This window comes from Thamnophis sirtalis, unplaced genomic scaffold (assembly GCF_051295495.1).
Source record: "Thamnophis sirtalis isolate CommonGarterSnake01/CBP01778 unplaced genomic scaffold, rThaSir2_p1.2 scaffold_4, whole genome shotgun sequence".
NCBI classification, from domain to species: domain Eukaryota; kingdom Metazoa; phylum Chordata; class Lepidosauria; order Squamata; family Natricidae; genus Thamnophis; species Thamnophis sirtalis.
Window position 1 is genome coordinate 90,153,278 of NW_028261384.1, and position 72,089 is coordinate 90,225,366.

General features: G+C 39.8%; 1 protein-coding gene across 1 annotated transcript; it reads left to right on the forward strand.

Annotated features, from left to right (window-relative positions):
• The first annotated feature begins 331 nt into the window (after positions 1–331).
• On the forward strand, positions 332–32,149 carry DCAKD (dephospho-CoA kinase domain containing). Its single transcript, XM_087713361.1, has 6 exons — positions 332–432; positions 1,801–1,918; positions 3,182–3,385; positions 7,816–7,903; positions 10,447–10,654; positions 31,093–32,149. Exons 2-6 carry the CDS (start codon positions 1,807–1,809, stop codon positions 31,252–31,254), a joined length of 774 nt encoding a protein of 257 aa, XP_087569487.1. The 5' UTR covers positions 332–432; positions 1,801–1,806; the 3' UTR covers positions 31,255–32,149.
• The last annotated feature ends 39,940 nt before the right edge of the window (positions 32,150–72,089 follow it).

Sequence of the window (72,089 nt, forward strand, 5' to 3'; positions counted from 1 at the left end):
CAAGGATTGGCCAATCTAATTGGGAAGACTAGGAATATGTCAACGATTACTATTTAACGAGGAATTGACTCAGTAGGAAATTCGTTTCTTAACATAACACAACACAATTTTGACTTTTGAAAGAATATATCAATCTCAGTATACCCCACCGTTCTTCGTTTCTTTTCTTTTCTTGGCTTCACGCTGGAATAGTCAAGCTCAGTTTGGGTAGTAAGGATTGGATGGAATCCCCAGCGTGATTTTTTTCAGCCAATGAGGAATGAGAAAAGTGAAATGTACCCGAAGCCCAAGAAGTAATCCGTAGCAACCTTTCGAAATAGGGGAAGTGCTTGTAAGAATTCAGATCATCGAACGAGAACTGGAAGCCGTGACACAATATTCTTTCTTCTCTTGCATGGGAGAATAAGTTTCCCCCCCCTATTGCAGATACTGGTGAGGCATGGGCAGGTTTGTTGTGAGCATAGGCAGAGCCGCTTCTCTCCTTGAACAATCGTAGTATCAGTCCCTTAATTCTCCGTTTATATGAAAGGGATGACAGATTGGTGTAGTGATTTTAAACCCCAGCCCGCTCCTTCTTTTTGCAGAAATTAGGGTGCAAATGTACGAACTGTCATAGAATTACGTGTACCTTTGTACCTTTATTACATTTAAGGAAAGTTGCGCTGTTATGTAACTGAACAACGGCAGTAAATGGATCGGAATAAAAATACTGAAACCTGCACACATTTGTCTTGTAGGAGACAATATGAGAATAATTTGCATTACCTTCTTCCGGGTCATCTTTTCTATTTAATTCCCAGGAGAAAAATCAGATAGGTTCGATTAAGAGGTACCACCCTCTGGGTGGATGGGTTAGAAGTGATTTATTTAATAAATCCAAACCTTGAAACGAAAGATAATATTCATAGTAATACTTAAATTTGAAATATTAAGTTCCTGAAGTGGGGATCTTATTGACATATTTAGAGTAGTGCTTTCAGAAACTGTTTGGGGTACTCTAATTGAAAATTGTTTCATAACCTAGCTTGAAGGACTTCAAATTTACTTTTCATGCTTAATAGATGCAATAATGATTTGGAAACAATAATATTTGCAATTCTTATTGGTATTGAAGAAGACAAATGGGCATTTGTCCCTGATCTGATTTAGAAATTCCAAAACAAATTGTTTGCTTTTCTGTGGGAGGGGGAAAGGAGGGGGAAAGCAACTAGCAATGTTATTTTTTGTGGGGGCGGGGTTAAATGAATGTAATTTCTATTACAAGGCAGTTAACAGCTTGGAGAATAGACTATCTTTCTAAATTGTGAATGCCTCATTTGATTATAGATGGGTGGCATCCCATTGCTTCTGTGGTGTGTGAAACTTGACAAAAGAAAAAATATTTTCTTTTTAATGCAAATTAATAAAGTTTACAAGCAGTGGACTATGTAGTTCAAAAAAGAAAAAAAAGAAGAGAGATAGGAATTTTGAGATACTTATCATGAGACATTTCTTTGGATGCCAAAGTAATTTTAAGGGACAAGGAGGCCCCTAAAGAAGATAAGTGAATGAAACTATATTTCATGCATGGATTTAAAAGTTCCAAAGCAGTTTGGGGGCAACGGTTTATAGTTATTTTTAATAGCTGAAATTAAGGCCTATAAAAGTGCTTTTTGTGCTGGGTGTGCATTTAAATATAAGACAGAAGAGTAATTGCCAAGTTAGGTAAGAATGACAATGAATATACAGTATCTCTAAACTCATATTTGATTTCATTTTTAAAAAATGTATGTCAGGTTTAGTATTTTATTTCTTTTTCAGGACAAAATGTTTTTGGTGGGATTGACAGGTGGCATTGCATCAGGAAAAAGTACAGTAGTAGCTCTGTTGCAGGAACTGGGTTGTGCTGTTATTGATGCTGATGTTATAGCTCGGCAAGGTGAGTTTCCTATAAAGTTATTTGTTTGCAGATGAGTGTGATTTGCCAGAGAACCACTATGTAGAAATTCTATAGAATTCCAAATGGAGACATTATTGGGAATGATTTCATACTTTTTGCTTTTAAATATGACATTTCATATGTCTTGAAACTAATGTACACATCACATTTCTCTCTTCTAACAGCGTCTGGTATTCATAAATTCTGTGGAGCTAGTGGTTATACTTTTGCCTTTGTACTAAATTCCATCTGAAGATTTTCTAACCATGTATGTGGCTATATGTCCCTCCCTCTCTTTCTCTATACCTATATTCCTCTTTCTCTCCCACCCACCCACCCACCCACATGGTACTGATGAGAAGGGAAATTTATGATGGAAAACTGTTTGTAGAGGTGAAGGGCTATTAAAATCCTTTCTCCCTTATAAGATTCTTACCAGTTAAATCCCATCGCTAGACATACCATTGTCTGAGAAAGAAAATCATGCTGGGTCACCTTTTTAACTCCTTACTTAGTATAAAGATTACCCTTCAAAATCCTTTCTTTGAGGTGTGGGAGTAGATAAGGGAATTTATTTTATGTGACTTCATTGGACCACAGTTGAGGTCTGCAAAAAAAACAACTATCTGGCTTTATTCTCCATGTTTATTTTGCCATTTCCATGTGCTTATCGCAAAGTAGAATATATGACTGATTTATGACAGTATTTTTAATCATTTGAGACACCTAATATAAGAAAGAGAAATGCTACATACCATTAGTCTTAACTGTAGAATTCATTGCCACAAGATATTATGATATGTTTTGGCATTAGAGCCTTTTTGAAAGGTACATTTCAGATGCTGCCTTGAAAGCAAGAAATGCATTTCTGACCACTCAATTCCAAACCGTTGATGATAAGATGAATGCAGCCCTATTGCCTTGCATAAATACAGTGTTTCTGCAAAGAAAAAAAAGTCATCTAGATGTATGCTTGTCCTGTCCCATCAGACTAATTTCTGTACTTTTAATTTGGGTCTGTGATCTGTGAATAGTTGCTGGAGGTGCAGAAGGACTTATGCAACATTTGCAAGAGAAGTTTGAGCACAAAGTCTCATTCAGGAGATAAGCGACTAAAAATTGGATTAATAAGTAAAGGGTTTTTTTTCCCTTGCCTCTCTTCTTGCCAGCTGAAAGTCTTTGCAAAATATGTGGACCAACTAAATACTGACTCTTTAAGGAATATTTAGTGGCTCTTCCTGCTATAATGTTTTCTTTCCCTAGTGGTCCAGCCATACTTCCAGGCATATCGGCGTATTGTGCATTCCTTCGGTCCAGAAATTCTTTTGGAGAGTGGTGAGATCAACCGTGAAGCTTTAGGAAATATAATTTTTTCCCAACCAGAAAAACGTCAACTGCTAAACTCCATCACTCATCCTGAGATCCAGAAGAAGATGTTAAAAGAGATCTTGAAATACTTTGTCTTGGGTAAGCAGCTGGAGAGTTGATATTATTTTGTAGAATCCTTGGGGCACCCCTCCTGCTGACAAAAATGATAATATCTCTGTTGACTATGTGTCCATTTTATTATTCTATGACAAGGGAAGAAAGGGCTGAAAAGGCAACTTTGCTGGCTCCCTTTGGGACATATTGTTTGCAATCACCCTTTTACTGCTTACATCTTGAGGATTCTCTGTTCTTTATATTTTCCCTTTGCATTTTTAGTCCCTTAATGTGATTTTAAAGAGCATACACAAAAGAATCTTTAGGCAGCATTGTGCATATAATGTCATGCTTCCTGAAATGCTCAGACATTTATCTAGTACCCCAATTCTCCTGATGCTCTTCTAAAAGCACTCTTTGAATTTGATAAAATAATGGCTTGACAGTTGGGATTTCTGCGATGTCTTTATATTTTTCCATTTACTTTGCGATAACAGTGACAACTATAGCCATCAAACTAGTCTAATCCAGTTGGGTCCAAATCGCTCTACAGAGAATGCTATTTCTTCTGTTCTCCATTTGAGCTTGGCGCACTTAGAGGAAAAAATAGAAATATGTATATGTGAATGCTATTGGTCAATTTCAGTTAGGCATTTAATACAATCATTCCTCAGTATCTAGTAGACAAACTGGGCTTCTAAGGCTTTAATACTCCTTTGTGCAACTAGATTCTTGATAGGCCCAGTATGTGCGAGTTGGGACTAATATTTCTAACACCACTTTCCTGAGCACAGGTTTTCCTCAGGGCTGTGTCCTAAGTCTGTTTTTGTTCACCCTGTTGACCCATGACTGTTGTGCAACATTTGCCACCAACCATATTGTGAAGTATGCAGATGGGCCTTATTCAGGATGACTATGAGGGTGCTTACTGCAAGGAGGTAGAGGGTTTGGTGAATTGGTGTAATAAAAACAGCCTTGTCTTAAACATAAAGGCAGGCACAGCCACAAACTGTGTATTAATGATTCACCTGTGGAGGTGGTTAGCAGCATGAAGTTTCTGAGTGTGCAGCTAACGAGTAGGCTACCTTAGTTGCTCAACAGTGAGACACTGGTGAAACAGACCCAGCAGTGCCTGAATTTTCTATGTCACATGAGAAAAGTACATGTTCCTTCCCCTATCCTTACCACTTTCTAGGGATGATCAAGTCCATCCTGTCATATTGCATTACAGCCTGGTTTGGAATTATTACTGACAGGAAGAGCATGGTGAGGATGGCAGAGAAGATTATTGGCAGTTAATTGGCAGAGAACATAGCATATAAACAAAGCTTGAGGAAGATTGCTTGGGATGCTACACATCTACTTCATGACCTGTTTTCCTTGTTACTTTCTGGAAGGAGGATTTGTGGTATTCATCTAAATTCAATCACAGTTTTGTTCCATATAGTATCTATCAACCTTGTGAACTATCAAGTTTCCTCTTTCCACAATGTATTCAAAATGGACAGTGATTAATATATACATACATACATACATACATACATCACTGTCCATTTTGAATATACATATATACATATATACATATATACATATATACATATATACATATATACATATATACATATATACATATATACATATATACATATATACATATATACATATATACATATATACATATATACATATATACATATATACATATATACATATATACATATATACATATATACATATATACATATATACATATATACATATATACATATATACATATATACATATATACATATATACATATATACATATATACATATATACATATATACATATATACATATATACATATATACATATATACATATATACATATATACATATATACATATATACATATATACATATATACATATATACATATATACATATATACATATATACATATATACATATATACATATATACATATATACATATATATATATATATATATATATATATATATATATATATATATACACACATACACATATAGGTTCGAATCCCAGTAAGGGTATGGCTAGCTGATGAGAGCTAAATAGCTTGAAATAGATCTATACTAGTCTCCCTTTATTTATTTATCAGCACAAACACAACACACACACACACATATATATACATACATACATACATACATACGTACGTACGTACGTATTGGTGTAGTATGTATAGTATATAGCACGGGTATATGTGTGTTATGAGATGTATATGCTTTCTTTTGAGAGCAGGCAACACATTTTCATTTTTAATGTGATCCAGTGTGCTCACAGTAAAAAAAATGACAATAAAAGCTATCTTATCTTACCAATATTATCAATAGCTGCTTTGGGGTCTTTGTACAAAAAAAAGGACCTTGTGCTTATTAAGGGCAGATAGGGAAATAGAGAAATAGCGAGGCTATGATCTTCAATAATTTCTTCAAAATTATAAAAAAGGAACATGTGAGAAAGGAGGAAACAAATGACCATTTTCAGACTCCCATTCTCCCATTTTTTTTAACCAAGTAAAAATTATGAAAATTATTCAGAGCAGAATAATTTGAGCCTTCTTATTCAAATCTGTAATAATCAGAGTGCATGATATTTTATGAAGAGTTTCCTAAGGGAAGAAACAAATAGGCCTAACTCCCCAAATCTATAGCCATCAACAATGCTTTCTAGAAAACAGAAAGGCCACTTGGAAACATCAGCAAATAAAGTTGCTTGTATTAAATATACCTGGGAACTGGGAACAATGATGAACCCAAAAACCTTTTGGGGTACAGATTTGAGGGTAGGGGAAGAGTCATTTGTTTGAGAAGGACTTAAGAGGCAGCAGTGGACTCTGTTAAAATGTGTACAATGACCACAGATAAGGGAATGTTGCCTGTACAGCTAAAGCAGATTAGAATGAGACTATAATAGTTTTATTTAGGTATCTGAAATATAACATAAAGGCACTTTATGTGTGCACCATATTAAAAGACTCTGAAATACAACAGTGACAGATAGTGAGTAGACAATGAGGAAAGAACTACTGCAAGATATTCAGTGAAAACTTGGCTTAGCAGAACCCCTGTTTAACAGATTTATTGTGCAATGAAATATCAAGCAAATATGAATGTGAATCACAGACAAGCCCACTGTCTTGATTTCAAAAGTCTGCTTGGAGAATTCTAGTTCTGTGCCTGCAGCAGCGTGTTTTCTTCTACCTCGTTCTACATTTCCTCCCACTTTCCTTCTATTGAATAAGGAGGGAAAGAAAAGATCCCAATCCGACAGGGTTCTTTATGTCTCTTCAGCACATGTAGTACTCTCTGTCTTTTTTAGATACTTGCCCAAAAATTATGGGTTGATTTGTTCAATGATCCATTTATTTGATTTCTTGGCTGTCCACAGTATTCTCAGGATTTCCCCCCAATGCTAAAATTCAAAATAATCAGTATTCTTCCTAACCCGATTCTTCAACATTTGTTTCCACAGCATGTCAAAGAAAATGTTACGGCTTGCATGATTCTGATCTTTGTAAATATAGACACATTGCAGCATTTGTATAACGATTCTGAAATCTTCATGATTTATTTGTCAGATGCTGGTCTGCAGTTTATTTCTTGACTACTTATTTTTATATTGCTGATGGTTAACACTGCTAAGCAGAAGCTATCCGCCAGTTTCCTTTTTTATTAACATTTCTACAGCTGCTTATTCTGCTTGTTGTCATTAGTTTGGTCTTTTTTATATTTATTACTAGAGCTTGTAGATCTTTTGCGTTTTTGGCTATCAAGTTAGTGTGATCCATATAGTGCTGATTATTGACCCTTCTTTCTCCAGTTTTAAAACCATACTTATCTTTTTTCTAATCCATCTTCCATATACATACGTTCATCAGGAAGGTTGAATAGATAAAGGGTTGTAAAAAAACCTTGCTACACTCCTTTGCCATCCTGGAGCCCGTCTGCTTCTTCATCTTCTGACCATTATCTGGTTTCCTGATCTGTACATAATGAGGACTGTGCAGATTGTTCAATGACGGCCACAAGTGATCACAATGTGGGACCAGACACTTAAACTATGTGCAGGCAGGCAGACCGAAGAGCACTGTGGAATACAGGTGGATGGGAGGGAACAAGGAGCTGTAGAGTATGGACAGTCATTGACTTTACTTGTGGAAGGCATGCAGGGAAATGGCAATCATGTGACCATGGGACACTCGTAATTGTGAGCCTTTGCCAAGCACCTGAATTGTGATCGTGTGACCACAGGGAAACTGCAATGGCTAAAAGTTGACAGACCGGTTGTCATTTAACAATGCAATGCTTACATTCAACAATGTAATGCTGAACAAATGGTCATAACTCAGGACTATTTGTATGTATTTGCGGTATTATACACAAAAAGTTTACTGCTATTGAAAAAATGTTTCTAATAAAGGATTTGTTTAATTTAATTTATTTCCAGGCTATCGATATGTGATTTTGGATATCCCGCTCCTCTTTGAGAGCAAAATGCTGACCAGATTCATGAAGCACACAGTTGTTGTGTATTGGTAAGGAGAGTACTCCTCTGGTAAGGAGAGTACTGGAGAATACGTTCAGTACTAACAATTTAGATAGAATGAAAGTCAGAGAATGGGCTATGTCAGTGGTCTCCAACCTTGGCAACTTTAAGACTTGTGGGCTTCAACTCCCAGAGTTCCCAGCAAAGCTGCCTGAGGAACTCTGGGAGTTGAAGTCCACAGGTTGCCAAGGTTGGAGACCACTGGGCTATGTAATGCAGTGGTTCCCAAACTTGGCAACTTTAAGACTTGTGGACTTCAACTCCCAGAATTCTCCAGCCAGCAGAACCACTGATGTAATGTATTGTTTTCTTCAAATGGAAATAGGAATAAAGGGCATTAACTATTAAAAGAATATTTAATTCAGGGTAGAGTTGAAAAGGCTATGGGTCATGGAATTGTCCTTAGGAGTTGAAGGGCCGTTGAAATGGAGTAGAGTGATTTGTGGTCCTTCCAAGAAACTGCAACTGTTATAATAAAGCCATGTGACCTCAGCTCTCTTCACCCGATTTTCTGCATTTCAGTAGTTTTCTGAATGACAAGCTTCATCCATATGGCTTTCAGATCTGGCATTAGAATCTCAGTCTATTTACAAAGGCAGGGTCTTTCAATGTAGCATGCTAGATGCATACTGCCTTTTGAGTGTGCAGTTATTCATAATGCATTTACCGTATATGTTCCAGTAGCCACTTGGTTCATTTTGTGTATTTCTGTAACTGGTCAGGAAGGAATTTCTATTCCTATTCCTCCAATTACTATTACTGCTATGTATCAAAACCTACAGCCTGTATAGTGTTCTTCCTTCTGGTGTGGGTATCGATGGGGGAAAGCCCCATCACACTACAAATGGTGCTAGGAAATACATGTACCTGCTGTAATGTAATTCACCTTGCTTCTGCAAAACCACCTCTTGATATCTAAGGAGGTAAGGCACAGGGAAATTTGTTGACAATTTGTTGAAATTTGCACAGGGAAATTTATTGACAGAATTATTTTAACTTAGTTTGCAGAGAGACAGCATATAGGCTGAGCTTTCTGAAGGTTCAAACCTCAAGAGAATGGTGTGTTGAAGTGGAGTAGGAGTAGGATCAAGTAACTGAAACATCCTGCTTTATGAGTTGTGCATTCTCTTAGTTGTTGCTTTGTACTTGCATATTCCAGCTTTTATGTGCATTATAAGACTATGACATTTGAGACTTGAGAGGTAATGTCTTAATTCTTTCTGTTGGAGGTAACGTCTTAATTCTTTCATCCTGTTATGTTTGTTATACACACTACTGCCATTCCACTATTAGCAATTTCTCTTTCTCTGCCCCTCAGTGCTCCTGCCTGCAGTGCTTAATATCTTTTGCTACTGCAGAATGTTCATGGGGAATAAAAGTATGAGATTCTTTCTGGAAAAGAGGGTGGGGCAAGGAACACATTTCTTTCATACCAGAGAATTCAGTGGAAGCCTTCATAAAGGAGATTTCATCTGTCAAAGAAACCTGTCTTATATTTCTTGTGTGACTGAGTTTGCATGAAGGGCTAAGTTGTAAATCATGCTTTGTTAACAAAGCATATTGGGTAAGTTAATGCAACATACCAGCAAAATCAAGCCAACAACATTGTATTTTGGGGAGATGTGTGAAATAGGTTTTGGTCATGATGAAGCATATATGTATACCAGGGGTGGGTTTCTCGCCCAACCGGTTCGGTTGGAACGGGGCCGGCGGCATCCTCGTGCACGCATGCAGTGCACGCATGCGTACTAGCGCCTGTGCGATGCTCCAGCTGCTCCTGGAGGATCATGCAGGCGCTGTATGCGTTCTGCACATGCGTGGAAGCGCAGAACTCGTCAAAACCGGGTAAGAAATGCGGGCGGGCTGGTGGATCCTTCGGCGTTCCCGGAAGTTACTTACTTCTGGGTTCGCCGACCAACCGGTTTGCGGGGACCGCCGCCAACCGCCTGAAACCCACCCCTGATGTATACTTATGTATACATACATAAAGTATATTGGAAACCCTTGGAAGATCACTGGCAGCTTGAGCTCAAGGAATAGTGGTTCATTTTTTCTGCTGATGAGAAATCTTTTGGGAACAGTACAAAGGGAGTGTCATAGTTAAAGTTTTCACTACTACTACCATTAACAGTGAAAAACTTTATCAGGGTTGTTGCTTCCTGTGCACTAATAAAATTGGAGGTGAGGTGGTTACAGTATTTCAGCTAACTGCTAGCTGCAGTTCGGCAGTTCAAATCTCACCGGCTCAAGGTTGACTCAGCCTTCCATCTTTCCGAAGTAGGTAAAATGAGGACCCAGATTTATATGGGGGCAATATGATGATTCTGTAAACTACTTAGAGAGGGTTATAAAAAGCACTATGAAGCAGTATATAAGTCTAAGTACTATTGCTATCTGTCTTGCATGCAGTGGGAAGGACAAAACAAGATGAAAGCTTTTCTTCTCTCAGTGATTCTGGTCTAGATGAATATTATAGGTACAATTTGGAGAGCATTTGATTTTAATTGAATTCATTTTCTTCTCTTCTATTAGTGACCCACAAGCCCAGCTGTCTCGCTTGATGCACAGGAATGGGCTGACTCAGACAGAGGCAGAAGCACGCATTTTTGCCCAGATGCCTCTTGCTCAGAAGGTCAAGTTGGCTGACCATGTCATTGATAACTCAGGAGATGCTGAGACCACCAAGAAGCAGGTCCTTAAATTACACACAGAGTTGGAGAAGTCCTTGGAGTACCTTATGGTGCGATTATTGGCTATAGGAGCAACAGTGGGTGTGGGAGGTCTCATGTACTTTCTAGTGCAGCAGCTTGTGTAATAGGCTGTTCTTTCATGATCAAAGAGGGGAGAGGGAATCTAGACTTTTAATTTAGATTGCTTTGCATTTATGCACAAAAGATCTATTATAGGACAAGAAGGGATTTTAATGGGGACTTGTTTTAGTAAGTGGACTGCTGGGTTAGGGGTGATGATTGGGAAACATTACATTAATTTAATAAGCAAACAATTAAAGGGCTGTTATATTAGTTTTTGGCATGAGAATAACCAAGTTTTTTTTAAAAAAAACTTATCGTTGGATAAGATCTGCTATTAATCATCTCTTAGAAACATTTACTTTTGTGGCTAGTAATAGCACTTAGACTTATATACCGCTTTGCAAGGCTTTACAGCCCTCTCTAAGCATTTTATGGAGTCAGCATATTGCCCCCAACAATCTGGGTTCTCATGTAAATCAACATTCATATTACTTCTTCAGGAGTGGGTGAGAAGTAAACGTAACACCTCCTACAAGGAAATAAGGAATCAAATCTGTAGCTTTTCAGTAAGACATTATGCTGCTTCATATTGTGTAATGTCTTTTTATTAAAATGACTAATTGAACTCAATGTTACATAACCAGTTTATCTTCAAATATAGTTCTTTTATTTAACATTATATCTATCAGTCTAAGACGAGTATGAGTGAATGTAATGTAATGCTGTAATGTATTGGTAATGTAATATTTTAAAGTTTCCTATAATCAGGGAATCTTGACTACTTCGCATGTCTGCAAAGGTTTTGAGACACTCACAAGATTTCTGTAAGTATTATGGAGATGCAGAGAAGCACTGCAGAGTCCACTGTTGAAACACAAATTCAGGTGAAACATACTCCTATAATCTTATAGTTAGAGCGCTTTGGAACATGCCTAAGATACTCTTAAGATTGTATATTATTATCTTATTCTACTGCACCAAAAACTTGAGAGTACTTGAGAGACCGCCTGCTGCCAATTACCTCCAATAGACTGATTAGATCCCACAGATTAGGCCTCCTCCGAATTCCATCCACTGGCCAATCCAAACTGGCGACCACCCGGAGGAGAGCCTTCTCTGTGGCTGCTCCAGCCCTTTGGAACGAGCTCCCCAAGGAGATTCAAACCCTCACCACCCTCCAGGCCTTCCGCAAAGCCCTTAAAACCTGGCTGTTCCTAATGAGCTTTTGTCCCCCCTCGAATGGTATGGTTGTTGAGTGTTTTAAATTGTGGTATTGTTTTGTTGGTGTTCTTTTTTCCTTATTTGTAAACCCCCCCCCCCTGACTTGGGTTGTGAGCCGTCCTGAGTCCCCTTCGGGGAAAAGGGCGGCATAGAAATATAATCAATTCAATTCAATTCAATTCAAACAGTTGGAAGTCAATTCTTTTCTTTTTGTTATCTTTTTTCCCTCTTTCCTTCTCCTCCCCTTTTTTCCCGTTATTCTAATTTTTCTTTGTATTTCTGTAGTTTATATTCTAATAAACGATTATAAAATTGTAACTGAAACATGCCTAAGATATTTTTGTACTGACACATTTGATGAAGAAACTAACCATGATGGTCAATAACTGCTTGCAATCAGATCATTGCTCAGTTACATTACAATCTTAATATAAGATTGTTATTCATGTAAAGTTGCTACTGTTGCTGATATATAAATACATTATAGTCCATATTAATACATTCATTATTTTGTAATAATCTAATCGAAATAAAACATATGAAGAACGGTTGCAGGAGCTGGGTATGTCTAGTTTAATGAAAAGAAGGACTAGGAGAGACATGATAGCAGTGTTCCAATATCTCAGGGGTTGCCACAAAGAAGAGGGAGTCAAACTATTCTCCAAGGTACCTGAGGGTAGAACAAGAAGCAATGGGTGGAAACTAATCAAGGAGAGAAGCAACTTAGAACTGAGGAGAAATTTCCTGACAATTAGAACAATTAATCAGTGGAACAGCTTGCCTCCAGAAGTTGTGGAAGACACTGGAAGTCTTTAAGAAGATTTTGGATAACCATTTGTCTGAAATGGTATAGGGTTTCCTGCCTAAGCAGTGGATTGGACTAGAAGACTTCCAAGGTCCCTTCCAACTCTGCTATTGTATTATTGTATTGAAATGTATAGAAATTGTGTAGGAAAATAAAGTTGAAATGAAGTTCAGCTCCTGACAAACCTAGTTTTGCATTCTAGTGTGGATGTTAGAAGGTCCTTGTTCTATAACTGTAAGCAATATCTGAAGTTAATCAGACCTGGCTCACATCTTATTTGATTGTTGCTTGTATAAAGGGGTGAGAGACAGGTACCTTGGTCTGTATACCAAACAAATGACCCATTGGGATCTCCATATCAAAACAACTTACTTTATGTGTGGCCAGAAGTGGAAAATAACATTTAACACAGCACAGTACTTAAACAAAATGGTTCGGTTGAGATCTGCATATTTGGGACTGTTTGAGGTAGATTGCAGGGGTGACACCGAAATATAATTTTATCATATTTTATCTATATCTTAAATATTGTTTTCTATTCCAATTTCATTTTAGACTGTATTTTATTCCAATTCCATTTTAAATTGCTTTTATCAAATTTTAATAATAATTTGTCTCTGGAACTTTGCACTTCGATATGGCCCAAGGCTTAATCAATAAAGACTCAATGTCAATGTCAATGGGAAGAATTTAATCATAGCTTGCAGGCAATATGTTCAATAAATTCAAGTACAGTCACTTTATTTTATTTCAGAACTGTATGGTTCTGTGAAAATAGATATTAGTATAGAGAAATGCTTCATTCATATTCTTGAAAAGGTTAAATGTGGTAAATTCATTTATAAATTTTGGCTTATTTTCTTATACACTCCAGTTATTCATCTTTGATACAAGTGGAGCTCCATCCACAAATGTGAAATTGTAAGGTAACTGGATTCTCTTTTAGAGCCAAGAAATGTGAGGTTTTAATAATGCAGCTCATAGGACTCAAAATACTAAGCTAGGGAGAAAGCGTTGATGCAGTCACACTTTTTTCACAACTAACAAATCTGTGTTTGCCATGTTTTAATTGTATAATAATGCAGATGCCAAGTATAATTCTGTTCTCCTTAAGTGTATACATATAGTATGTTTCATAGTGGTATGTCCCTGCTTTTGACTACGCTGCATTTTCAAATGTGTACTTCAGGCAAATATTATTTTTACTACTGATTTTTCTGCATTCCTGTTAAAGTAGAAGCTGAAGAAAGGAGTGGGTAAGAGGTGGGACAAAAATCTTACACCTGAATTATATTGGAAGCCAAAGGACAGACAGCCACCCCCTCCCCCCAAAAAAGACAACCTAGGAAAAGATACAGAATGAATCATGGATTGAAAAGAGGGAATTTGTATAAAGGAAAGTACAGGTAATCCTCTACTTATGACCAAAGCTGAGCCCACGATTTCTGCTGCTAAGCGAGACAGCTGTTAAGTGAATTTTATTTCATTTTATGACATTTCCTGCCACAGTTGTTGAGTGAATCACTGCAGTTGTTAAGTGAATCTGGCTTCCCCATTGACTTTACTTGTCAGATGGTCACATGACCCCAGGACACTGCAACTGTCATACATATGAGTCAGTTGCCAAGCATTTGAATTTTGATCACATGACCCCGGGGATGCTGCAACCATTGTAAGTGGGAAAAATGGTCATAAGTCACTTTTTTCAGTGCTGTTGTAACTTTGAAAGAATAAGGAGACTAAGCAGAATAGAATAGAATACTTTATTTGGCCAAGTGTGATTAGAAAGACAAGGAGTTTGTCTTTGATGCAGATGCTCTCAGGATTTAGATTTAGATTTAGATTTTATTTAGCATTTATAGGCCGCCCTTTTCCCTGAGGGGACTCAGGGCGGCTTACAATAGTAAGGGAAGGGGAGTGAAAGACAAAATACAGGGAAAAAAATGTGAGATAACTAAAAGGTACTAAAACACAACATTCAGCATTCGGGAGGGGCAAGAAAATTTATCCTCAGGCCTGACGGGCTAGCTAGATCTTGAGGGCTGTGCGGAAGGCCTGGACTGTGGTCAGGGTACGAATCTCCACGGGGAGATTGTTCCATAGCATCGGAGCAGCAACTGAGAAGGCTCTCCTCCGGGTGGTCGCCAGTCGGCACTGACTGGCGGATGGAATACGGAGGAGGCCCGCTCTATGCGATCTGATGGGACGCAGGGAGGTTATTGGCAGGAGGCGGTCTCTCAGATAGTCAGATCCACTACCATGGAGCGCTTTATGGGTGGTAAGTAAGACCTTGAATTGCACCCGGAGATCTACAGGCAGCCAGCGCAGCTCGCGGAGGATAGGTGTTATGTGGGCGAACCGAGGTGCGCCCACAATCACTCGCGCGGCCGCGTTCTGTACTAGCTGAAGTCTCCGGGTGCTCTTCAAGGGCAGCCCCATGTAGAGCACATTGCAGTATTCCAGCTTAGAGATCACAAGGGCTCGAGTGACTGTCGTGAGAGCCTCCCGATTCAGGATACATGAAAAACAGCAGAGTAGTAATAATCATGTTAATGATATCAATCAGAGAAGGTAATAGAGAAGACAAGAAAGATAATAATAATGCAGCCCTTCTATATGAGTAAATATACTTGGACATAAGGCAGGACTGGGAATTAGCGTTCAGAAGAGTGGTGGCACAACTGTCCCTGTGTTTAATTGTTTTGGCATTCAATGCCCTATAGTAGCATCCCGAGGGGAGGAGTTGAAATAGTTTATGTCCGGGATGTGAGCGGTTTGCATATACGTTCTCAGTCCTCCTTCTGACCGGAGCAATATATAGATCTTCTATGAGAGGCAGGCTGGTTGCAATTATTCTTTCTGCAATCTTAACTATTCACTGGAGTTTGTACTTTTTCTGTTTGGTTTCTGTACCAAACCAAACAATTATAGAAGTACAAATGACAGGCTCAATATTTCCTCTGTAAAACTGAATCAACAGCTCCTGGGGCATTCTGAACTTCCTCAGTTGACACAGGAAGAGCATTCTTTGTTGTGCCTTTTTAATGATGGCTCTATTATATACTAAGGTAGTGATGCAAAAAGACTGAAGAAATTGTGTTTAAAATGGGCACATCTTTTTTCTACCTAGACATACCATTAATTTATAGAAGTCATAGGAGACATGATTGGAGATGAGACATTATTAGAATGAGTAGGCATAAATTCTACCAAGGGATTCATGTTATGAGGACCTTTTCTTTTCTCTTTCTTTTTTCTTTCTTTCTTTCTTTCTTTCTTTCTTTCTTTCTTTCTTTCTTTCTTTCTTTCTTTCTTTCCTTCCTTTCTTTCTTTCTTTTCCTTCCTTCCTTTTTTCTCTCCCTCCGTCCCTTCTTTCTCCTCCCTCCTCCTCCCCCCTCCTCTCTTAAGATTCTACATGTTTTATTTTCACCTGGAAAGAAGTTTTGTGACAAAATGAAGTTTAAAGTAGTCCCAACCTTGACAAAAAAGAAATGCTACCAAATGTTTTAGGTCTACATGGTGGCTCCTGTGGGGCGCTGGGGTTGTATAAGGTTCTTAAATGTTCCAAACATGGTTTAAACTTAGATATTAAATTTATTATGGCTAAATGGGAAAGAAGAAATAAAATGGAAAGACTGTTTTATTAAAAGTCTTTTTTATTAAAAGTCTTCTATTAAAAAAGATAGTGGATGGAACTATTGTCTTTTACATGAAATTCACATGTGACATGAAAAAGAGTGGGGCTTTGGTTGGAAGATTTCATATACTATATTGTTTTTTTAGCCATCCCCTACCCATCTGTGCTGATTGGAGGGTTGGAAAATGCAGACCTCCACATGTATAAGGCTACAAACCACCCATTTTTACATTGGTGCCTTCCTGATGTGTTGAGAGCCAGTATAATAAAGTGGTTAAGGCACCAGTCTAGAATCCAGGAGATTGTGAGTTCCAATTGCGCCTTAGGCATGAAAACTGGCCGGGTGAGAGTGGCCAGTGACCACTCAGGGTGGTTGTTGTGGGGAAAATAGGAGAAAAAGTTAGATATGTTTGCCTCCTTGAATTATTTATACAAATAGTAAAGGTGGACGTTGGACTTCTATGTAAGACACTAGTTCACAATCCAACACATCAGGAAGTCATCAGACTGGATAACATTGTACTAGACTGATGAGACCTTTGTCCTAAAAAAGGAAATTTTGTATACTTTTTACAATCACTTCAGCATTATGCCATATGCAATAGTTAAAAGGCAGAATTCCAGACAATTATTTTGAATAATCACCCAACTATTTAGCTATAAACTTTAATAATAACTCTTATAAAAGTACAGACAGGCAGTACTTTCTATATCCAGCAGAGGGCAGTGATAGCTTAGTTTCACTCTATCTGGTTAAACAGTTCAAAGAACAAAATTATTTTATGTTTTGTATTTCTGCACAACCAATCTGTAGAACCTGTGGTCCCCCAAAATAAAATGCATTAAGCATTATATTCTCTGCATTATAAATTTTCTCTTGATGTACAATGCAGAGAGGCCCTACAGTCTAATTTGATTTTTAATTTGATTTTTGCTTTGGAAAAGTGACCAAATGGAAAATGGTGGATAAAAATTAGGTTAAGTCATTTGACACTAATTGGCTCTGCTACACCCCCCCCCCTCTCTTGGCTTAAATCTTGCTTTTGCCATCAGCAACTAATATACTGGACCGCTGCTACTTTCATAATGCAGCTGTTTACATTAAAGGCTAAATTACTAAGAGTTTGAGAAGTTGGAATGCATAAAATATTGAGGAAGGTGGGAAATAAAGAACAGAAGTAAAGGAGAGAAGCAAGTACAGAAGAATTGCATGGAATAAATGGGCTCATGGAAATATTTCAACCTTTTCTAATCCATTGTTCTTTAGATATATTGCCCTATAATTGTTGGAATTCCCAGCCAGCTTGGATAAAATGATAGATTCTAGGAGATGCCATACAGATTGATTCACATCTTCAAGCTTCTAAATTTTTTGAACTGAGAATTTTCCCCTCCAATTATTTGTCCAGGCATAGCAATCAAGTGTTTCATGTTTTCATGCTATTACTATTTTTTTCTTTTTAATTATTAAAAAAAAGATAATTCCAAAGCATATATATAGTAAGATTAAACAACAACAAAAACTACAGAATTTAATAAAATCCTAGCTTTGCTGGTTTCAGAGGGGATAAATCTCATATTATACAAAAGTATACACTAGTTGTCAGATATATAGCAATAGCAATAGCAGTAGACTTATATACCGCTTCATAGGCCTTTCAGGCCTCTCTAAGCGGTTTACAGAGAGTCAGCATATTGCCCCCAACAATCTGGGTCCTCATTTTACCCACCTCGGAAGGATGGAAGGCTGAGTCAACCCTGAGCCGGTGAGATTTGAACCGCTGACCTGCTGATCTAGCAGTAGCCTGCAGTGCTGCATTTAACCACTGCGCCACCTTGGCTATATAAAGATATATAAAGATATATATCTTTTTATTGCATGAAGTCTTTATATAAAGACTTCATGCAATAAAAATCCACTGTTTTTTATGTATTTGATGTTGGTAGTACTGGATTGTGCCTATTTCTGTATATATATTTTAATGAACTACTAATAATATTATAATTTGCTTACCCTAATATGTATGCAAAACTCACATTCTATTAATAAAACAATGATAGAATCAGTATGATTGTTTCTTTATACACATAGTAGTAAATTAAGCCTTTGTAAACCATAGTCAGACTTGGATGATTTCGCAAGACTTACAAAGGTAACTGTTTTTATGCTCCAGCTGTAACATAGCAATTGTCTGTTTCAGTCCCAAGATTTCCCAGCCAGATTCCTCCAGGAAGAAGATATCTTGCCATATCCTGCCAGCTGGATGACTTCTTCCCTTTCATTGACTGACAAATTGTTCTTTCAAAATTCACCCAATGAGTTGCAAGAAATAATACATGTCAAAATTCTGTACCCCCCCAAATATCTGAGAGTAGATACATACCATACCATACCATACCATACCATACCATACCATACCATACCATACCATACCATACCATACCATACATACATACATACATACATACAATGTTTCCCTGAAAATAAGACCTCCCTGGATAATGAGCCAAATCTGGCTTACACACAAACAAGGTAACAAAGAAAAATGGTCAAGGAAAGGATGTAGCGTCCACTGTGGACCCTGGTCAAGCAGCCCTCATATGCCATGTCCTGAATAGAAAGAAATAAACTTTTCTGCCATCCTCACCACTGCACACTTCCTGTCCAAAACAGTAATAGCTCCAAACCACAAAGTAATACAATATGACAGGATACTTTCAATCATCCCTCTATAGAAAGTGATAAGGAGAGTGGAAGAGAGATGTGCTCTTCTCATACAACAAGGCAGACACTGCTGTATCCACTTCACCAGTGTCTCACTGGTGAATGAATGAAAGTAACAATTGCCGAACAGAACTATAATTGAAGATCAATTTAGGGACGGACAGGGCTTTCCTTTATTTCAAGCTTTCCACCCTGGTACTGTCCAGGCATCTTGGAACTATAGCTTCCAGATTTATCAGCAAGCATGACCAAAGGGTTTTCAGTGAGCTGCACTCCAAAGACATCCAAAGGGCAGCTGGACAAGTTTTATTTCCACTTTTTATCCTCGTCTCAATATAAGAAGTTTCCTGAGGGAGGCCCAAAGTAGATAATAGGAAAGAAGGAAAGAAATCATAGAATAGGTTACCCAGGAGGCAAATTCAAAAAGTAGAGGCTAGGACCAATACAAAAATAGTTAATAATTTCATTTATATGTAAGTTTTCTTACTACATTTGTATGCTGCTAAATTTTTAGATTCATAGCAGCATTTACTTCCCAGATGTTTAGTACTGTAATTTGTTCTTTCTATCCAGTAAAATCACAATTTGGTTCCTTTTGAAAACCTCATATGGATCAGTCGTTCAAGTTCTGCATCTCTTTTTTTAAAATATTCCAAACAGCAAAATGTTGTATCTCAACTACAAAAGAAAATTCCCTGTAATTCCAATTAATCTCAACGGAATAAAGAACTTGCTATCAATATAATGGACCTCACTCTTCCTGATTTTAATCTGCTAATAAATATGTGTGTAAAAATCCTTGCAGGAAGCTGAGCCATTTAAAACAACTGAGATACAATTTTGAGCTTTACATATTATATATATGGGCTTACCAGGGGTTGTGGCACTAAAATATATACCTTCTTCCCTGGCTTCAGCTGATAAGGAGAAGAACTTGTGGCTTAATGGCTAAGACGTTTGCCTAAGATGTAATATAGCACAGGTTCGAATCCCAGTAAGGGTATGGCTAGCTGATGAGAGCTAAATAGCTTGAAATAGATCTATACTAGTCTCCCTTTATTTATTTATCAGCACAAATATAACACAAAATGTGTAACAAAGGCAACAGTAAAAATATTGGATTTCTGTTGTGATGGACTCTTGTGACGAGCCGATTGACAGATAATGGAAGCTGTTAGCTTCCTCCCATAATTGGGGCTTACCAGGGGTTGTGACACTAAAATATATACCTTCTTCCCTGGCTTCAGCTGATAAGGAGGAGAACTTGTGGTTTAATGGCTAAGACGTTTGCCTAAGATGTAATATAGCACAGGTTCGAATCCCAGTAAAGGTATGGCTAGCTGATGAGAGCTAAATAGCTTGAAATAGATCTATACTAGTCTCTTTATTTATTTATCAGTACAAATATAACACTATATATATATATATATATATATATATATATATATGTATGTATGTATGTATGTATGTATGTATGTATGTATGTATGTATGTCTGTCTGTCTGTCTGTCTGTCTGTCTGTCTGTCTGTCTGTCTGTCTGTCTGTCTGTCTGTCTGTTGTACAGCAGCAACATAGTGAATAGTGGATTTTAAAAAGAAAATAGAGGAAATATGGCACCTGATGAACAGGAGAGATTTTTCATATTTATAAAAACATTCCTTAAGGTTAGTTTAATGAATTTACTAGGTCATTCCATAACCAAATTCTCAAGATAACTTAGGCTTCATTGCTTCCTTTGTTTTGCTTTTACATCTTGGGGTATATGATAACATAATAGTCATCATATCTCACATCAGACCTCACATCATGAGGTCCAGAGCAGTAGTAATATTGCAACAATTCTTCCCATAATAGTTTTGTCAAGAAAAAGTGTATTGCAGGATTCACTAAAAAAAGAAATAGTTTGGCATCAAACAATTGTAAAAGAGTGTATGAAAATAACACAGCAAACAGAGAGCTGAAGGTATATGAAAGCTCCCTTGGATGTGACAAAAGCATTTACAATCTTTGTAAGGTGTAGCATTTTGTTTCTCAGTGGAATCGTGGTTGATTTTGAAATGCTGGAACTTATGATAGCTTGCAAAGGAAATCTGTAATTATGCACACAGGGTACAGTTTTTCTACTACATCCACTCTGGAGTATTATAAATTCCATCGTAAAACAATATTCAAAAGCAAGCAAGCAAAAAAACCCAGTAATAAAAAAAATCTCCTGATTAGGTTTCCTCAGCATGATAAAGACTATCAGATTTGGATTATAAAAATCTGCATAACATTAAATTGGAGCAAAGAATCTGTTTTCTGTATCCCTTTGTTGCCCTATTGTGGTCATCTGGATTTCTGCTGCTTAAATTATCTAGCTGTGAATAAAGGCATCCTTATTATGAAAAAGTGTAGCATGACTATCATGCATAATTACTTATGCATAATTACTTACAAAAATTACTTTGAATTTAGCAATTGCCTGCTCTCATCATTCGTTTGTAAAATACATTGTTTGTATACAGGCATGTTAAGGAGTACCTTAGTATGTCATGAATTTCTTGATTAAATAAACGATTAAGTTTGTAGAACATGCAAGGGCAGAAATCATCATTTCCAAATCACAATGGCTAGGTTCACAAAACATTCTAAGCCTAAACCAAATGACACAGATTATGGATTTGTGTGAGGTGTTTAAGCCCATTGTAGCTTGTTTAGAAACATGATTAAGCTAAGACAGGAATGTTAAATTTGATTTCATTTAGGATTACATCTGGGTTGTGTTTGACTTTGGGGGGGGCAGGAGGGGGGCTGGCCAGCTCAATATCATTCCTGTCAGGCGTTCCTGTGGTGGCCTGAGCGCTCTTCCAGTGAAAACAGGGTCCCAACCCTCTACCAGTGAAAACAGACCAGGGGAGGGCCGCATGCGCCCCCCCCCAGCTCCGGTTTTCACTGGCAGAGGTTGCAGGAGGTTGTGGCAGCCAAAAACGGAGCTTGGGAGCCCATTTTCCCTGGCAGAAGCACTGCGGGCCAGTCCTTCGCTGTTTCCAGGGTGGCCCCGCGGGCCAGATCTAAGTACTTTGCAGGTCAATCCAGCCCCTAGGCCTTAGGTTTGACACCCCTGAATTAAGACATGACTTAGTGCAGTGCATGAACCCAATCAGTGTGCTTTAATAAAAGATTTTCAGTCAGATGAACTAAAACGTTTTGCTGTTTAAAGAAGTGCAAACAACATGCCTGAAAGAAGTGCTACTACCAAATTGGCACCTCATGATTGGGTAAAATGCATCATGGATTTGGTTATTTTTCTCATTCTCTGACGTTTGAAAACTTCATTGTTATTCATGGATTTTCCCGAAGAAGGAGATTTCTTTTCTTTTTCTTTTTCCTTCATGGCACCCAGCAAATTATGCAATGGCTTCTGGACAGACTCTCCACTGCGTTTCCCCCCATGCCTTTTTGATTAACAGTAAAGAAGGTTTCATAATGTAGACTATACAATTTTCCTCCCATTACCAAATATTTTTACAGCATTGTCACATGAAGCACAATTGACTGAACAATGCTTGAAGTTCTCATCATTGCAAGTATTATTTATAATTAGGGAAGAGACTTTGCCTCCATAAATTAAGGACCAGGCAGGCTCTCCAGGTTAATATCAGGATCAAAAATGCAACATAGTGAGGTGCGTTAGGAAAAGGATATATGGCAGCACATATAATAATAATGATCTCATTTGAAGGATTTTTTTCAATATTAGCATTTCCCTAATATTTTCATCTGAAGCATCCAACTAAGAACTATTTAATCACATAGCTAAAGGGTAGAAGTCTGCTTGAAAGCTACTGTTTGCCTGTCTCCTTGGTTCTTCCCGCCCTGTTATTTTCTGCTTGGCTTGTTAGCAAACGAAACTATTGTCTCTCTTACAGCAGTTTAGCTTAGATTGGGTGATGGTTGCTTCAAGGTCTTTCAAAGGCCTTCTCAGAGTTGATCCGTGACATATTGCAATTTGGTAGAGGAACTGATTTCCAGATAAGGAACTACCTTGGCTTGGCTGAGTAGTTCAGGCTATACAAGACCTCCTTTTAGTAGCCCAAGATGGATATGAGGATTTTTTGCACGATATTTTGATCTACCATTGCTCTTGGAACCTTAACTGTCTTTGATATTGAGGCTGCTGTTAAGAGATCACAAGCAGATCTTTCTTTACGTTATGAAGAAATAAAGACCCTACGCTATGATGGTATTTGTTTGATTTTAACTTGGTGAAATATATGAACTTAGTCAGGGGTGGGCTTCAAAAGTTTTAGCAAGGGGTTCTCTGCCTGGTTGCTGGGTGGGTGTTGCCATGGTGGGGGTGGCCTAGTCAGCCTCCTACAACACAGTGGGGGGCATTTTTGCCCTCCCTGGGCTCCGGAGGCTTTCCCTGGGCCTCCAGGAGGATGAAAAAGGCCTTCCCAAATTTCCAGTAGGTCCATTTTTCACCCTCCCCGAGCCTCCCAGCACGCCCTGCACTTACCTGCATCTAAAAGGGGCCACATGGGGACTCCATGGAGGGGCAGGGCAGGGTGAACATGGCCAGCCAGGAGTGGGATTTGAAGTTCTCCAAACTGCACAGAATCTTAGTTAGAGATTCTCCCGAACCCCCGGAAACCCCCAGTAGCCCACCCCTGATACTTGGCTTAGTTAGTGTTATGTGAGACACTAGTTTTGTGTTGATGGGTATATTATTCCAGCTATTTTGCAGCAACACACATTCTCCAAGAGCTATGACTACCTAACCAACAACTTCTAAACAATGCATAAATGAAGAGGAAAGTTCCACCTCTCAGATGAACAAGGTGGCTGCAGCTGCTATGTAGCAGCTAACATAGACTCCGGAATTACGAAGTTGGGAAGGACCATTTAGGTCACCCATTGAATTCCCTGCTCAATGCTAGAATCCAAATTAAAACACCCCAGACAGATGGCTGTCGAACCTCCACATGAACACATGCAATGACAGGAAGCCCACTATTTTTCTGGATAATTGGTTCCACTGTCAAACTTGAGTCAAACACTCAAGAAATGTGCCCCTCACCAGCAAATATTCTAGCATAGTTTCATGGAGGCAAGAATAATTTCTAATGAGAAATGGGGCCAAAGAGAACTGTGGAGCTACTGCAGAAACCTCCTGGAAACTGCAATTTAAAAGAAAATGTTGCCCAGAAACAGATTTGCTGACGTTTCCAATCAGAGCAGAATCTGAAATAAATTGGTTCAGCTCCCTGATATTATGTAGAGATGGATTTGCAGCTAGTCCCCGAAGTGGTGCAAATATTCTTCTAGCAATATCCATGGCATTCACATGAATTAGTCGCTGCTTCAGGCAGCAGATTTGGCTCTGTGAAAAGGGAGGAAAATATTATAACTGTTGTTAATGTATTTGTACTTTCAGGGAAGAAGGAAAACGTATTGGATGCCGGTGCCAAAATAATTCAGGGGGCAGGATGCTGTTTTCTGCTCTATATTGTCCATTCAGTTTTGAACAATGTGCTTTTAGGATTCAGGAATCATTTTTATAATAAATTCAAACCGTAGTAATGCATGATTTAAAAAAAATCATTGTTGTGGTAAAACAAAGTGTAGTGCTTCAGACTGAAAAGTGGGCATGGACATCTGTGGTCCATGTATGGTTGACCTGGGAACCCAGGAAAATACACATTTGAGTTAAGGAGGATCCAACAGTTTGCGACAAAGAAATTTGTGTGGCTGCCCTCTTTACTTTTTTACCTCCTTGTGGATGCCCCTGGAGGTTTGAAACCTAGTTTCTGTGTTCATCTAGAGTAGAGTTTGTCAACTTTAGCAAAGTCTGGACTTCAACTCTCTGGCTGCCAGGGGAATTCTGGAAATTGAAGTCCAAACATCTTAAAGATGCCAAGGCTAAGAAATACTGATCTTGAGGATGTACAAATACCAGACATGGGACTGCATAATGGTCACAACATCAACAACTGATCAGAATTCAGTTTGAAAAATGCAGATGAAACTTTTTGTTGTTTTGCTCCAATAAACTCTGCAGGGATTAAATGGAGGTGGGTGTGTTTAGAAACTGGGTGAATGTTTCTCAGTCAAAGATTAACCTCTTTTGGAATGCTAAACATTGGGCCCTTGTTCACTGGAGCGACAGGGATGGGAACACTGGAGCATCTCTTTAAAATCTTTCCTGATCGATCGGCTGTGTCTGGATGTAAGAATATGTGGCAATGTTAACAGCGGCTCCTTTCTTGTCCTGCCTCCTCTTGCTTCCTTAATTGAAGTTTGTTTGAAGACATCCTGAGAACACAAACCAAATATTTAGTTGCTGCAAATTGGCACTTCGGATCAATTACTCGTTGATTTGACAAGTGTCACTTTCTCCCCTGGCTATCGCATTCCTTTGGGCTCAGGTATCAGCATCTTAAAGCGTATGAGTCGCCCTCCATCCCCCCAGCTCTGATCTGATGCTCTCTTTGCAAGCACGTTTTTCATCAGGCTCAGCAATCTATCACCCAAGCTGACGAGATTTTCAATGAAGAAAAGTCCTTCTTTGCTAATTCTTTGCGTGCAGGCCAGTGTCTGCCAGGAACTTTCCCTCCCCACCACCCCCGGCTTTCAAAGTTGGAGAAAAATAGGTTTTGTGTCCTTGTGCATTTATCACTTTGGTTAGTCCGTGACTGCAATGCAACAGGACCAGAGTAATTTATTCATTTTAAAATAAGGGGACATTTCTACAGAAAGAGATTTCCTGTTCCTCTTGACATTATGAAATTACAGTATTTTGTCCTTGTGTAAACAGCTCCCCAAAGATTTTATAGACAGAATCTAAATCTCAGAAACGCTTTGCCTTCTTTTTTTTTCTATTTTCATTGAGATTTGGCTTCCCAATTTTGTTCTTCATACTGTTTGATATCACATTCTTCAACCAGTGTTCTACAGTTTGAGCTTCATATGTCATAATTCCTTGTTAACCCATCTTTAAATACCAATTTGGTCATAATATGGCTCACCTCATAGTAGTCATCTGGGCTGCAAAAACCCAGACTACTACTAGATGGCAGCAAACATGTATGCAAACAGCAGACTTAGTTTGCCTTCCCTATCTTTTTTTTTTTTTGCTACCTTTACTAGGAAAGGAGCTGATTAGAACTAGTACTTCCAGACCTCAGCTTTCAGAAGGACCAGAAAAGTAGATCAGCCCTATCTGATGACATTACTAGGTTCACTTGAAAGCTGATTATAGTACTTTGATTGGAAAGGATTTAAACAAAGGCCATTTCCTCACCATGATTTATAGTGTCCTAGAGCACCATCCAGCCATCTCTGTGGTGATATAAAATCCATTCATTAGTAATACATTGACATAGCAATAGTTAAATGACAATTCACATCACCAGTGAAGAAATGGCCTAAACCTGAGTCATTAGATGGTTGATATTGAAGATCTTGCCAGCTATATCTATGATAGTTATAGGTAGGAAGTAGAGCTCCCTTTAAAATAAATTCCACCAAAAACATTCACTATTTGGACATGGAAATAGTTTTATATCATGTGTTACTCAGATGCACACAAAAGATGCTAGTTCTGATGCTAAGACATCACCTGCCCCACTTTAATCTAGACTGGCTTCACCTTTAATATTTCCTGTTTACGGGGATTGTGGGTACAGAGTCTCACAGAGAAGGGTAAAATTGTGTAAGGAGGGAAATAGCATAGCCAGTGTAATTTTTGTTTAGTGCAACTCAAGAAATTGGATGGGAGGCAGGGAAGAGGTGTCAGTCAAATTACAGTAGGTGCAATTATTTTGTGAACCCAAGTGTAATGTGGCAATTGAGGTGCATCTCCAAAATAAATCGTTTTTTGTTTTTTTTAAATCTAGGAGTGCATATTTGGATACTGACCAGTGCAACTTTGATCGGTAAAATACCTTTCAGTTTCATCAATGTTTGTTGTCATACAGTTAAAGGCAAAATATGCCATTTGTTTCTGCTCTGTCTTTGTGTAATGTTGCTTGGCAGTAGAAGCCTAGGCAAAGTTTTGCACTGGATCCAGATGGGTGATCTCTTTCATCCCTGGAGGCCAGGCACCAGAAGCTCCTGGGCCCCTGGAAGGTACCACTGCTTAATGCACAGCTACTTAGCCAGTTTATTTGCTTGTCTGTTTAGGCTCTTGTTTTAGTCCTGTTCTTTTTCTGCCGTGATGCTACTATTGCCTAATCTGTCCAGATACTTAGGCTGTTTTTATTATTTTCCCATTTTAAGTAGTCAGTCTGGAATCAACCAGTTTCTAAATCTAATCAATCAATCAATCCTTTGTTTAAATGAGTGCTTATATGTGATTTCCATACAGTCAGAGTATATCCAACCTCTTTTGTCCTAGTCCATTTTAGAATGGTTTGCACACCAACTAAATTGCTTGTCTGTAGACTCCTGAAGAGAACTATAGATGAATTATAGATCAGCACAGCAAAAGGACTACAAGTTTGAGAAGGCTGAGCATGTACTTACATTTATATTCTTTATTTCAGAGGTGGTATTCAGCAGGTTCTGACCAGTTCTGGAGAACTGGTAGTGGAAATTTTGAGTAGTTTGGAGAACCGGTAAATACCACCTCTGACTGCCCACGCCCCCATCTATTCTCTGCCTCCCGAGTCCCAGCTGACCGGGAGGGAATGGGGATTTTGCAGTAACCTTCCCCTGCCACGCCCACGAAGCCACACCATGCCCATCAAGCCACGCCCACAGAATCGGTAGTAAAATAATTTGAATCTCACCACTGCTTTATTTAATGTAATAGGAATGACTGCATTTTAAAATTCTAGGCAAGCTGCCCATGATCCTCCATCAGGGTGGTTTGTTCTAATGTCCGTTTAAAATCAGAGGTGGAATATATTATACCCTAGGGCTATAGGGTGCTTCAGAGCACTCAGGAGTGTGAACACTCATTATTTAATTCCAGGAAAAAGTAAGTTGCTTTAAGATATTTTTAAAAGCTGTCAGGTTCTCACTCTCAAAATAATTTTGGGAGACAATCCAGAATCCTGCAAGATTCTGTTATATACAAAAGAGTCCACTATAACTAGAAACTGTTCAGATGGTATAAACTAATGGCAGACTTTTATGGCAGACTTTTAGTCACCTTGTTGCAGAATTTTTCTTATTTATTAAATTTTAACACATACTTGTATTACTTTCACTTATGGGCAGAGATATTCCTTTCTTCCAAAAGACAACATAAAGGTGATTTCAGAGCTTCCCCCCCCCTTCTTTTTGTACAGTAGATGCCTATTTAACCTTTTTGCAATAAACAATTGGAATTGACATTTCAATATCATTTTTGATTTGTACTGGGGCAGAAGCAAGATCCAGTTCAAGAAATGATAGGGATACAGTGCCATAATATTACAAGTTAAGAAGCTAGAGTCTTGCCTGGTCTCTCAGCCCCCCTCCCCCAATTCAAATCAATGCATGCCACTTCAATATCTGTGATTAAGGTACCACTGTGTGCTAAGGCTTATTGTTAACTTTGATCTAAAAAATATGTGTCAATGGAGAATGGAAATTGGACTGCTATCTTTGATTGGCACTTTGGTAAACATAATAAAAGCAGCAAGCAAGGGCAGAGGATTCAGAAGGATGTGAGGTTGTGAAAAGAATAGTTACTAAGGTTGTATATTGCACATTGCTGTAGTGATCATCACAGGCAGGAAAAGAAAAAGTGTTGTGTCATAGGCACTTTTGCCAATTCAAATAGAATAGCATTTCATTCTTTTTTTCATTTATAATAATATTACTCAAATTCTAGATAATGGGAAGTATGTTAAGGGAAACTGAAGCTGGTGTTTTGCATTCTCAAACTAAGCTTGGGTCATCCCAAAGAAGGCATCCACTCATTATTTTATTTATTTTATTATAGTTATATTCCATTGCTACTATAAAATGACTCTTGGTATTTTACAAGTTATTTAAAAACAGAACCAAAATATCCAAGGCACATCTGATTAAAAATCTCTAGAATTCATACAACATAAAATAACCAATAAGGGACATGGTGCCTCGGTGGCTAAAATGCTGAACTTGTCGATCAGAAGGTTGGCAGTTCGACGGTTCGAATCCCTAGTGCTACATAACTGTGTGAGCTCCCGTTACTTGTCCCAGCTTTTGCTAACCTAGCAGTTTGAAAGCATGTAAAAATGCAAGTAGAAAAATAGGGACCTTTGGTTGGAAGGTAACAGTTTTCCATGTGCCTTCGGCATTTAGTCATGACCATGGAGAGTTCTTCGGACAGTGCAGGCTCTTCGACTTTGAAACGGAGGTGAGCACCGCAGGGATGGGTTGCTGCTGGCATTGCTGCCAGTTTGATGCCTCAAAAAGTTTGAGGGGCAAAACTGCATGAAATCTCCCAGCTCCAAGGAAAATAAAGAGGTTCATATATAGTAGCTTCATTATTTTTAATGCACACAATTTTGTATTTGTCTCTATGTAGACCATCTACACATGCACAATACGGTAGTTGAGGAGCAGATGATGGGGCTCTTGAAGATCTAGAAAATCAGCCATTGAATTGAATTTTTGAATTTTACAATTTAAAAAAATTGTATGTGTCGTCCAATGCTCATCCAGCTTTTTAAACTGCAGAATGTCCATGAATTCAGTTTCTGGAAACCATATCAAACTCTCTGCAATTCTAGTACTTCATTTGAGGCAGACTGGATCAGCTTCTGCAGTATCTGAAGTATCAAGGAAGCTCATATGTCTAGACGGTTTGATTTAATGCAATCAACATGAATGTATTAATTTGATTGTATACGAGTTTTCTATCCCTAGAGCAACACAGGAAACATCTGCCATCTGGGCCTCATAAGGATTTTCATGAAACTGCTGGCCTCCCTTCTAAGATTGTGCCTCCCACCCCCAAGTCCCAACTTTCTTATGTGCTCCACCCAACTGCCTCAATCTCTTTTGTTCTCTGAGTGTGAGTGTGTGTGTGTGAGAGAGAGAGAGTGGGGAGGATGGAAGAATGAAAAAAGGAACAAAACATAATGTGCAGAAAGAAAAAAGAGTATTTTCTCCCCATTTTGGTTTTCTTCACAAGTACTACCAATCCTGCTCCTAACCATTTTTCCCTACTGAAATTTGTTTTAATAAAGATTTATTCTTCCCATTGAAGAGTTTGTCTTTCTTTGTCTGCTGGAATTGCCTGATTGTAATTTGCATTTGATAAACAAAGAAACAGCAAAACAGTAAAATTGTCAACCATTAGACTAAATTTTGTGATTACCTTCATAATCTAGTGACACAGTGGTTAGAATGGTGTATTGCAGGCTAACTCTGCTCACAGCCAGGAGTTCAATCCTGATGGGTTTAAGGCTGACTCAGCCTTCCATCTTTCCAGGGTTGGTAAAATGAGGACCCCTATTGTTGGGGGCAATATGATGACTCAATAAAACATTCAGAAAGTGCTGTAAAGCACTATGAAGTGTCATATAATTCTATATATAGCTATTTTGATTTCATTTTCTTCCTAATTTGACAATTTGAACTTGGGTCCACAAATACTTTTTGTCAAAATAAAGCTGTTTTTGTTTAAGATGCTATAAGATTCTTCATATAATAAGATTTGCCTCTGGAGATCTGGACATTAGAAAACTATGGGGTACATGGATAAGGGCAGTATGTGAACAAAGGAAAGATAGAAGATTATAGAAGGCATAGAAATAATTAATAAATTATCTGCTCAGGTTGCAGTAATAAGAGGTGAAAATGTCTTTAATTCTGGAAAAATCATTCAAAATTGGAAAAATCTATATCATACAATACACATTTTCAAAATTCAAAAATGAATTTCAAAAACTAAGCAAGATAATCTAAATTTCAAAACTAATGGCATATTTTTACTTTTGGAATAATAATCTAATTCTCATCTCTAACAACTTTCCCAGGTCAAACTTTTAGCAAACATTAGCAAATTTTCCAAGCAACTCAGCAAGGTCTGCTTAAAAAGGTACCATTTTGAATCTCTCTTCTATTTTTCAGCTCCTGATGAAAGAAGTTCCAACTCAGGGTACCAATTCCTGTCACTCAGCACACACACCATTCTCCATACAGCCTGACAGCTCCATTAATCATCCCCAGACACTTTCTGCATCATTAGTAGCACGAGAGACTTTCCCAAACTGGATCTTCATAACAACCTAAGATCAACATATTTTAGCAGCCTTGCTTTCCATGGTGATTGCTGCAGCTCACCAAGGATGTCCTTTTAATGACTCCATTTGGGCTGGATACATTCAGCAAAGGTGTGGTAAGAACGTTCTCAAGAGTTTGCTGCTTTTAGTAAAATGCTGTCCTGCTACAGACGTACTTGGTGCTGAAACCTGGCTAGAAACGCTGGGAGAGCAGGTTATCGGGATCAGATAATATTAATTTAACTCTGAAATTGATTTAATTTGACTAGCTTTGTCCTTTGGGCTATACACTCACCTTCATATGTTTACATATGCAGATGGAGCGAGGAAAGGAAATGCTGCATCCTGGAATGCTCCTGATTAGGATTCAACTGATCATGCTCTTTTCCTCCCTATCACCCTATTTTCTGCCCCTCTCCCCACCCCCAAAGGATATCCAGATGCATACAGAAACACTTCAAAACTCTCCTTTGATATCCTGATAGCTAGCAACATCTCTTTAGGATAACCCATGGTGTCTGGGAGTCCTAAATGTTTCCCAGATTTCTTTATCGTTAACCCACAGACAGCAAGCCAAAAATACATCCCTTTTGTTAATGTAATGTACGTCAGCAATAACAAAAGCCATTCCTGTTGGAAATCTGCATGATTTAGAAAGCAGCGGCTGTGGGCATAAATAAAAAGTCCACTTAGGAAGCTCACACTGTCAAAGCTTCTGGATATCTGCCTGCCTGTACGAAAGAGTTTCCTTCTCCATCTCGTTGCACCAGTGGCACTTCTTATTCTAACCACCTGATTTATGTTCTGCAATTAATTGACTTCCTTGCTTCCCCATGACGGAAGGTGGATACTTGGAGTACCTCAATAAGGAGGAATGATGAATGGGGTCAGTTGCAGGAACACCACTTCTCTGACTTTGGAGCATCTTTTCTGCTGCACTTTTCGTTAATAAAGCAAGGCATTCAATGAGAGGTCAGAGTGCGGTATATAAATATTTTGATGCCAGATTATCTTGGATTTCTTCCTGCCACAGTTTATTTTGCAATGGCTCTCCAGCAGTGGTGTCAGTCTGTGGTAAGATGGCTTGTCAGTACAGCTTCTCATCACTGTCAGCAGAGATGCCTGTTTTCTGGCGGGGGAGAAAAGTGGATGAGTTAGAGACCATGAAACCAGCAGGAAGTTTCCCTTCCCTAAAGAACTATTGGTTGTGTGCTATGATAGACCAATAGGATTCAGGGTTCATATTTTTTTTCTTTTTTCTTTTCTTTGAATTGCACCCACAGCTCCTGTTAAATGAAATATACCATGAACATTCTAGCATAGGCTAACATGAGATATTCAAATATTAAACGTGACAAATTAAAATGAGAAAATTAAAGTAAGATGCTGGCCAGATGTTCCATTTGGTTGAAAATTACCAATTTGACAAGTGATTTTATCAGACCCTGACACCATTGCTGAAGAGCTATTACAAAATATCAGTTACTGATTGGTGGATTCACCTGCTTCCTCAATCCTTTCACCCATTCTAGGAAAGTAAGCACCAATAGATTTCATTTCCATGAGTAGTTCTTTGAGGACAAATGAACTATCGATGCACCTTTTGAAGAAGTCCCCTTTTGGAGATTTCCCAGTATTTGACACATTCCCAGCTGGTACAACAAGCGGAAATCTTATCAGTTTCAACAGCTAGAAAGGCAGGCAGACACGCCTATCCTTTCACTGGTGCATGGTGAACTTTTAAAAATATCTAGCATTTACCAGTCCAGCAGTGGATGAGCAAGGTGTAATTCAATGCTTTATAGGTTTTTTTTTAAAACCAACAATCACTTCCCCCAAACCAGTGATACACACTGATTTGCACATGTGCATAGGAGTCAATAAACGAATGCTTCAAGTACACTTCTCATGAGACAGATAGAAGGAAGCCATGTGATGTTTATTGGCACATAAAGCACAGTAGTAGTCAAGATTTATGTGGGCATGTTTCTTTCTTAGGATACAAATATATAAAAAAATAGCTAAGAGGTAGAAACCAGTGATCAAGGAGAGAAGTGTGGCAATTATTCCACACAATGACTAACAGGAAAGGAGTTGATGAGATAAAATGGAATGGAATGAAAGACGAGAGGAGAGGAGAACTTTATTGTCACTTTGAATGTACACTAATTGGCATACATAAAATGAAATTTTGTTGCATACAGGTTTCAAAGGTTCATCACCTCTAATATACACTACATAACCATGACAGAATGAATACATACGTACGAACATACGAACATACGTACGTATGTACGTTCATACATACATACAATGCATATACCCACATATATGACACAAAGAAACAACAGTCTAGTTCAGATGTATACATGTACATAGCAAGAAAAACAAATCTTCAGAGTTTACCCAACTGATGGCATAGGAACAAAGCTGTTACAGAATCTGGTAATCCTGCTAGAAATACTTTGAAACTTCCTCCCAGAGGGGAAAAATAGAAACAGACCATAAAGTGGCTGTGTGGAATTTCTAACAATGCTTTGAGCTTTAAGCACATAGTCCTTATAAGCAGTATCCTGAATAACAGGAACTGAGCTTCCTGTAATCTTCTTGGCTGTCCTTACCACTCTCTGTATGGACCTTCTATCTGAGCTACTGCTGCCACCAAATCAAACAGTGATGCAGTTTGTTAAAACGCTCTCCATCATGCTTCTGTAAAAAGTGGCCAAGACATAAGGACAAAGATGTGCTCTCCTCATTCAACGCTGGTTTGCACGCTTCACTAAGGATGAATTAAAGTGGTGTTGAAACAGAATCCCAAAGTGTCATTGCAGGCTACCTTTGTGTTAGGACAAAGACAAGCTGAGAATAGTTACTTGTATGTCCAAGCATTTTCGATATAATTGATGAAGTGCTGCCTGCCCATGCTTAGAGTCCAGAGGAAAAAAACATCTTTATACAGTTTATTTCTTGCATTCATGGGCATTAGCTTTAGTGAAATTTAAGGATTTAGACTGCTTTTATAGTAAGAATCAGTGCATTCGTGATTATTAATGATTATTGTCAGAATAGAATATAGATTCAAAAGCATTCTATCCCCGAATGACAGAAACATCCCTGATGTTTCTGGCATTCGGGGATAAAAGGCTCTAGTGATTAATTTATGGGGTTTAAAGTCTGTCCTCTTGAAGTCATCCAAGACCACAGAGCTCTTTCTCCCTTAGATATGTTGAAGCTAGTCCACCCACCATTTGCTACCATTCAAGCAGTAGACAGTGGAAGTTTCTCTCCTAAATTGCCGGTTCCTACGGAAATTATTCACTGCAAATGTCTGACTAATCTGGCCAAACTAAGACAATTGGCAGATGTGCAAACGTTGAATTCAAGTATACCCTAATTCCAGCCCATAAAAATGTTGTTATAATGATGTTTTAAAGTGTTTATATCATTAAAGTGATATGTGAATTCAGAGACATCTGGTGCTGGGTAAGATTTGAACAAGATCCAGAGCATGATTACATTTGCCATCCACAGCCCCAGGAAGGAAGGCAGAGCAGCCTGCTCTGGGTAATTATTTTCTTTGCTTGTTTGTTTGCAAACACATAATCTTTCCACATTTCACATAACAGTCAATCTGCCAACAGTTCAAACATTTGTCCACACGTAACTGGGATTAAGGAACATTCAGACTAGTAGCAGGATTTCTAAACAAAGTTGAACACAATCATATCTTGCAACATCTCTGGGTTTTCAAAGCACACTGCTATGCTTGTCTGTGCTTCCAAACCAGATCTTCCTTAAGCCAACCGTTACCAGACTTTTCCAAGTATGATTTTCCTACCCAGCCATCAAACCAGATAGGAACTGACCTTAACTGGCAGAAAAGGAGTGATTTTCCATCAATCATCAAGCTTCTTACTTAATTAAATATTGGTTTCCCCTTCCTTTAATTAAAGAAGATCTTGGAAAAAATTCTCCTCATCTTTCTTGGTGCCAAGGAAGCTGTTAATTGGAATTAATTAGAATTTATTTTATTTTCAAAGATGTGGGTTGCTGTTTAAGAAAAACAGCTCAAGGCTTACCTTGTCCAAATTTAATTTATCAAAGAACAATAGCATTCGAAGTGATGAGAGTTGGGAAGCCCCCTACTCTCCAAGATCAGATTCTCTACTCCAAAGGCTTCCACATAAGATTATTCAAGGGGAAAGTATTTTTAACTGGTCTCTTGAATCCCTCTTTTTATGTAAGCGATACCTGTGATTTTCTAAGAAAAAGAACCTTTTTCTTTTTGTGCCATGCCATGATCTATAAACCATATTTCCCCAATCCTTCTGTACTATGCTTCAAGCAAAAATGCTATTTTGTATAAAGTAAATGCTTACTTTATACAAAATTATTCACTGCCTGGGAGGCAGCATCCTCTCACTTTATTAGACATCAGTATGATGACTATCTCTGGTCCTCATATTCTAATTAATGTTGCTGTACTGTTATGTCAGCTATAAATTCTGCAAGTTTTGCTCTTCCATTAATAGTCATCATAAGAAAGACTGCGACAATACTATATTTAAGACTTTCCAATATAGAAAGCAACATACATTTCAAATGAGAAGTAAAATCATTTTTCAAAATCTCTAGAATTTTCTTCTGCAAAGTTCAATAATATACCTGTTGAATGATGATGCTCAATTCTTCCTCTCTGGTTTTTCATCACTTTTTAATGCACAGGATAAGGAGAACCAGGGATGAAGTCTTCCTAAACTGTAAGTGAATCAAAAGGGCTGGAATGACATTTGGGACTAATTTTCATATCCTGAGCTTTTCCTGTGCACTTCATTCAGTCCAAAGGCTGGAGCAACGGAGCTTTCCCCCTTTCCTGATCTTGAACCTGGTTCCCCTGTAGGGTAGCTTGTTTGAGCATTTGGGCAGCTTGCTTACTCCCTGCTGATATTTCAAGGCTCTTTCACAATGGGAGGAAAGGTTTGAGTTGGATTCCTGCTGCCTTCCTGGCAAAATCTCCATAACCTCATGCAGCTCACACCAACACCTGCAGATGGACTGGAAAGTGCATATTGATCCGTTAGGCTTTGCAAATGACTCTGATCAAGGAAAAATGAGTTGGTGTATGTGTATAGTTTGTCTTACCTTCCCACAGTGCAAAGGGAGAAAGGGCGGGGGGGATGGGATCTTGATGTTATCTTAACTTCTTCCAGGCAGCTGGTAGTATCCCCCTTCAGTCCTATTTAAGCCAAGCTGTAGCTACAATTTGCAAGTGTATTTTGGTCAAGGCTTTTGCAGAAGCCCAGCCAATCTGGAACAAGAAAGGGTCCTATGACAGGCTGGCACAAATAGGCAACAGGATGATGTCAATAGCATCAAAGTGGCAGATGTAATTCCAATAGTCAAAGCCCTGTCCTTTTTTACATGCCTCCCACATACTCATGTTCCTGCATGTAGGATTGATGGGGGAAAGTATCCTTTACTACCCTCTATTAGTACTTTACGACCTAATATTTTCCCTTGTTAGGCTATATGGTGTCAGAGAATGAGGTTTGAAATTAATTTCTATATCCTAAACCTTTCCTATGTTAGGAGAGTGGGAAAAACACAAACACTGTTTATTTCCTCCAGAATAACCTGGCTCATAGAGCAATGGCATATGGAAGTATACAGGGGTGGGTTTCTCGCCGGCGGCGTCCTCGCACATGCGCGCGGTGCGCACGTGCACGCATGCGCCATGCGCATGCATACTAGCGTCTGTGCGATGCTCCAGCTGCTCCTGGAGGATCGCGCAGGCGCTGTATGCATCCTGCGCATGCGTGGAAGCGCAGAATTCGGCAAAAACTGGGTAAGGAGTGGGTGTGGGCACGCGTGGGCGCGCAGGCGCAGGGGGGGGCTTCGCCGTTCCTAGAAGTTACTTACTTCCGGGTTCGGTGATCAACCGGATCGCGGGGACCGCCGCAAACCGGTTGAAAACCACCCCTGGAAGTATACCTATAATTGCTCACACTACTGCATTCTGGACCAGTTGCCATTTCCTAGTAGTCTTCAGGAGCAGCCCTACATAGTATGTGTCGCAGTAATCCATTCAGGAGATGACCAAGGCATAGGTAGTGCCTCCTGATCCAGAAAAGTATGCAATTGGTGGATAAGATGTCAGCGTTTGCTGCAGAAAAATCAAATCCAGAAAGCACAGAGATAACTGATTCAGTTGGATTCATTAACTTCTTTATATACATAATAGCAGATGAATAAATGTACAATACCAATAGTAGATTCTTTCAACGTTGTAGAAATTACAAGCAAAACACAAGCAGGTGTTTTTAATTGTGTGCATTAAAAAAATGAAGCTACTATGTTTGAACCTCTTTATTTTCCTTGGAGCTGGGAGATTTCATGCAGTTTTGCCCCTCAAACTTTTTGAGGCATCAAACCAGCAGCAGTGCCTGCAGCAACCCATCCCTGCGGTAGCTTCGTCCAGAGCAGACAGAGTAGCTTCAGTTTCAATTCTCAGCACAGATTCAGATCTGTTTAAACTCCAACTGGCTGACTCAGTTGCTATGCCTATTCACTGGCTGACCTTGTTACCATGTCTCTCCCAGTCATGAATATTCTAACACAAGTTGGATTTATCATACTCATAGCTGCCTTCTGTTCTTCAAAGAAAAACCACAAGTCTAGGAGAACTCTCAAATTTTGCACCATGTCTATATGGGGGAGTGCTATCTTGCTGAGAATTAAGGAGGGAAAAATCTCTGGATCCATGTGATCCTAAAACTTGAAGCCTCCAGATACAGAAAATGTTACTTGATTGGCTCATAATATAAATATTTAATTGTATCAACAGCATAGCTGGGGAGAACATGGATGGATCCCACAAAAAGGGGGACTCTGCAAAAAGAAGTGTCATGAGACCAAATCTCTCCCCCCAATCAACACTGACTGGAGACAGGTCTAGAGGAAAGAAGAGAACTGCTGTTAACATTGTGGCCCCCATTTCCAGTCCCCAGTCCCCAGATGTGGTTCAGAAGCAAGCCATAGTTAATGGTATTGAAAGATACTGAGTGATCATGGATAGTCAGACTGGATGCAGCCCTGTCCCTCAATCATTTCATTTCTGCCTGAGGTCATCCACAAGTATAAGGCTGTCCCACACTGATAATAGTCCATATAATTTACTTTTTCCATAATCTTACATTTAAAACTATCAACGTTTTCTGAAAAGGAAAGGTTGGAAATAGAACATATATAGTTGGCTCCAGGGATAGTTTCCTAAGAAGACAGCAGGCCATCGCCTCCTTAAGCATCAATAGGAACATCCCTCTCTCAAGTACAGATCACTGCCTGAACCCAAGTACTTGTTTTCTTCCTGAAAGTCTGGGTTAATCAGGAGGGACCTCAGTCTAATGCACCGGTGGCTGAGCTCACAGCCCCCGAGGACTCTGTCTGCTTCTTTTTTTAAAGTAACAAGGTCAAACTCTTCCTAAATAATAAAGCTAGGCTGTGGCTCAGTCATCTCCATAGGACCTGCCAGATAGCGAGCTTTGGGAATCAACTGTATCTGACAGATGTGTGAAGTATTCTTCACAATTGCCCTGTGCAACATTTCTGGCTCCATCCATCCAAGGATACCCCAGGCTGCTGTAAACAGAACCATGTTGACTATTTATAAGATTAGAAAAATAAGCATGTTTTGCCTCCTTTGCCACTATAAGGTAGTCCTTAATAAAGGCCTTTATCCATGTATGATGAGATTTACTCCTTGTTGTCTTGTAGCATATCTTCTGCCATTTCATCGTTTGTGCCCTGTGTAAAGTAAGGGGAACCTAGGGCTCCATGCACAAGCAAATCCTGCACTGGCATAATCAGAGTTAAATATGTAGCTATCCTCTCATTCCAAACAGCAACCAAGGCTCCAGTCAGACTAAGCACATGACCTTCACGATCAACTCCAAAGTCCCTCTGAAACCCAATTAAATCAAGCACCTGAAATGAATAGCTGTGTGGCTAGGGCAAGCGTTCAGCCACTCCAAGCCAACCCAAAAGTGTTCTGTCCTTATCAAGGCAGTGATTGCAATCATTCCAAAACCAAATCATGAATCACTGTCCTGAGGTAAAACAAAAACCAAAAACCAAACAGATCCGATGTATGACCATCCCTTTTTCTACTAGGCCCTTAATTAGGGTTACCAAATATTTAAACAAGCAAAGGACAATAGGACAGATACAGGAGAAAGGAGAGCACCTTATTTAATATTTGTATTCACATTCATTGGAGAGGAAGGGATTACAAGTGAGACACTCAATGGGGAATACACACTGAGAGGAATGTAATATGCTGATTGTTTGCCTAGTATACTCGTGATGCAAGTTGCAAGTGGGTTAGGAGGGTAAAATCTCCAGCAAGTAACTGTTTAATCTGTTTAAACTTTTTCAGTTTCTGGGAGAGTTTGTTAATTTATGATTAGCACTTATTAGGAAAGCACAGAAAAAAGTTACTGAGTTAAATATTCAAAAAAGCGAGACAATATTTGATCTTAAGGCTATGCCTGCTGGACAGAGGATACAAGAACAAAAAGGACATATCCTTCTTTTGTCAGATGTCAGGTAACTTTACTCTCAATGATTGGGTCAGACCCACAGTTGAATTGATGCCATGAATTCCTGAGCTCATCCAAATCCATACCCAAGAAGGTCAGATTGATGTCCCTCAAGATCATAAATCTGGGGAAATTATTTTGTTTTTAATCTAATTTTTAATATTTTAATTTAAAATTGTTGCTTTAATAGTTTTTAATCTATTTTGGTCGTCTGTAAAAATGAACTGAATGCTGTCCACAGTCACTATGTGAGATGGGTGGCTACGGGTCCAGAGTCACTATGTGAGATGGGTAAAGCCACCCATCTGGGTCAGGGGTGGTATTCATTTACCTTCGCTACTGGTTCACAAATATGAGCGAACGACCTTCTGCGCATGCACTTTTGACGGGAAAAGGGCCTAAATGGGATGCTATAGAGGTGGAGCGGGTGGGTAGGGCCACCCGTGATTTCTGCTAATGGTTTGGGTGAACCGGTAGAATACCACTTCTGATCTGGGTGCTTAAATAAATAAACTCCACTGTTAACACAACCATAAAGTCAAGAGTTCAGAAAGGGAACTTTTTACACAACTGCCTATTATCAACTAATTCCTAGAGCCCAACTTTACAAACATGGCCTCACATCCAATGAAAAGTCAGCAGTTCAGCGGTTCAAATCCCTAGTATAGGGCTCTTGTGTGAGCAGGGAGTTGGACTACATGACCTCCAAGCAGTGGTGGGTTTCCAAAAATTTTGGAACCTCTTCTGTAGGTGTGGCCTGCTTTCCAGGTCCACTGGTGGAACCTCTTCTAACCGGTTCGGTAGATTTGACGAACCGGTTCTACCGAATAGGTGCGAACTGGTAGGAACCCACCTCTGCCTCCAAGGTCCCTTCCAATTCTGTTACTGTTATTATTCATGAGGCAGGGACTCTGGAAGCTGGATAGCCATAACTACCTTGTATCACTCCTGCCTTTAAGCCTTAGCTGATGCCACTCAAAACTCAGTTGGGCACATTACCAAGAGGGAGACTCCCCCTTCTGCACCCATCTAGGTCTCCACTTTCCTATCTGTAATAAAGTCACGGATGATCAAGCCTTTATTAAAGGCTGACCTGGCATTCCGCAGCAGCAGCTGAAAGCAGCAGCCTCCCACTGGGGTCATCCACAAGTGCGATCAATGCTGTCTCAGTCCCATACTTGGGCCTGAAGACTGAATGAGAAAGATTGATTTTTTTCAGGCAATCTTGTCTATTACAGTTTCTTTCTCCAAGCATTCTGCGTTTTTATATTGTTCGACTAATGTGCATTTTGATATGCATATTCATGCAATTTTGTTCTACGGTTATTTGAAAATTGCAATATGAAAAAGATATTGTTGGTTCAAAGAGTAAATCCACATTAAAATGTGTTCAGATTTCTTCATCTGACCTACCTTTATAGAAATCATTTTTGGTGTCTTCAACATCAGGCAAAGATTTTGATTTATTTTACTGACTGACAAGTGCATTGATTTTGATCCATACATGGGAACAGGAGAATGCCCTATGACAAGTTCACATTGGGTCCCAGCAATGATGCTTGGGCTGTGAGTGATTCTCTCAAAGGCTATAAGGACCTATGGAGTAGACATTTCTTTACAATGTTTTTCTTACCTCTGACTTGATAATAGATCATTTTACCCTAATTATTTACTTCTGAAAATCAATCTCTGTCCACTTCACAAGCCAATCTGTCATTCCTGACAGGGACTGCATTGGTACACTCACTATGCTTCTCTAGTAACATCCATTTGTTCTGAAGCAGAAAATTTGTTCTTATTATTTGTATTAGAATGTTCAATATGCATATTTTTTGCTTCATCCTTTCACCCTCATTCTCCCCACCCTCCTCAGAATCCAAATTTACTCCATCACAAATTTATGACAGGTTGAGAGGGGTTCCATATGGCGACACAATTAAGAATTCACGTGGTCACTGAGAAATGAGCATACTGTAAAGTAAACTGACTGGGATTTCTTTCTACAGATAGAAAACTGTGTAGCTATAATTCTATGCAACATAGTGCATAGTTCTACGTATGACAAACCAGAAATCAGCTGCTAAAACCTTCCCCATCACTGCACTGCTTGAGGCATCATCTTCTGTGTTTCTGACAGGCTGGCAGTCAGATAAAACACACACACACACACACGGACACACACAGAGAGAAACAGATTGAAGGTGTGTGCTACGTATGGTGGGTAGCACAGCAATAGGAAAATCGTGATGTGGTAGTTGAACTTCAACTCCCTTCTCATTTTGGACCAGGCTGACTGGGATAATTGGGGACTGAAGTTCAGTAACACCAGAAATACCATAGATTGCAATCCTCCAGATTACCATATTGAAGAAACAATTTCAAGGCTCCACTGAACCATGAAGTTCACTGCAGGACATAGTGCCCATCCCTAATTTTCAGGCTAGCCAATCTCATAGCACAGATGTGACAAGAAAAATGAGTGGGGGAGGGATAAAATTTGGATGATGTATTATGTTATTTGGAGGGAAGAGGGAGTTTGATGTATCTGCCTGGGGTCCCTTGTCTGTAAATACAAATGGAATCCTGATGCAAATTCCATTCAATCAGGGTAGACTGATTCAGAGAATAACATGGCAGGTGTTAGAGACGAATAAGCCACATAATCTGTTTTTCTTGCCAGTATTGAAATTGTATTACACTAGGGCATGTAAAACAGAGATGGACAATTCCATTAAGGTTAGTAGACCAGGTATAATAAAAGTAAGAGCCATTACTCAATGGTCAAGGAGATAGTGGTATGGGAATTGCCCAGAGACATGACTCAAAGAGATTGGATATCGACTATTCAAAGGCCCAATATTTGCCTTTTCCTTTTCTGGTCAAAGGCTTGACATGCCCTTTTCTCTTTAATTTCCAGGTAAAATCTTGATTGGGAATGCACAATGCCATAATTTGGGGTGATTACTGCTGAATTTTGGTGATATGAACTTTAAAAGGTCTTGGAATCTCTAAAAAAAAAGAATGAGTAATTTGTATAATCTTTTCTCTTCTATATTTATATTGTATACAAATTTCCAAGTAAGGGTAAAATAAGCTTGAGCCGCTGCATCTCTCTTTATAGAAATTAAACAACGTTCTTCTTCTCTTAGTATGTAACATTATAGTATACACTCTCATTAACAGTTCACTGTTACTAATTTCTGGACTTGCAAAACATCTGGGAATCTATCACTGTCCAAGAATCAAGACAGAGAAAAAATGATCAAGGCTGATGGAATTTTCACCCATTGGGAGCTAAAAACTCAGTTGGTACAATATTCAAAAGAGAAATTCCATTTTTGTTCCATCTGTTAATGTAGTCACCAGTAGCATTTCAATTTGAAATGTGGCTAAATCATTCATTTTCAGCACTTGTGGTTTGCTTTGGGATGAAATGTTAAGTGTGACAAGACCTGTTTTATTATTTGTAACACATAACAATCCTTTTAGATATGTTTTTAAGAAGAATTTCTGGGGAAACATGACTGTATTTGACTTGCATTCTGTTTGCTTCATTTCAACAGCAAGAGATCTGGAAATGTCCCTCATAACTTTTCAGACTACATAGTTTCTAATTAAGACAGATGGGAACAGTCCTTCCTTTCTGTATGAAAATGGATCACAACAGCTGATCAAACATCTAGGATAAAATCAGGATCTGTGAGAAATAAATTTTGTTTTCAGTTTTCTGAAGGATTTCTATATCTCACACAATATGGCAATTGTTTCGACTGTCCTAGCTAAAATCTATGTTTCTAAAAATGAAGTTCCAACAATAAAAAAAATTGCTTGTTATTTTCTTCCCAACAAGGTTTAGGAGATCCCCTAGTGCAACCTAGCACTATTTCTGTGCCTGATGAGATGTGATTTGCAGGCCTGGAAATTCTGTTTCATTCCATCTCAAAATGCAACCTGTACAATCATGGCACAAACATCTGTCACATTTTTCCTCTTTTCTTTTCCCCTGTATTTTAACCTTCTTGTCTGATGAAGAACTCTAATGGAAACCTGTGATTAGTTTGGAAAGCTTCAACGGGCCTAATAAAAAGAATTGCATCTATGGAATTTGTTTCAATCAACTGATTGTCTCTGGAAGACAATATTTTGAAACCAACATTTAATGTGTTAGGAGTCTGAGGTGATATAAGTTTAGATAATGGGCACTTTAGAATCTTCCCAGTTTTAACATCAGTTCAGAATGCAAGGGTACCCTGTCACACAGTACAGTAGCATGGTACTGCATTAGATCAGTGTTAAAAAACCATTGACTAACCAGTTTGAGAATCTGGGTCAGAGAGGTGAAAATCCGCTGTGACACAGAGATACAGAAAACCCAGCCATTCAGATAAAACACCAAGGCAGGCAATGTTAAATAAATTCAACTTGAAAGAAACATAACCAGCAAGGGCAGCAATTTGAAAAAAGAACTCTGTAATATTTACACGTTCTAATATGTGAAACCCTGAAAGATGGTTTCCTCATAGTCCTCCTTGTTGCTACTAAAACTGAAGGTCTCCATAGAGTTCCTCCCCTAATAAATCCAACTGATCAGGAAAAGGAGTCATTTCATCTTTTCATTTGGGAAACTTTGCCGGAAAAAGCAACATGCACAAATAGTTGTTGTGCTTTCCATCATTTCAAGTTGCTCATTGGCTCTGAGGAAAGCTTTATGGTGGGTTTGGTATCCTGGAAATAGTGTGCACCATCAATAGTTAAATCAACAATCTGGCTTACTTCCAGGTCCAGCTCAAGACATTTTATAGCCTGGAGCAATTTGGGCCAAGATTGTCAACTTGGTTTGTCACTAATATGCCAGTTCCTATCTCCCTTAATGGTTCTCTCTCCACTTGCACAGTGTAGTTCTGTCTGAAGCAGGTTGCTTCAAATTTCTGTGTCTCGCTTTATTTCCAACCCATTCAGGATTTAGATTTTTGTTAATGTTAAAAAAAGAACCAATATTATTATATAGATGAATCAGCCTTGGATTAACCATTAAGCAAAATAAGCTTGTACTTAGGGCACCAACAAGGGAAGAGGAACAGCGGAATATTTTGCCCTTAACTCTTTCAGTGCCACGCTTGACTTAGCTAACACTTTTTAATCAGCCATGTTTGTCTTTAATTGCTTAAAAATAGCGAACGGCTAAAGTTTTAAAGTTTTGTTTGAAGGCGTCATCAAATATCACATTTGTTTGTATCTCATGATGTTGGACTGTGCTTGGGTCATCAGTTGGCCTTAATCTGGCCCTGAACTGAGTGAACCTACCTGTTTTAGAGTAGGCCAAGAAAGTGGCTGAGGGTACATGCATGTCTTTGGGGGATGGAGGGGGACAATGGGAAGACAAGAACTGATAGTTTTGATTCTAATGTAGAGAAGTGTTTGGTCTCTGCTTCTAGCAACAACAATGTTTGGGTCAGCAGTGATGAAGAACTATAAGAACCTGTGAAAACCCTGGACTTACTCACAGTACCCACCAGAGGTGGTATTCAGCCAGTTCTGACAGGTTCTGGAGAACTGGTAGTGGGAATTTTGAGTAGTTAGGAGAAATGGCAAATCGGCTGGTCCCACCGCCGCTGCCTCCCAGCTGATCTTCTTTTGTGGCCCGGAACTGAACGGAGCTGGAAAGCAGACTAGTGGGGTGGAGAGGAAATGGGGATTTTGCAGTGACCTTCCCTCAGGAGTCAGAGGGAATGGGGATTTTGCAGTATCCTTTCCCTGCCACGCCCACAAAACCATGCCCACAAAGCCACGCCCACAGAACCAGCAGTAAACATTTTGAATCCCATTACTAGTATCCACCCCCCAGGCAGTGGGATAATCAGTAATATTTTTGTCTTATGTCTACAACATTTGTGCATACAATTACTGTTATATGTTTGCATATGTGCATATGTGGCCATGAGTTGCGGCTTCATGTCCTTCCAAACATTCTGATACAATGAAAGTCTTGACAGAACCAGCCTCTGCCACAAAAAGGAAAGATTAAATTATCGAACAACTAAAATTTGAGTCTTCTTCTTTGGCTCATTAATTTCCCAGGAACTATTAACTGTCAGCAGCCAGTAGACCTTACATTCAAATTACTAAGTTTGAATTGTTAATTTCTCATAATCCATCAGCCAACGGACGTTACTAGCTAATATTAGCAGTGTCAGTTTCCCCCCATGTAATAAAAAAAAGAAGAAACAGCTTCTGAATCTGAACCTAAAACAGTGATGGGAGGGGAAAGAGATCACTGGGGAAGAGGGGGGCACTCCAAACAAAACTGAGCAAAGGATAGAGGCTTAACATGAGTATTGTGGGCTTCTTTCAGTGGACATGCAACCGTCGAAACAGTTTTCAACAATCATCATACAAATAAATTAGGCACAAACGGATCTGGCTTTTCCTTTCAACAGCTGTGTTTAAATTAAAACAACTGTGTAGAGCTCAGAAAGAAATGCAAAGTGTCATAGCTGCTGAACTAAATACCGCTCTCAAAAGAGCCGCTGAGACCAAAATATCCTCCCTTGTCAAGATTGCATGGTGAGTAACAGTTATACAACATATTGCCCTGCAAAGGGAAAAAAATATATACAGGGAAATGGTTTTATTTTTAGAAAACAGAGCATTTCAACTTTGTTTTTTGTTTTTTACTAATACAGAACCGTGAACAAATATATTCAGATTGTCTAGTGAAATTGGTACCATCCATTTTTGATGAAAATACATGTTTTGATTATTTCTCTGTTGCTCTTGTTTGCACCAAGCTTCTAGAATAAATACAACATTTCTGGATAAAGCTTCTTCCAAAGACATAGAGGGCTTTTTTAATTGAAAGATTCCCCTCTACATTTTATCCCAAAGAATTCAATGTAAATATTCTTAGGCATCAGAACGCAAGCTATTATTTAACATGGTTAAACTTGTAAATTTAATATTTATTTAGCAAGAAGTATATTTTTAAAAATCAAATTTCAAGTTCTGGGGATTTTTAAGTAAAACACCGCAAACTGTCTAATAGCTAGAAGAAGCCTCTAGTTTAAATCTCACAAAATGCCAAATTCATCACTGTGACCTTTTCAACTTTACGTCCCACAATATTTGACTTGAACTCCCATAATTCTTGACCAGACTAGAAATGGGAGTTGAGGTTCAAACTTGTTAAGAAAAGAGAAAAGACTGTTTAGGCAAGCCATGCATGAGAGGAGAGGGAAAGGGAGAGGGAGGGAGGGAGGGAGGGAGACAGAGACAGAAAGGCAGACAGAGAGAGGGGGGAGGGAGGGAGAGAAGGAGAACATACAACTAGAAGAATTGATGAAAGAATAAAGGATGAGCTTGGCCAATAAAGAATTCTATTCTGTTTTGTTTTGTTCTGTTCTGTTCTATCCCAATGAATACATACTTTATATTGTATACTTGTGGATAATTTTAGGTTCCAAAATGCGTTCCAAAAATTGGGTATGGCCTATCTACAAGTATGCATGGCAATAGTTTAAAAAAGTATACTACTTCATATGTTGTTGTTTTAACCATTCAGTCATATCTGCCTGAATAAATTTTTTTGGCTTCTAGTGTTGTTTCTGGTTTTATATGACTTAGCACCTCTCTGTTAGTTACTCTGGCATTCAGGTTAACATTACTCATGTATACTCATGGATAAGCCCATTCACTGATAAACTATCATTTAAACTTTTAATCAAAATACTATAGAATGCACCATTCATGGATAAGCAATTAAATGAAAACACATGAAGATTTCAAGGGCCAATTTATCTGTGGGTAGTGTATTTTCATGATATTTTATTTAAAATGTTGAGGGTGAACTTCTCTACAGATGAGCTTATCTATGAATATATACTGTACAGCAATTTAGGAGCAAAAGATATATACCTTCCCCAAATAAAATAGGCAGCTGGATTTTGGGGCAATCTCAGAGGTTGAGAGAAAACCAATGGGTCCTTTTCTACTTGCATTTAAGCATGGCACCAACAATTCCTAGTTGTATCTTCTCATGAGATTATTGTAATCTCCTCCACAGTACATAAATAAGTGTGTTATTCTTGGTTCTACTGGCGTTAAGTTGGTCATTTATGCAGGGATGGGCTGCTGGGGGTTCGCAGGGGTTTGGGAGAACCTCTAGCTAAGATTCTGTGCAGTTTGGAGAAGCCCCCAAATCCCACTCCTGGCTGGCCCCGCCCACCCCTCCTCTCCCCACCTCTCACCTCCCAGGAGTGGCCCGTTTTGGATCCAGGTAAGTGCAAGGTGCGTGCGGAGAGGCCAAAAGACGGGCCTACGGGAAGTTCGGGAAAGCCGGAAATGGGCCTGTATCCAGCCTCCAGAAGGCCTCCAGAGCCTTGGGAGGCTGTTTTTGCCCTCCTGGAGGCTGGATAAACACTTCCGGAGCCCAGGGAGGGCAAAAATTCCCCCTCGCTGTAGTGCAGGAGGCCGACTAGGCCATGCCCACCATGGCTGCGCCAACACAGCAACCAGGCAGAGAACCCCTTGCTAAAGTTTTTGAAGCCGACCCCTGGTCATTTATGTTTTCTTTTTATAATCCCAGGCTGTGTCATTCATTCCATGTCACAGTCTAACACAGTGGTAGTCAACCTGGTCCCTACCGCCCACTAGTGGGCGTTCCAGCTTTCATGGTGGGCAGTAGGAGTTTTGTCCGATACTGAAGCACTTTCCTTTTTTAAAAAATTTAATTGACTTTTTTTAAAAAATTCATAGCATTATTTAAAAATTTTCATTAGGTTTTCATAAAATCACCATTACTGTGGAACCGGTGGGTGGTTAGAAAATTTTACTTCTAACAGAGATACAAAAGTGGGTGGTAGGTATAAAAAGGTTGACTACCCCTGGTCTAACATATCTTTGTGTTCCCTCCATTACCTTGGAGGGAAGGCAGGTGACTGCACTTGATTGATATTGGAGGCAACAGAGGCAAGACAAGGATCAGCCAAAGAACAATCAATTTCCTGCTGGCCTAGTTTTGTGCCAGCTCCCCTTCATCAGTGGGGAAAGCCCAGAGTCACAACTTTTAAACAGAAGTCACCATATTATTGTAAAAACTGCCTGGGCCACCCTAAGCTTTTGGCAGTAAGAAAAATATATTCAGCGGATTTTGTAAGATTCTATTCTTTAACTTCAGATATTTTTTAAGTGGTCCCTGCTTCTAGGCTTTCAAATGAGGCCAATAGCCAGCCAAAATCTTAGGGGAAGGGCACTCTCAAAATTAGGGAACAGTTTGAAGCTACTGCCTGACCTACTCCTAGTTCTCATAAAGTGCTAAAAATAATAACAAAGTTTATTTTAGTAATTTGCAAAGAACATAATTTTATCATGTTGCAATAATGTGAGAAGTCCATTAGATCTGGTAAGGCCTTTAATTATACCACACCCGATATATGTACTGCATGTCAAAATAATAATTAAAAAGTCTACAATCTTTCCGAAAAGAAACAGAAAAATTCCAGGAAATATTTCATATTCTGTGAGCAAATTCACAAACTGGACCCTCTGATGGTCTTCATTTAGGAACAGATTTTTCCAAATGGAGCTTCAATTTATGTTTTCTACCTTTTACTGAGTAATTACATTTTATATAACCCTTTTGTATTTCACATGAAGGGTTACAAATTTATTTGTTCCATGCTGGAGCAAATCCTTGCAACTTGCCCCCATAAAAATATTCAATATCTTAATTAGGTGTCAACTAATTAAGGTCTAATCATTATGACTGTAATAGCTGATCTTGCGTCTTGAGCTGTCTTTAATAATAACCTGTTATTTATTCAGAGATATTCTAGTATTTTCTTTGATTTTATTCGTTTACTTATCTGTTGTCATCTTCAGTTTTCTCAACCTTGTCAGACATAATCATGTTCTGTGTTCCATCATATGCTTGCATCAGATGTCCAAGTATATGAGTTTCTCCTCATTGATCATTGCTTCAAGAGAGCAAACAACTTTATTTGATCCAAGATTGAATTAGTGGGGATTTTTTCTTTTTGCAACCCATGGTAACTATCTCCAAAAATTCAAAGATTCTCTGTTTTCAGTGTTCAACTGTCACAATCTACTTTCTGATTGAAAAGACCTTGGTTTAGTTATTTGCCCTTGATTGTCCATGAATATCTTTTTCCTTTATGATGTTTTCTTCCATTCTTTTCTTCTTTAGGTTTAATCTCTATGGTTGCAGCACATTATCCATTTTTTCCTATTCTTAAGAGCAAGAAAATAAAAGTAGCTATCGCCTCAATTTTATCCACTGATTGTACGTTCATTAGGTATGCATGTTGACACTCACATTCCCTTTGTCTCTTAACCTAGTTTTTTCAGTTTCCTTTTTTCATTTTTATAAGGAGTCATTTTAAGTCATGTTTATTTTCATCTACCAAAGTGGGTTCATTTGTATGTGTCAAATTGTTAGCAGTTCAATCTTCAGTTTTGATTCCAGCTGTTACCTAAATTCTGTCATTCTTCTAATATAGCCTCTGTCAAGTTAAACAGATGTAGGAACAATATGTAACTTTATTTTACTCTCTTCCTATTCTGAATCAGTATGTTTTTTCAAATTCATTTCATTCAGTACTTTCTCATTTATTGTAAAGATTTTTCCAGAAGCATTCTAGGACATCCTTAATATGTTCCACATGCTGGCATAATCTACTACACATTCAAAAGCTTTGTTGTAGTGAGTGAAGCAAAAGTAAACTCTCTGCTTATATTTTTTGTATTCTCCATTATCTGTCTTACATTTCCTACCTGATATTGTGTCTATACATCTGGCATCTCTCTAAAGAGATTTCTGAAGAGATTTTTTTGCAAGGTTACATTGTAAGCAACACATTGCTTGTATATAACGTTAGTGAAATGGTTTGGTATTTTTTATATTTTCTTGCACTTTCCTTCCACGCTATAAGTATAAACACCAAACATTTTCAGTCTCTAAGCCGCATAATCTTTTTCCAGGTTTGTTGACATTAAGCACTTTAACTGCCTCTTCTCCAACAGCATTAAACTATTTAATGGGATACCATCTGTACCTAGTGTTTTCCTACATGATAGCTGATTTATTGATAATCATATATCATTTTCATATTCAGATTATAAAAACCACAGATCTTTACTTCTTTGAAATTTTTGGAATATTTTTGAATGTTGGTTTTTATGTTTCTTACAGCATATCTTCTTGTAGCTCCCCAGTTTGTCTTTTGCCTGTGCAAACTGCTAAATCTTTCTGAGTACCAGTCTTGTATTCTTACTGTATATTTTCAAACTTACAGACACAGTTACTTTCTAAAATTGTTTAAGTTTAACCAGCATGTTTGAAACAAAAATTCATGATCTATTCCACAGCATCTGATACTCTCCCGACTAACTGGATTGTACCTCTCCAGTTTTATTTTGTTAATAATTAGTCTATTTGATTTTCATGTATGGTATTGCTGATGTATAGAGTCTATACTGATATTGCTTGTTTCAAATGTGGTGGTAAAGAAAGAATTCTTTTTGCAAACTTTAGTCAAATCCATCTCCTCCATTATTCAAATCTTCCTGTAATTCTAGGTTCCTCCAGTTTTGCATTCAAATCACTCTTTATTAGTACTATGCCTTCTTGCAATTTACCATAGAATTCTTCAATTATTTATTTATTTCAATCTATTTCGAGCTCAATGGTCAATAGTCCTGCTATAAAACATTCTACACTCTAGTTCATTTTCTCTCCTTTTTTCAAAATGAACATCATCACCACCAATAATACTGTCAGAAAAAAAAATGGTACTTGATGGTTAGCAGACGATTTTAAAATTGCTTCAAAGGTGTTGTTGTAAACACTCTCCTCTCACAATTCTTGTAGATACCTCCCAGCAGAGTCAGTATGTTTTAATGATTCCTCTATATGCATGTGGTTCTTTTTGCTGTTCTAGCGATGATGTTAGAGGTTTAAGCAATGAAATGAAAAACTTTATTGCAGTCATTAACCGGCACAGATTTAAGAAAGATGTCTAGTTCTTTCACCATAATTTCACTTGGGGAAAAAAAAAATTCAATAGCTTCAGTTTTCAAATGAACACATTTTTCATGGGGGTGGATGGGTGGGATGCACTGATTAATTTGATGATGGAAAAATACCACCACACTACCTTTGTAAATTGCTGTGTTTCATTTATTTCCAGCAAAGAAACCTAGAATAAATGTGCAGTGCACATTATAATGATCATGGGGTTACCAAAATAGGGCTATATTTTGTATCAATTAAAGTAGATGTTGAATTTCAAAATGTAAAAGCTGCAACCATGACAGAGACGGCTCAGTTTTATCATTTAAGTAAATTATATCAGGATAATTTTGCTCTCGCTAGGAAACCTCATGAAAATACATTGTGGAGGTATCAACAGGGGCACACCAGCTTCCAAGCACCTTGGAAGTCCCTGTGAAAGTCCTCACAGTTGCCCCAAGATAGCCCAAGATCCTAGCCAATCAGGCTTCAAGAGAGAGGGTAGCTAGCCAAGGAATTATAGGACCAGTTTGTATACTGGAGCCAGCACATCTGTGAAAGGATGGTAGGTGTTTGGGATTAAGTATCTAGCACTGAAATGAAAAATTCTGGGGCTCATTTCTGTTTTCCAGGAGAATCCAGTCCAATCAATCTGCCTAGCAGCTTATTTCCCCTGAGCTAGAAACTTTTCATTAAAACAATGATTGTATTATTAGTTCACTTGATGACTTTTGGCCAGTCTGATATGTGTTAGCCTTCTTAATTTTCTGTGTCTAGGCTAATGACACCAAATATTGTACTATTCTAATATATATTAAGAACCTCAGTTTGGAAAGCTTGTCTAATATTCTGTACCTATATCTACAGTTGTGTCTATGTCTATATCATGAGTGAGTGAGTATGTGCATGTGTGTGTGTATTTGTATACATACACAAACACACATATTCGTAGATTTTCTGTGTAGGTGTAGGTATGCTGGTATAACAATCTTACATGGGAAAAGACCTGAATGCAACAAGACCAGCGCACGCACGCGTGCACACACACACACACACACACACACACACACACACACATACCTGCATGCGCACACAACCCCCAGCTTCCCCCTGCTTTTGGTGCATGATGGATCTGTTTTTTGCTCTTCTGAGGCTCCAGAGACTTTTTAGAAGCCTGGGGAGGGCTAAAATGGCCTCCCCCCCCCCCGAGGCTTTTTGAAGGCTTCAGGAGGCTTCCCTGAAACCTCTGGAGAGCAGAAAACAACCCAACGTGCAAACTGGAAGTTTGGGAATGGATTTCCGAAGGGCAAAAAACGAAGGGCAAAAAACGGCCCTATGGGCAACCCAGAAGTTCATTCCCGAACTTCCTGTTTGTATGTTGGGTTATTTTTCATCCTCTGGAAAGCCCCCCCGGAGTGCGAAAAGGTGCCAAAAATGAAGGCCGAAGTCAGCTGGCCAGTGCGTGCATGCACACTGGAGCTGATAGGGCAATACCTCACGTGCCCTAACAAATGGCTCCATGTGCCACCTGTGGCAAGGGTGCCATAAGTTTGCCATCACAGATATATAAACTCTTAAAGTATAGTCTGATCCCTTTCAGAGGTTTGCATAGTCAAACAAATAAACAAACAAACAAATGTTTTACAATTTTTACACTTTAGGTTTAGGTTTAGGTTTCGTTTTATTTATATGCCGCCCTATTCCCAGCGGGACTCAGGGCGGCGCACAAACCCAAAGGGGGAAAGGGAAATATAAAAACTACAAATACAAGCATTTAAAAATAACCAACAGACACACAACTCGAGAGGGGAAGGGAACTCATCAACCTCAGGCCTGCCGACACAGCCAGGTTTTAACGGCTTTCCGGAAGGCCTGGAGAGAGGTGAGGATCCGAATCTCTGCGGGGAGTTCGTTCCAAAGGGCCGGAGCTGCCACAGAGAAGGCCCTCCCCCGGGTAGTAGCCAGATGGCATTGGCTGGTAGACGGAACCCGGAGGAGGCCAGCCCTGTGTGATCTAATGAGGTTTGAGGTTTTGTTTTATTTATATGCCGCCCTATTCCCTGCGGGACTCAGGGCGGTGAACAACCAAAGGGGGAAAGGGAAACACAAAGGTACAATACAAGCATTTAAAAATAGCCAACAGCCACACAGATCGAGAGGGGAAGGGAACTCATCAACCCCAGGCCTGCCGACACAGCCAGGTTTTAACGGCTTTTCGGAAGGCCTGGAGAGAGGTGAGGGTCCGAATCTCTGCGGGGAGTTCGCTCCAAAGGGCCAGAGCTGCCACAGAGAAGGCCCCCCCCCCAGGTAGTAGCCAGATGGCATTGGCTGGTAGACGGAACCCAGAGGAGGCCAACCCTGTGTGATCTAATGGGTCTTTGGGAGGTAATTGGCAGCAGGCGGTCTCTCAGGTACCCAGGTCCAATATCATGAAGGGCTTTATAAGTGACGACTAGCACCTTGAAGTGTATCCGGAGACCGATCGGTAACCAGTGCAGCTCACGGAGGATAGGTGTAACGTGGGTGTACCGAGGTGCACCCACGATCGCTCGCGCGGCTGCATTCTGGACGAGTTGAAGTCTCCAAATGCTCTTCAAGGGCTGCCCCATGTAGAGCGCATTGCAGTAGTCCAGTCTTGAGGTCACGAGGGCATGAGTGACTGTTGCGAGTGCCTCCTGGTTCAGGTAGGGACGCAACTGGTGCACCAGGCGGACCTGGGCAAATGCCCCCCTGGTCACAGCCGACAAATGATGTTCTAAGGTCAGCTGTGGGTCCAGGAGGACTCCCAAATTGCGAGCCCTGTCTGAGGGGTGTAAAATTTCACACACACCCCCAGCCTGAGTGATGGAATACTAACCAAATTTTTGGGAGGGAAACACAACAGTCACTCGGTCTTGTCTGGATTGAGCGCAAGCTTGTTAACCCCCATCCAGACCCTGACAGCCTCCAGGCTCTGGCACATCACGTCAACCGCTTCACCGAGTTGGTACGGGGCGGACAGATACAACTGGGTGTCGTCCGCATATTGATGGTATTTTATCCCGTGCCGTCGAATGATCTCACCCAGCGGCTTCATGTAGATGTTAAACAGGAGGGGGGATAGGACCAAACCCTGAGGGACCCCATATTTCAGGGGCCTAGGGGTCGACCTCTTCCCCCCCGACCAACACCGACTGTGACCTGTCCAAGAGGTAGGAGGAGAACCACCGAAAAACGGTGCCTCCCACCCCCACCTCTCGTAACCGTCACAGAAGGATACCATGGTTGATGGTATCGAAGGCCGCTGAGAGGTCGAGAAGCACTAGGATGGAGGGATGACCTCCATCCCTGGCTCTCCAGAGATCATCGGTCAGTGCGACCAAAGCGGTTTCCGTGCTGTAGCCAGGCCTGAATCCAGACTGAAAGGAATCCAGATAATCGGCTTCATCCAAGGTCCGTCGGAGTTGAGAGGCTACCACTTTCTCAACAACCTTCCCAATAAAGGGGAGGTTGGAGACTGGACGGTAGTTATTCAAAATGGCTGGATCCAGCGATGGCTTCTTCAGGAGGGGTCTCACCACCGCTGTCTTCAATGCCGGTGGGAAGAAGCCCTCCCGAAGAGAGGCATTCACCATCGCCTGGATCCAGCTCCGCATCACCTCCTTGCTGTTCGCGACCAGCCAGGAGGGGCACGGGTCCAGTATACACGTGGCAGCACTCACCGCTCCCATGGCCTTGTCCACTTCATCAGGAGCAACAGGTTGAAAGTCAGTCCAGAGATGTCATTCAAGACCTTCCCCCGGTACCCCGGCTGGCTCTGCGCAATTGGAGTCCAGGTCCATCCGAAGCCGAGCAACTTTGTCCACGAGGAACTGGACATATTCCTCTGCTCTACCTTGTAAGGGATTATCTGCAACCCTCCCATTTAGGAGGGAGCGGGTCACCCTAAACAAGGTGGCAGGGCGTGACTCAGCGGACGCTTTCAGAGCGGCAATATAGTTGTTCTTGGCTGTCCGTATTGCCGAGAGGTATGCTCCGATGCAAGCTTTTAATAGTGCTCAGTCTGACTCGGATTTACTGGACCTCCAGCGGCACTCTAGGCATCTCTTTTGGCGCTTCATCTCCCGGAGGTCCTCGGTAAACCAAGGGGCCCTCCTGGATCCACTGCCGCAGATCGGCCGTAAAGGCGCAATCCGGTGGAGAGCCTCAGACGCTACCGAGTTCCAAGTAGCAACTAAGGTCTCCACCGGACTGCGGGCGAGAGTATCAGGCATAACGCCAAGTGCCGTCTGGAAACCCTGGGGATCCATAAGACGCCTGGGGTGGAACCACCTAATCGGTTCCTCCTCCCTACAGCGGGGGATTGGTCTCCGAAAGTCGAGCCTCAGTAGGAAGTGGTCCGACCATGACAGGGGTAAGATCTCACTACCCCTCAAACCAAGTTCACAACTCCACTGCTCCGAGAGAAATATGAGGTCGAGTGTGTGACCCGCTGAGTGAGTCGGACCCTGGATTACTTGGGTCAAGCCCATGGCTGTCATGGAAGCCATGAATTCCTGCGCTCCATCAGAGTGTTCGCCGAGCGAAGGCAGATTGAAGTCCCCCAGTATCATAAGTCTGGGGAACTCGACTGCCAGCTCAGCTACTGACTCGAGGAGCGAGGGGAGGGCTGTTGTCACGCTGTTGGGAGGCAGGTATGTTAACAACAAGCCCACTTGACCCGCAAGGTCCATCTTCACCAGCAAGGACTCACACCCGACAAGCTCCGGAGCAGGGATCCTACGAGGAACTAAGGACTGTCAGATAACAATGGCCACCCCCCGCCCCTTTTTTGGAATCGTGGTTGATGAAGCACCTGAAAACCCTCTGGGCACATTTCGGTGAGGGGGACTCCTCCCTCCGGGTCCAGCCAGGTTTCAGTAATACATGCCAGGTCTGCCCCCTCATCTACAATTAGGTCCCAGATGAGGGGAGCCTTGTGAACCACAGACCTGGCATTTAGCAACAACAACCTGACTACTCACGCCATCTGGCCTTGGAGTGGAACTCATAGGGCTGGAAGGAGGGATCCCTCTGACATAGGGAACCTTCCTTCCCCGGTAATGGCTCGCCCTGAAGTTCCCACCATATCTGCCCCTCCCCAATATGACCCCAATATTCCGGCCCACTCCCGCATCTATGGTCCCTCCACCCTCTCCCCCATCTATGGTCCCTCCACCCTCTCCCCCAGCCGCCGAATTCACCGGCAGGCCCTTCGACACACACATCCAAGGGCCAGAACCAGGCCTGGGTCCCCCTGACACTTCTGCCAAAGCACTCAGTGCAGGAGGCACCCAGCTAAACTCCCGGCCCACCAAACATACCCATACATACAATCAATCAATCCCCACAATACAAGTTAAAAACAGAAAAACAGCAATATCATAATAAAAAGTGGGAACATTCAGTCAATCACAATCATACCACACACTCCCCATACAATTTAAAATTGTAAAAATTTGTAAAAATTACAAATGTATAAAAAAGGGTCTTTGGGAGGTAATTGGCAGCAGGTGGTCTCTCAAGCACCTAGGTCCAATACCATGAAGAGCTTTATAAGTGATGACTAGCACCTTGAAGCGTATCCGGAGATAGTTTCACTATCTCACATAATAAATTCACAAAACCAAAACTCTTTGGGGTCTCCAATCATTTTTTTTAAAATGTAAAGTCCCTAAGACCAAAATATATGAGAATCACTGATCTATATTGTCTATATCTAATCTATGACCAAATAATTTTTATCTTAGCTCCCCAAATTTCAAAATTAATGTGGAAAATTTCTTTCTAGCCTTGCCTGACTTGCACTAAACATAATACAAAATTGCTCAGACAAACAATCTTTTATTCCCTGCCAGCATCATCTTTGTAGCTCATGAATGATGCGGATGACTTCAGTCACTGGGAATATAGGCTGCCATTCTACTATTGCCATTCTATTAAAGTTTCTGTAAACATATGTGGGAAGATAGGAAGAAGAGCTGCAGACTAGGCAGGGATCAGATAATAGGCCGTTGAGTCTGCAAAAGGAATGGGATGTGTGACAAATGTCTCAGAAGCAACTCTCCCTAATTTCTTCAAATGTAAAAGGAGAGGGGAGAAGAGTACTTATTGTGCCAGACAATGAATTTCTTTAACCTTTATAAAGCTATCTATCACCTAGCCAGACTGTATACAGATTTTATAGCAGGCAGTACCACAGATTTATTTTTTCTACACATTCTTCCTAAGTCTTTCCCTACTTCCAGATATTTTGGACTACAATTCTGAGTTAGTCTGCTGGCTGAGTATTCTGGGAGTAGTAGTCTAACACATTTGAAGGTTATCTCTGCCTTTTTTTTTTTGTCTAAAACTGTATTATGAATAATATTGAATCATACTCTCATATGGATAGAATAAGCACCTCACTATCCTTTGGATGCTTCTAGATTGAAAGGGTTAGCCAACTGTAAACTGTTGCCCATGGGATGCCCAAAAGTGTTAACAACCACGTTCTTCCGATTCGTCAGACACTGGCTGGGAAACTGCACATGGGTACAAGATCCAGAGATACTGTGAATATCTGTGGCTTCTGTGAATAAATGAGGCTATCTGATGGTTTCTGCTCTTTGTGATTGTGGTGACATGCAGACAACAACACATCTGTCCTTTGTGTCTTGAGCAGTGGACACTTGAGAACCTCGTGGCAAGGCAACAGAATGCAATTAAAGTTGATAGTTTCTGGGCAATAACTGTTTAACTTGTACATATTTTAATTTCGTATTTTACACTTTAAATTTTATGTTACATGGTATGTCTTATTTTAATAGTGTTGCTTCTAACACAAACAAACATATAGATAGAAATATAAACCCAATAAAATTGGTAATAGGTAACACAAAAGAAAGTAAATCTTTGCCCAATATGCCATCATGTAACATTTTATGAGAAAAAAAAAAGACGAGAGCCAGTTTGGTGTAGTGGTTAAGGTTTCTAACTAGAAACTGGAAGACATAATCCTAACTTGGGCACAAAGCCTCTGGATGACTTTAGGCCAGAGGTGGTATTCAGCCGGTTCTGACCAGTTCTGACGAACCAGTAGCAGAAATATTGAGTAGTTCTTAGAACCAGCAAATACCATGTCTGGCGGGCCCCACCCTCATCTATTTGCTGCCTTCCAAGACCCAGCTGATAGGCTGTGTCTTCTTTTGTTGCCCTGCATAGGGGAACAGAGCTGGAAAGCAGGTTAGTGGGTGGGGAGGGAATGGGGATTTTGCGGTATCCTCCTGCCACGCCTACCAAGCCACGCCAACCAAGCCAAATCAAACCCACCTAGCCACACCCACAGAACCCGTAGTAAAAAAAATTGAATCCCACTATTGCTTTGGGCCAATCACTTTGTCTCAGTCCTGGGCAGGAGATAGTGGTATTAGTCCAACGGCATATAGTAGAATGAAATATTTTTGGAGGCAAAATCAGATGCATAAAAATGCCATGATGATTTTTTTCCCCTATTTTTTTTGTTTAACTAAAACAATAAAAAAGTTTTCTCAAAAAAAAAAATGCCATGTTCCTTTTCCTTTTTATACCTTCCTCTCATTTCACACTGTTAAATCTGCCTATGCCCTTCAGATGAAAAGACATCGATTTGCCCACAGATATAACCTCTGCCTCCCCATCCTGCCCAGCCCAGTTTCCTGTGTAATTATGCAAAGTAAATAACTGCCACACTGCTTCACATTGATTTTGCAGGCAATGCTGTTTGCTTAACCTTTTGAGAGAATCTGCTGCTATGGTGCATCTTAGAAGCTTTCCTATTCCCACCAACAGCACTTTTTCTGCAGTTAGTATGCATGTGTGTGTGTGTGTGTGTGTGTGTGTGTGTGTGTGTGTGTCCGTGCACGCACACACACACACTTACCTTGGAGATTCAGTGCCCTTTCTTAGTCTGGAGAGGCTTGTTGAGGATGAATTGCTGCTATATGTCTTTGATCTGGTTAGATTGCCCCATTCAGATTGCTTGTGCAGAGAAATCTCAGGCACTTTTAGTTGGAATTAAGTTCTGTTGTACTCATTAGGATTCTGGATGAGTGGGGGATGAGGCTGCCGCCTTAGGGGGATTATGCACTACAGCCTGGAAATGTAGCCTAGTTGAGAAGCCCCTTTCTGGATTTCACTCATTCTTCTATTTTAAGCAGAATAATGACCTGCCCAGACCCCACTTACAGTGCCCCAGTTTGGTGGTTTCCTTTTTTAACCACTCCTCAATTTGTAAAAAGAAATAAGAAAAAAAAATCCAATTACATTTGTCATTTTTACTAGTACTTGGGCTAGAAAGGGAAAACATCAAAACCATTGTTAGTTTCACCTGGATAAAAAAACCATCAAAGCAAAAATAGATCCATCTTGTCACTGTTCTATTGTGCCATAAATGAACTTCTATTAGGCAGAATTACAGTTTCATCCATGAAGTTATAAATAAACAAAGACTGGTCCATTATTTTCACTAGTTCATGTATGGAATGAAAGAGTAAATAAATATTCAATTGTTTCATTGCCCCATTACTGAAATTGCTTTTTTTTAAAAGTCCAATATTTAGCATTTCCGCTGATGAACTTGTCCTTTAAAAAAAAAAAAAAGGATAATAGCCAATGACTGAAGCAAGGGGGCATTTCTGGTGTAACACACAGTATCCAATTTGAATGGAGATGTTTGCCCAAAATGAAATGAAACGTATGAGATGACCTGGACAGGACAGCACAAGTTTAAAAAAATTGATAGCAGCAAAAGATAGGTAGACATTTCATAGTGGCATGGAGGGGAGGGCAGAAAATAGAATAAAAGAGTTGGAAGCGACCTTGGAGTTGTTCTGCTCAGGCAGGAAACCCTATACCCGTGATGGCGAACTTATGGCATGCGTTCCACAGGTGGCATACAGAGCCATTTCTGAGGGCATGCAAACCATTGCTCTGTCAGCTCCAGTGCACTTGTGTATGCTGGCCAGCTGATTTTGGGGCTTGATTTTCAGCCATTTTTTGCCCTCCGGAGCAGGGGTGGGTTTCTCGCCCCGTTCCAACCGGTTCGGCGGCGGCGTCCTTGTGCATGTGTGCGGCGCGCACGTGCATGCGCGCGGCACACGCATGCGTACTAGCGTCTGTGCGATGCTCCAGCTGCTCCTGGAGGATCGCGCAGGCGCTGTATGCGTCCTGCGTATGCGTGGAAGTGCAGAATTCATCAAAACCGGGTAAGGAGCGGGTGCGGGCGCGCGGGCGCGCGCGGGCGCAGGGGGGGACTTCGCCGTTCCCGGAAGTTACTTACTTCCGGGTTCGGCGACCAACCGGATCGCAGGGACCGCCGCGAACCGGTTGAAACCCACCCCTGCTCCGGAGGCTTTCTTGAAGCCTCCAGAGGGTGAAAAAACGCTCAAGGCACAAAACGGAAGTTCAGGAACGGACATCCGGTTTGCTTGTTGGACTTTTTTTCGTCCCCTGGAAGCTTCAGAGAACCTTCCTGAAGCCTCCAGAGGGAGAAAAATGGCCCAATGGGCAACCTGGAACTCCATTTCTGAACTTCCGCTTTGCGTGTTGGGCTGTTTTTCACTCTCCCCATGCTCCTAGAATGAAGCCTGTGAAGGGCGAAAAACAGACCTACCAGGCCCACCGGAAATCATTTCCAGCCTCCAGAGAGCCATTTTTGCCCTCCTCAGGCTCCAAGAATGCCACACGCGGAGCAGTGGGGGGGGGGAAGAATAGGTTGACTCCCTCTCCTTTGTGGCAACCCCTGAGATATTGGAACACTAGGTAGAGGACAATCTTTGTGTTTATTCTCTTTGGAAATGGTCAAGGGCCAGTAGATATGTTGGGATAAACTGATTGTGAAGATCAGACAGTAAAGAGAACAAGCATTTTTGCTCTCTTTTATGGAACTGTATTATGCGGGGTAGAATTCAGGGGTGGGTTCCAGCAGTCACTACTGCCGGTTCGCTCATGGGTGCGCCATATGTGCATACTCAGTGCAAAAAAAAATTGTTCTGTGCATGTGCAGAAGCAAGAAACAAGATGGAGGCCCCTATGGCGCTGCCTGGAGAACTTTTTCAGGGGCGTGGCAGGCCTGGTTCCAGCAACCCAGGCCACCAAACCATTACCAGTTCGGCTGAACCAGTCCAAACCGGTAGGAACCCACCACTGGAGGAATTTCGTCTCCTTTAGGTACATGTTAAATACTCTGTTATTGCGTCTATATTTTTCTGATTAATCAGAAGATGTGAGATAGAGGTGTAGAACATAAGTATTAAACTCTTTTTCAAGCTGGTTTGACTTGGAGTGAAGAATGTGTTGTGTCTGTCTGCACCCCAAAGGTTTTTTTTTTTAATGACACTCTTACACAATCAAGAGTTGCTGGTGTTTTCACAGGAGGTGATCATTTTCAGGATATTTTATGAGAAGCACAACCAAGATCTGTGGCTCCTAGAGCATTCATCATCCATTGCTCTGTTATTTCTTGCTTTTCCCTTGTAATAGTTTTTCTCTGGTAAACGGAACCTTGAAAAAATTGTCAGGGAAATATAGTGAATGAAGTGAAAGATGACAGCAATGGCTGGGAATGTCTCTCCTTAACATTTGAAGAATAAAAGTAATTGTACAGTAAATTCCTTGTTTAGAACTACCCAGGATCTCTATTATTGTAAGATAGAACCAGAAAATATTGCTCTTCGAAACTGTGCGGAGTCCTTATCTTTCTTCATAGTTAAAGCTAGAAAGACCACTGTTAACCTAGCATTAGGTTGCTTTATAGATATTCAATATCAGGTATGGTTTCTTCTTATTTTAACACAATCTGGGGGGTTAGAAGAGATTATGTGAAGTATGTTATGATATCGAAAAGACAATAAATATAACAATCAAATCCAAAATAAACTGTGAATTCTGCCTGGCTCACTGGTGACCTACAATAGTCCATTTGTAGTTTTTCTTCCTGAGCACTTGAGGAATGAACACCATAACAAAATACTGATGCTCCAGTTATGCTAGAAATCAACAGCTCACAAAGCCTAAACTTGTAATTGCCTTACCTTGATGATGACTTTCAGATGCTCCCCAGCCACCACACTGATGCTTCTCCCCTCCTTTCCCTCTTTGATGCTCCACAGTACCACGCTAGCAGCTTTCTTTTTCCTGATTCAACTGATATGACAAGACAGGCTGGGAAGAGAAGGTATCACACCCCCTTGCCAGTCCAGATTCAGAGCTACCCACAAGACTGTGCTTTTGGTAATCATTCCAAAATGCCACAAATAAGATTTGTGGATCAGCTATGCAAAGTTGAATAAGCCAGAGAAAGGGGGGGAAGTAAATATTTTTGAAGATAAGCTTGATGCCTATTGGGGTTCTTTTGGAAGCAATCCAGAATCCAATAATTTCCCCATGTCCTTTTCCAGGATGGTAGTTTTCCTTCCAAATATTAACCAGCCCAAATCTTCTTAACCTTTGAATTCGTTCAGTTGCTAACTGCTGCCACCCATCTTGATGGCACAAAGCTACCAAGGAGGGAAAATGGGTAAGGAGATGGGGGTTATATGTTTCGCTTGTCTTAAATTATCCTTTCCAAAACTCAGCTCAAGCACAAACAAAATTCATGCCTAGTTTTGGGTCTAATTTGAACTAAATGTCTCATGAAATGAGATATAAATGCATTCCCAATTCACAGAAAATGAGTATCTCTTTGTATCTGCTAAGTTACCTTATAGTCTAATTTGGATATCTCTATTTCTACCAGCTTATATTACAGGGAATGACAATTTCTTTCTGCTACTTTTATTGACTGAGCTGATTAAGGAATGCCCAGAAATAATCTCAAAAAAGAAAGGTTCAGTAATGGAATGTTAAAACGAGAACCAATGTTTGGGTGGTGGGAATTTGGATAAATAAGTTATATTTTTGTTTTGTATGAGAGATATGTCCATAGAGACTGAAGAGATCATGAGGAATGAATTGTCAAAAAAATTGTATGAAGATTTTCCACTTAACAGAGTCTATGGAAATTGATTGAGGGTGAAAGCATCATGTATTGATTCCAAATAATTAGTTCTTTGGTTCAAGAATGTTATTATATAAAAATAAGGCCACTTGGTTGGATGTTGCAGAATGAAACACTGAGAAATTTCTGCAGAATTATCTTTTTTCATATAAAAGTTAAAAAGAATCTAAATATATTCATTATGTTCATTAGATAAAGACATATGCAGAGTGGCCTTATATTATTTTTCTATTAACAATCATTGCAGGGGTGGAGAAAATTTGTCTTCAGGACATCTTTATTAAAATATCACAGTTTGCCTGAATTCGTGACTGCTCAGTTGTCATATTTTCCCTATATTCAACAGTCTAAAATCTAGGTTCCTTACTACTTAAAAACTTGGCAATTTTCTCCTTCGTTATCTAACACTGGAACATTGCAAAACCTAGGATTAAGGTTAAAGACCTTAAAACCTCAGATAACGGCTTTCAGCAAGATTTCAGCCACAGGGCATGATGTCTTATTTGGAAAATTAGACCTTAAAAGATCATACTTTTTATGGGAGAGTAGATAATGCTAGATAATGCTAGATGGAGTAAGACAGAGTTTGAAAACCAGTTTCATATACAGGTGAAAACATCAGACTAGAGATACCGTAATCACAAAGCCAGCTGTGTGACTTTGGACCAATCACTCTTTCTCAGCCCAAGGAGGAGGCAATGGCAAACCACTTTGGAAATCATGACAAGAAAACTGCAGGGACTGCAGTTACCAGGAATCAACACTGACTCAAGGGCAAAAACAAAACAAAGATGGCCCTATTCTTGGTACCAGGAGGTTGTAAGGGCCATTGAAGTGAAGATGTTAAGAACTGCACCTAAAGAAGACAGTGCCAGGTCTCAGTTGGAAGACTTTCACACTTACTGTCTCTTAACTAATCTCATAGGCTTGTTGTGAACTTAAAGGGAGGGGTTGATTCTGCTGGGTAAATATTAATTTAAATCTAAATGTAAAAAATAGAATAAGATTGTAAATTCCCAATCCTGCCCCTTGTAACCCAGTTAGTTCAGAATTAATGGTAGTAAACTTGGCTGGGAAGTCTGATATATCATAGGACTATAGGATGCTTCTCATAAAGGGGAGGAGTTAGATTACAAACTGAGAACAACTGCAACCACAACAACCAAAACTCTGTGTGTGTGTGTGTGTGTGTGTGTGTGTGTGTATGTATGTATGTATGTATGTATGAATGTATGTATATGTATGACTTTCTACAGTAGCTTACTCCACAGCCTTGGGACACAAATTTTCTGCTCTACCTGGAGGTCATTTATTAGAGGAATTAATCTGGATGTTTCTGTATTAAAAGCATGTACTCTAGCAACAGGTAATGGCTTTATAAATATTGCTAACCTAATTGTTATGCTGAAGGCATAAGAGCTGGGAGTAATCCAGTGGTGCAAGGCTTTCTGGACAACTGAGCTTAGGAGCAAGACATGACATCAGTCAACATTAGTTTAGACAATTGCTGGCAAACTTATATTTTCCCTATGTATCATGTGCTTTTTTTTTTTGCACCAAGAACCAGTGTCCTTCTAATTTTATCCCATCTTATCCAGCTTATATTACTGATTAAACATATGGTGAAGAGCATCAAGCTAATAGGCACAATGGAAAAATGCATTTCAAACCAGTGGTGGAGTCACAGTTCCCAATGTGCTTTTTTTGCATTTTGGCAAACATGTGGGCTGTCTGACAAACCATCTTGAGGAATCTAAGTAGGTACTGTATGGGTTTTTGTTGAGCCTGGAATCTCAGATTTACATCTGAAGTCCCCTAAAAGAAAGGCAGATGGCATTCTATAATATATTAACATTAAAATAGAAATTGGCATCCTTTATGGAGAACCTGGATTCTTTCCCCGTGTGTCTTTAAAGCAGTCAATATGTTAAATTTTGAAAACCAAATTTTAAATGAACAAGTTCCTGATTTTGCCTGGAAAAATACAACAACATTAATCATCACCATCATCGTAGGAGGGAATCCTTTTTAAAACATTGTACCTACCAACACATTCCCTTCCACCTTTAGTGCCATCTTGGGTAGGCTGGCAAATGCCTCATTCAGATGCCAGAATCCCGCCATATCGTTTTTGATGTGTCGGGATTTGCCAGCAATTGGTCAGAAGGAGAGAGAAGATGACTCATTTAGCCCACAGCTTCAGTGAAGAATATTTTTAGGAGCTCATTAAAAGAGAAAGGAGACTGAAGAATAATGATCTTAAAAAGAGATGCTAGTGAGAGAAAGGAAGGGAGTCAAAACTTAGCTATTATTTTTTATTCCACTGACAGCTCTTAGCACTGCCACTGGGCCTGTCAGATGAAGCAACAGCATGTTTGAGACTAATATGGTCAAGACCTTTTCTGCGTGCATGTGGGTGAGAAAGAACTGGCGTGCATGGCTTACAACAGGGTGTATATAGGCAGGGCTGCTCATCAAACAGTCATTTCAGAGCTTGGAGTAAACTATGGGGAACTAAATTTGGGCACAAAATATCACTTGTCTTCCTGTATTTGTGGACAAAAAACCCTTTCCTCCCTACTTCACACCCACACATACTAAGTAGTTATTTAAAGTTGACAATTAATAATACAACATAATTTATTATGAAATAAAATCTTAAGAATTTGTTTTCCTCTTTTCCATACATTTTGACTTCATCCAAAGCCAGGAAGGGTTAAGAAAGTCAAAATGTCAGCTGCAACTGTGCAGTTGAAACACTGCCTTGTTTTTTATTTTCTTTGCATATGCATGATGAACTAAAAAGGGGGTGCATGGCTTTACTTAACATTGGTTATGGGCCCAGAGTACCATTAGTAGCGATAGGGGAGCTGGAGTCGCTGCACACCACTGTATCCAGATAGCTGTTTGTGACAACACCTATCCCTATGAAGCTGGCGCACGAACAAGCAACAAATTTGTTGTTGGTCACCTGTTTGGATGGCACCAACTATGTTTCCTGGTCCACGAAGTGCAGTCTGCTCTTGCGTAGAGAAGGGTTATGGAATGTTGTACGGAACCCACCAGATGTATCTGCCTGGGATCCACAGGATGATTATGACGCCAAGAAGATAGCGGAGTTTCACCATGTCAATGAATGAGCGATGTGTATCATTGGACTAACTTTAGCTGAACGTTTAAAGTGACAGATACATTATTTCAATCATGGCATGTATGTATGTATGTATGTATGTATGTATGTATGTATGTATGTATGTATGTATGTAATTAGTGTCACAACCCCTGGTATGCCCAAATATGGGAGGAAGCTTACTGCTTCCATTCCTTTATTTATTTATCAGCACAAATACAACATATGTCTGTGTGTGTGTGTGTGTGTGTGTGTGTGTGTGTGTGTGTGTGTGTATGTATATGTATATAGCCAACCCAAGACTAAGATTACATCCCTAACATGGAGGAAGAAATATTGGTATGTTTGCCATTTTGATTTATTTATAATAAACACAGGATAAAAAACCTAAAATAAATGAATAAATATAATGGGGAAAAATAGAAGCTATTATTATTTTACATTCTTCTCACTAGAATTAAATCCTGAGCTTGCTCCTGCTATGGGTAAATTACCAATCCACTTTATAGGAGCTTTAGTTCTGTGTAAAAGGAGGTTGGCAATCTAATCTTAACTAACTACTAGGCTAAAGTTAGCTTTCTAGCTCTTTTTCATCAGATCCAAGGGACTACAATATAATGCTGAAATGGAAAGTTACTGGAGGGGGTGGGGGCATGCAAGATAGCCGTATTGTTGGATCTGGGGATAGATAGATGAGAACAGCTGATCCACGCATTCCCTCTGCTTTGAAGTATTATTTATTTCTCTTTACAATTTTGGATGACTGCAAGGGTATTTAATAGGCAGTAGTGACAAGGAATAGATTTTAGTAATGGGTATGTTGTTCTTTTTCTTGGAAAAGACAGATCTGTTCACGCAAATTTATGCTGCAATAGCGTGTAAGTTGAGTGGAATATACTCATATCAATGTTCAGAAATGTCAATCCCCCAAAACTTGTGACCAGACACATAGCAAGTTTTGCTATGCATGCAGCTCTGATAAGGAAGGTAGCTATGGATTCGTTTTCTGCATATAGTGCAAATTGTAGGCCTAAATATTCTGGCCAAAATTTGTAGCCCAACATTGTGAATGTTTAACCTGGCTCAAAAAGTGAAACTGCTGGTCAGTAAAACAGAACTTTTTCAAAGGTGGAACCATAATTATAGACTAATGTCCCAAAGGGATTATCCCTGGCTCAGAGCAAAAATCAGCTGTGAGAAACTCTTTCACACCTTCTAATCGCCAGGTCCCATGAATGGTACTGAAATACATCTAAATGGTACTATATTGTTTAAATATGCTGCAGTCTGCCTTGTGAGTCCTTTTAGGTGACATGACATGTCTAATTTCACTATCAATCTATCCATCTTCCAAATATCAGGAGAACATTAAGCCATCTTAAATGAACATAGACATTCAATAAACTGAGGAATAACATAGGGAGGGGTCATAATTGGGTAACCTGTCACTTTGAACCTAGGAATTGGTTCAGAAAATTGGGAGTGCAAAATCTGAATTTTAAATTTGATATTTCTCAGGTGACTTTCAATTTGTTGAGTAGATTTTTGGCTTTTAATGAGCAACCTTAAGTTCTCCTCTGTGCACATCTCTCTCTCTCTGTGTGTGTGTGTGCGTGTGTGCGTGTGTGCAGCACTTGGGAGAGAGCATGACAGTTCTTTCTCAGCAGCCCAATTAATTCTGATTAGCTCCACCACACCCCCTTCACTATGGGAGGGGGGAAGGTTACACAGAAAACTTATCAAAGTCTCAAAGAAACCCACAAGGCCTTTTCCAAAAGTGAAATTTCCATCCCTAAACACAATGTTTTATAACAGTGAGAGAAATGGAGCAGATGGGCTTTAAAAAAAAAAAAAAAAAAAAAAACCTTAATAAAAAAAGAAAGGAAAAAAAAGCTCTAGTTAAGATAAATTAAATAAGAATAATTTCCTGCCTATTCTGAAACTTTTTCTCCTTTTTTGGCCCAGGGTAGTATCTTTATCTGTTGCTACAGTAAGTAAAACTGCAGGTCATAAATGACTAATTGATTTCTTACACGAATTAAATTTGAAGTACTTTACATGAGCAATGTGAGAAAACTAAGGAGGTCATGGAGGCTATGCTGCGTCGAGAAACAGACAAAGAAATTGATTTGAAAATCAATGCTTTGAGAAATGATTAAATGTTCTCCTTGCCAAAATGGACCTAAATGAGTCTCTGAGGTTCTCACCAAGATGAATTAATTAGAAGATTCTACAGATGCCGGTGGGATATTATGTTTGAGCTCCAATTTGTTCTCCTAACCCGCTGCATTGACAAGAAATGAGGAAGCGTATCAAAGACCTTGCAAAGACGATGAAGAAAAGAGGATTCAATATGTTGCTGCAAGGATTTTGAGTGAGTTGAATCCTTTTGCTCCTTTTGAGGGCAACTGGCCTCCTTCTTTGCCCCCTGTAAAACAGCTGGAGTTGGACAAGGCTAATTCTCCTAGGAGGCGGAGTGGAAAAAATGGCTACTGGATTCTTGCAGTCTATTTCCTCTTTTGGAGTCTGTGCCCTCTTTGATGGTGTTGTAACACTACAACAAATACATCAATAGCTTGATAACATTTTAAGCCTAAGGGAATGGGGAAGGTTTTCTTCAGAAAAGGTTTTGAATTGGGAATTTCTACTTTAATGTCAGTTTTAAACTCCTCTACATCCTATGATGTAATGAAACAGACAAGTCCATACAATGTTCTTAAGAATTTTTTTGAATTCAGAGATACGGTAATCTTTAACATTTTCTCAATTTTTCCTTTTCCTTTTTAAAGTAGTGGCACATACGGTTCATCATTTCATATAACTTAGAACAAAGCAACAAAATAATTAAACTAATATTGTTGAACTCCTAGGGAGAGGAACCAAAGCAGCATAGGATGATATAAGCTTCCCCCTGTAAGGAAGAGACAATAGCTTGATGATGTAAAAATAGAACAGTTGGAAGGGACCTTGGAGGCCTTCTAGTCCAACCCTCTGCTCAGGCAGGAAACCCTATACCATTTCAGACAACTGGTTGTCCAATCTCTTCTTAAAAACTTCCAGTGTTGGAAAATTCACAACTTCTGGATGCAAGTTGTTCCACTGGTTAATTGTTCTGTCAGGAAATTTCTCCTTAGTTCTAGGTTGCTTCCCTCCTTGATTAGTTTCCACCCATTGCTTCTTGTCCTGCCCTTTGGTGCTTTGGAGAATAGCTTGACTCTCTCTTCTTTGTGGCAGCCCCTGAGATATTGGAACACCGCTATCATGTCTCCCTAGTCCTTCTTTCTATTAAACTAGGCATACCCAGTTCCTGCAACCGTTCTTCATATGTTTTAGCCTCCAGTCCCTAATCATCTCTGTTGCTCTTCTCAGCATTCCCTCTAGAGCCTCAACATCCTTCCTACATCATGGTGACCAAAACTGGATGTAGCATTCCAAGCATGATCTTACCAAGGCATTATAAAGTGGTATTAACACTTCACGTGATCTTGATTCTATCCGTCTGTTAATGAAGCCTAGAATTGTTTTGGCTGTTTTAGCAGCTGTAGCACACTGCTGGCTCATATCTAAGTGACTGATCACCAGGACATCACTGAAAATGCTACTATTGTTGTTATACTGCCAGGTTTGCTTCTTGAGCTACATGACCAAAGCTAAGGTTTTTTTTAATCCCATCAATGGAAGATTTAGATCTTCAGGTGGTCCTATTTAATGGTTCCACCACAAAACCGCGTTCGACTAAAGCGCGCTCGACGAAACCGCATAGCTGACGTCATCAACAGGGCGACAACAGCGCGGAGACAGAAGCACGCTGTAAACGCTAAACCTAAAATTAACCCCTAAACCTAAACCTAACCCCCCTAAACCTAATCCTAATCCTAATCCTAAACCTAACCCTAACCCTAACCCTAACCCTTAACCTAACCCTAAACCTAATCCTAACCCTTAACCTAACCCTAACCCTAACCCTAACCCTAACCCTAACCCTAACCCTAACCCTAACCCTAACCCTAACCCTAACCCTAACCCTAACCCTAACCCTAACCCTAACCCTAACCCTAACCCTAACCTTAACCCTAACCCTAACCCTTAACCTAACCCTAAACCTAACCCTAACCCTAACCCTTAACCTAACCCTAAACCTAACCCTAAACCTAACCCTAAACCTAACCCTTACCTTAAATTGAATCGGCTTGCTTTCAAAGTGCTATTTAAAGTGCCCTTCTTTCTCCGCAATCGCTGTTGTCACCCTGTTGATGACGTCAGCGACGCGGTTTAATCGGGCGTGGCTTAGTCGAGCGCGGTTTTGTCGTGCCATGCTATTTAATGACCTCTTGTTCAGCCATTGTTCAAAAATGCTATAAGCATGAATAATTATATGTTCACCCACTCCTCAAAGATCCAGCTGTTATAGTGTCCTTGTGGTCATGTGATTGTTATCCAATTACGCAACAATGAAGGTTCTTTTTTTAAAACCAACATTCCTTTAAAAGGTCCTTCATACTTCCCATCCCCTGATGAAATTGGAAGCTTAAAACATGTCTTCCTGGGGAAAATATTTTATAAGAAAATGAACTCCCAAGTAATTAAACTAATCAATAAATGATTCTGATAGGAGCAACTTTGACTAGCAGTTATAAATGATTGATATTGTAATGCAAAACATCTGAAAAAGCCTAACTTAGGAAATCAGTCAATATTTTCATTACAACTATGGCCTTGTTCTCATTGTGCACATAGCTAGGGCAGATATGTGTGGTTGTAGTGTGCTATGGAATACCAAAAATGGGTTAAAAAGAGCCAACGTGGCACAGTGGATTGAGTGCAGTACTGCAGGCTACTTCAGCTGACTGCTAGCTGCAGTTTGGCAGTTCAGATCTCACTGGCTCAAGGTTGACTCAGCCTTCCATCCTTCCGAGGTGGGTAAAATGAGGACCCAGATAGTTGGGGGCAATAATCTGACTCTGAAAACTGCTTTGAGAGGGCTGTAAAAGCACTCTGAAGCAGTATATGTGCTATTGCTATTGCTAATTAATTCAGTTTAGATTTAGCCTAAAGAGAC

What these genes read in the sequence shown, in the direction of transcription:
- DCAKD (XM_087713361.1), top strand. Translation starts at nt 1,807, where the DNA reads ATGTTTTTGGTGGGATTGACAGGTGGCATTGCATCAGGAAAAAGTACA. An exon ending in TGATGTTATAGCTCGGCAAG is followed by an intron (nt 1,919 to 3,181) that starts GTGAGTTTCCTA and finishes TTCTTTCCCTAG; the next exon opens with TGGTCCAGCCATACTTCCAG. An exon ending in AGTCCTTGGAGTACCTTATG is followed by an intron (nt 10,655 to 31,092) that starts GTGCGATTATTG and finishes TCTATTTTTCAG; the next exon opens with CTCCTGATGAAAGAAGTTCC.